Genomic DNA, 72089 nt, shown 5'->3' on the forward strand with positions numbered 1-72089 from the left:
AAAATTTATTAGTACTTTTTCTTATAAAAAAGATAAAATCGAAACTATATAGTACTTCTACTGATAGGATTTATCGAAATCTTACTAAAACTTCTACTATTAATCAAGATTTAATCGAAATTATATCAATACTTTTACAAATAATTAAGATTTAATCGAAATTATATCAATACTTTTACAAATAATTAAGATTTAACCGTATTATATCAATACTTTTACCAATAATTAAGATTTAACCGAAATTATATCAATACTTTTACAAATAATTAAGATTTAACCGAAATTATATCAATACTTTTACCAATAATTAATATTTAATCGAAATTATATCAATACTTTTACAAATAATTAAGATTTAATCGAAATTATATCAATACTTTTACAAATAATAAACATTTATTCAAAATTATATCAATACTTTTACAAATATAAAGATTTAATCGAAATTATATCAATACTTTTACAAATAATTAAGATATAATCGAAATTATACCAAACTTTTACAAATAATTAAGATTTAACCGAAATTATATCAATATTTTACAAATAATTAAGATTTAACGCAAATTATATCAATACTTTTACGAATAATTAAGATTTAACCGAAATTATATCAATACTTTTACCCATAATTAAGATTTAACAGAAATTATATCAATACTTTTACTAATAATAAAGATTTATTCGAAATTATATCAATATTTTACCAATAATTAAGGTTTAATCGAAATTATATCAATACTTTTACCAATAATTAAGATTAAACCGAAATTATATCAATACTTTTACAAACAATTAAGATTTACTCGAAATTATACCAATACTTTTACCAATAATTAAGATTTAACCGAAATTATATCAATACTTTTACTAATAATAAAAATTTAATCGAAATTATATCAATACTTTTACTAATAATAAAGATTTAATCGAAATTATATCAATACTTTTACTAATAATAAAGATTTAATCGAAATTATATCAATACTTTTACCAATAATTACTATTTAATCGAAATTATATCAATACTTTTACAAATAATTAATATTTAATCGTAATTATATCAATACTTTTACAAATAATTAAGATTTAATCGAAATTATATTTATACTTTTACAAATACTTAAGATTTAACCAAGATTATATAAATGCTTTTACAAATAATTAAGATTTAACCGAAATTATATAAATAATTTTTAAAATAATTAAGATTTAACCGAAATTATATCAATACTTTTACCAATAATAAAGATTTAATCGAAATTATATCAATACTTTTACAAATAATTAAAATTTAATCGAAATTATATCAATACTGTTACCAATAATTATGACTTAATCGAAATTATATCAATACTTTTACAAATAAAAGACATTTATTCAAAATTATATCAATACTTTTACAAATATAAAGATTTAATCGAAATTATATTAATACTTTTACCAATAATTAAGATTTAATCGAAATTATATCAAACTTTTACAAATAATTAAGATTTAACCGAAATTATATCAATATTTTAAAAATAATTAAGATTTAACGCAAATTATATAAATACTTTTACAAATAAATAAGATTTACTCGAAATTATATCAATACTTTTGCCAATAATTAAGATTTAACCGAAATTATATCAATACTCTCACTAATAATTAAGATTCAATCGAAATTATATCAATACTTTTACCAATAATTAAGATTAAACCGAAATTATATCAATACTTTTACCAATAATTGAGATTTAACCGAAATTATATCAATACTTTTACTAATAATAAAGATTTAATCGATATTATATCAATACTTTTACCAATAATTAATATTTAACCGAAATTATATCAATACATTTACCAATAATTTAGATTTAATCGAAATTATATCAATACTTTTACAAATAATTAAGATTTAACCGAAATTGTATCAATTCTTTTACAAATAATTAAGATTTAATCGAAATTATATCAATACTTTTACAAATAATTAAGATTTAACCGAAATTATATCAATTCTTTTACAAATAATTAAGATTTAACCGAAATTATATCAATACTTTTACAAATAATTAAGATTTACTCGAAATTATATCAATACTTTTACCCATAATTAAGATTTAACAGAAATTATATCAATACTTTTACAAATAATAAAGATTTAATCGAAATTATATCAATACTTTTACAAATAATTAAGATTTAACCGAAATTATATCAATACTTTTACCAATAATAAAGACTTAATCGAAATTATATCAATACTTTTACAAATAATTAAGATTTAACCGAAATTATATCAATATTTAAAAATTATTAAGATTTAACGAAAATTATATCAATACTTTTACAAATAAATAAGATTTACTCGAAATTATATCAATACTTTTACCAATAATTAAGATTTAACCGAAATTATATCCATACTTTTACTAATAATAAAGATTTAATCGAAATTATATCAATACTTTTACCAATAATTAATATTTAATCGAAATTATATCAATACTTTTACAAATAATATAGATCAAATCGAAATTATATCAATACTTTTACCAATAATTAAGATTTAATCGAAATTATATCAATACTTTTATAAAAAATTAAGATTTAATCGAAATTATATCAATACTTTTACAAATAATTAAGACTTAATCGAAATTATATCAAACTTTTACAAATAATTAAGATTTAACCGAAATTATATCAATATTTTTACAAATAATTAAGATTTAACGCAAATTATATCAATACTTTTACCAATAATTAAGATTTAATCGAAATTATATCAATACTTTTACAAATAATTGAGATTTAACCGAAATATATCAATACTTTTACTAATAATAAAGATTTAATCGAAATTATATCAATACTTTTACCAATAATTAAGATTAAACCGAAATTATATCAATACTTTTTACCAATAATTAAGATTTAACCGAAATTATATCAATACTTTTACTAATAATAAAGATTTAATCGATATTATATCAATACTTTTACCAATAATTAATATTTAATCGAAATTATATCAATACTTTTACAAATAATATAGATTTAATCGAAATTATATCAATACTTTTACCAATAATTAAGATTTAATCGAAATTATATCAATACTTTTACAAATAATTAAGATTTGATCGAAATTATATCAATACTTTTACAAATAATTAATATTTAACCGAAATTATATCAATAATTTTAAAAATAATTAAGATTTAACAGAAATTATATCAATACTTTTACAAATAATTAAGATTTAACGCAAATTATATCAATACTTTTACAAATAATAAAGATTTAACCGAAATTATATCAATACTTTTACCCATAATTAAGACTTAATCGAAATTATATCAATACTTTTACAAATAATAAAGATTGATTCAAAATTATATACATACTTTTACAAATATAAAGATTTAATCGAAATTATATCAATACTTTTACAAATAATTAAGATTTATTCGAAATTATGTCAATACTTTTACAAATAATAAAGATTTAATCGAAATTATATGAATACTTTTACCAATAATTAAGATTTAATCGAAATTATATCAATATCTTTACTAATAATAAAGATTTAATCGAAATTATATCAATACTTTTACAAATAATAAGGATTTAATCGAAATTATATCAATACTTTTACAAATAATATAGATTTAATCTAAATTATATCAATACTTTTACAAATAATTAAGATTTAACCGAAATTATATCAATACTTTTACCAAAAATTAAGACTTAATCGAAATTATATCAATACTTTTACAAATAATAAAGATTTAATCGAAATTATATCAATACTTTTACAAATAATTAAGATTTAATCGAAATTATATCAATACATTTACCAATAATTTAGATTTATTGTAAATTATATCAATACTTTTACAAATAATTAAGATTTAATCGAAATTATATCAATACGTTTACAAAAAAATTAAGATTTAATCGAAATTATATCAATATTTTTACAAATAATTAAGGTTTAACCGAAATTATATCAATACTTTTACAAATAATTAAGATTTAACCGAAATTATATAAATACTTTTACCAATAATTAAGATTTAACCGAAATTATATAAATACTTTTACCAATAATTAAGATTTAACCGAAATTATATAAATACTTTTACCAATAATTAAGATTTAATCGAAATTATATCAATACTTTTACAAATAATTAAGATTTAATCGAAACTTTTGTATCGATTTTTCTGATGATAAAAATTTAATCGAACTTATAGCAGTACTTCTACTCATAATTGAAGGTTTGGACGAAATTATACCTTTACTGATTATTAAGGTTAAATCGAAATTATTCTTGTAATTTTAAAAATATTAAAATTTGTTCGAAATTATTCTATTACTTCTACTAATAATTAATATTTAATCGAAACTTTGTTTTTGTTTTACTAAAAATGAATATTTAATCGTAATTTTACTATTACTTCTATTAATCATAAAGATTTAGTCGAAATTGTACAAGTAATTCTACTAATGATGACGAATTAATCGAAATTATACTAGTAGTTCTACTATAAAGTAAGCTTTAATCGAAAGTATATTAGTACTTCTAGTAATAATGAAGATTTTATTGAAATTATTCCAGTACTTCTACTAATGACGAGTTAATCGAAATTATACAAGTAGTTTTACTATTAATGAAGACTTAATCGAAATTGTAATATCATTTTGAATGCTCAATGCAGTTTACTATATTTAAGTTGAATGTTAATAACAAGTTGTTACACCCTGCCAGATATATTTATTAATCTTTAGCTGAAAGTTCTCATATTTTCTCATTAATTAATCTGTTTTGTTTTTTTTTACTCTTCCTTCTCATAATATAGTCTTTAAATTAGTGTCATACATATGGTTTACATTTTCTCAAAGATAGGATATACTTGAGGTTTGAAATGTAGTTCTTTCTCAGGTTAGGAGAGCACTTAGAGATTCGGGGTTATTTCCATTATCTTCCACAGAAAAATGTATACATATTTTCATGGAAATCGCTCCAGACAAGGAATGAAGCTAGTTGATGTAAGTAGCTCATATAAAAAAATGTTCAAACTTCAATGTCGAAAACTATGAATGCTATATGGATAGATTCTGACTCGCAAAACAGAATTTATTCTCTATGTGTCAAAAACACCGCTTATGGAATATGAGAACTAAAGGACAAAAAAGAAAGTTATAAGATGTCGAAAGTAAAGACAATGTCTACTGTCTACTTAATATATGGTTTCAGAAAAATAAGACGCATTTAAAGTTTTGTGAGGTGTTATGTCCTCATAGTCCTTTTAGCATTGTATTTTAAGGTTCGGAAACATTTCTAATGACTTGCTCGATAAATTTTACATAATACAATTTTAGATTCTATGTAGATTCTCTAACCTTTCTCTCTAAAAGAACACACACATACATATACAAAGAAATTGATTTGTATACAGTTTCATATAGCATAATTTTTTTATTTATACAAACATCATTGGCTACACATGCGCATACATGTTTCAGCTGTAAATTTTTTGGTCAAGCCATTTGATATTTATTCAAAATGTAATATGGCACGACGATGTTGAACTTTGGAAAAAGTCACAATGGAAACGTGTATGCACATATGTTAAAAAATAATGGCTGTATAAATAACTAAGTTTATACTATGATACAGCTCCACTTGTTATTGAGTACTTTTTTATAAGCACTTGACATCTAGGAACCCATACAAGTACTCCAATTCTAATTATACAGAAGATTTATTCTGCATAGGTTGTAGGCATCAATGCATACGTGGAATCTACAAAGAACAAAATCCAAGATTTACACACGTGGAAATCCAGATAAAGACGCTAAGGGGTACTTTTTTTTAATAAGATACCACTTATTAAGGCCTAACAGCCACTCAAGGATAAGAGTTAAATGGGTGTCAGTGAACGGTGAGACAAGAGTACGATGATTAATGTTAATGGTGGTAATTGGACAGAATCTGGATATTTAAAATGACGGCTCAAGTAGAATTTGTTTGTATTGGACTTGAAGACGTAGAGACTCGACACCTCTATCCACTGCGTCATGGGCCCCGAAGGATGAGCTGGCTGAAATGTGGCGAAAGAAAAACTATGAAGATGAGGATAACAGTCCGCAAAAGACGAATACACTGATTGTCTTAGTTTGATAAATTACTAGCAGGAAGCACGGCGTTGCTCGGGATTGAATGGGCGTCACTACTATACACTTTTTCATCATGCTCGTAGCACCATATTTTTCTTTTGTTTTTCTCTTTTTCGTTTTTTCTTTCTTTGTTTTTACTCTTCCCTCTCCTAATATAGTCGGGAGAAGCTGAAATGTTAGAAAACTCTTTAAATTGGTGACTTATGTACATGCGTTAAATTTGATTAAAATCGGATATACGTATTTGAAGTTTTAACGGAGTTGTGTTCCCATGAATTATTTAGATAACAGATACTCTTGGCACATAGAGGAGAATGTAAAGATTCCGGATAACTTCCTTTGACTTTCCTGGATTGGTTGTTGGTTGGTTTTTGTTTTACGGCATATCAACCCTTTTCAGATTATTTAATGCCGAATCCAGTGATTTTGAAGAAAAATATTTTAATAGGATATATTTGGTCTTTTTTTTTTTTTTTTTCAAGTCAGTTTTTATTTAATCTATAGTTGAGACCCTAACAGGTACTACCACTCTGGGTCAGGGCGGACCTGAGAGCAATGGCAATTAAGGGGTGGCTCCGCACTCCCCAAAGCCCGCAAACTGTGGTCTCACCATATAGTTTAAGCTCATATCCAGGATCGTCATTCCTGGAAGGTTTTATTACGTATGAGTTAAATTTTACTAAAATAGAATATATATCTTAATCACCACCATTATTAACGACCATGTTGTAGTCAGCTGGAAAATAACCTCGCGGTATTGAGTTCTAGAGACGAACAGTTCTAGGAAAGAAACTTTTCTCCTAGAAATGTCTTAGTTAAAGAGAAAGAGAAATTATTGGCAGTTGTTGTAGGTAGACGAGTTTTCGTTGTGAATGTTTTACAGCATACAGTACTACAACATTGGTTTGATTAGTCAGTTGATGCGAGAAACAAGACACCTGCTAATTATTACACGTTCTTCAATATTCACTTTTGGTAAGAGTAATCCTTTTCACTTTGAAGACGACGTGAATTTATTTTCGTTCTTGAAGATTAACGGGTGCTAATACCAAACACGGAAACTATTCATCCGGTATCGAAAATGCGTCAAGAATAACTGCTGTGTGAATCGATGTCATTATTTAAGGGGTCAATAAGTACGCGATGCTGCTCGGTGGGGTTCGGTAACCGTGATGGGGTCGTAATTTGTAGTTTACCGTTGAAAGCTATCAGTAAGAAAAGAAGAGGAAGAACGTACAAATTAGTAATATTTTATTTATAGTCTTTTTTTTCTCGGCTCGAATTTACACGCACGTGCGCACACACATACACACGCACGCGCGCGCACACACATACACACGCACGCGCGCACATATATCTATATAATTATAAAACTTTTAACCGTCCCGGTTTGCTTGAATTTAGTCTTCGACGATCGGGCGAATACATCTTCAAAAAAAAAAAAAAAAAAAAGGTGATATGTGAATTGACCAGGTTGACAAGAAAGTTCTTGCGGTTTTTAACTTTTAAATTCAGACGGACATATCTCAACTCAACCAAAGATTTATTGATCGAAATAAGCACAATCAGAATCAACTCATTTAATGCCAATAACGTAAAAGTTTGGAGTTCTCGTGTTGATGTAGTCACTGAAGACGTTTTTAATATTGCTAAGGTTTTTAAAGCATTTTTCGCGTAGAAAGTTATCGAGATACTTGAAAAAGTGGTAGTCGGTAGGTGAGATGTCCGGAGAATATGGCGGATAAGGCAGAGTTTCGTAACCCAATTAGCTCGACTTTTGCAGGGTCGGTTTAGCAACGTGCGGTCAGGCATTGTCGTGGAGGAGAATCAGGCGTGATGAAATTTTACCCATTTAAAATTGTGGAACATTTCTAATATGCCCATATTGTTCATTTCACAAATTCTGTTTACATTAAGCAAGATACTGGTGTTGAACAAAAAGATTCCTTTTAATGATGTCACGTGACTGGTAAATCACCGGCGGTGATATTTCCCTATAATAAAAAAAATAGCAACATCGTTACAAAGAAAACGGCCTAATTTATTAAATAAAAATTAAGTATAATATCATAATTAAAAAAAATGATAGAAAAACCATAAATAGGTATGATGGAAATGCTATACCAAATGTTGAAGCAATCGATTCAGTAGTTATTTAGATTATAGGTTACTCACAAACAAACTTTTACACACACACACACACACACACACACACACACACACACATATAGTAAGTTATAAGATGTATATGACGATTAAGCTACACTGAATATTCCGCGTTTCATCCACTCTCGGGATTTTATAACTTACTAACTAGCTCTACCTACGTATTGAGCACTTTTGAAGTAAATACTTAAAGTTTACGCATAAATCTATACTTTCGTATATTAATTTTATGTGAGTAAATTAAGTAGTTATATATATATATATATATATATATATATATATATATATATATATATATATGGGGGGGGTAAGAGGCTAAAGAATGAGGGTGGAAGATTCTATGTTTTTGTTTCGATCATAGCTGATGGCACTCAGGTCATATACATTTTTTTTAGTTTGGAATACACAACTATATATTACGTTTATTATGATAATCGAGAAAGAATTGTCTCTATAATAATAAGTATGTAATCTGCGTAGATTAAACTATTATATTTAAGAGTACCTTACGAACGGGCCACGACGGGCGGCCTGTTAGTTTTTAAAATTTTTTCCTTTTTACATTTTCACCCCAAACAAGGCACATTGCCACTTTGATATAGGGCGCTACTATTAGGGACATAAGCTACAGGGGAACTATGTGGGGAGTTTGGCAGTAAGACGTCGGTTCACGTTACACTTGAACTTCTGCATGTCAGTACAGTTGGGGAAGCAGGAACCCGAAAGGGAATTCCAAAGTCTAGTGGTTCTGGGGAAGAAACTACTGGAGTAGAAGGCTCTCTTACATTTAGGGATCTCAACTGTGAAGGGGTGGGATTTTGCTGCTTATCGGGTTTGTCGGGGTATTTACGTGGAGGAGGTACAAGTGCTTGTAGTTTGTTAAGCTCTCTTCAGCCAATATTCGTCTATCTTATAACCGGAAGTGTGAATTATATATATATATATATATATATATATATATATATATATATATATATATATATATATATATATATATAAAGTAATAACGTTTGCATGTGTGTGTGTCTGCGTGTACAACTGTCTTACAGCCAACACCACTGGACCGATCATGACCAAACCTGTGATGATAATGATGCACACCATTTTTGGAGGTTAATGTCAAAGGTCAAGATCGGAACTTTACTAGTAAAGAAATAAAAACAGATAAAAGAAAAAATACGAATTTAGCATAAAAAATACATAACATATTACATTTATTTAAAGGACATAAATATTGTACAATGAAGTAGCAATAGTAATGTAAAACTTCCCCCGAGTTTGGTCCTATTGTCTTTCTGCGGTCCTTTTTTCTGAGTTGCAGCCATCTTAAAGTTTTCTTTCCATTAGAATGTTTTTTCTTTTGATATTCTTTTGAGAAAGGACATGTTTGCTAGAAATTATCAAAAGAGCTTCTCCATATTAATTTTTTTTATTAAATTAGGAGTAAGTCTCACATTTACTGAAATATGTGAAAGATCTATCTAAAATACATTCTATTTCGTTTGTCTGTCTGTTCCACATTTTCTCGAAAACTACTGGGGTCGATCTGGCTGAAATTTTGTATGGACCTTTGCTATGATAAGGTGCAGCGAACCAAGTATTATGGTATCCGTTCTATGCACACTTAAACATTAATAAACGTTACTATAGATTAGTATTTAATGCAAAAAAACGAGCACAAATTTAACCAAATTTAACCATCAATTTTCTATAAAGCAGGCATTCTAACTCTATAACAATGGTTATAAACCGTTTTTTATTCGTGGACTTCTTTTCCTTTTAATGCATTTTGGTGAACTCCTATAGCTGTTTTGTTTCAGTTTTCATTCATAAAAAGGAAACTAAAGGATATATATTAACAGTTGATTGTGAAGGGAAAATGAGTCTGTAGTAACATTAGATGTACCACGGCGGTCCACATGGACCCCAGTTGAGAATCATTGGTTCAGCTTTTAACGGTGGAAACAGTCATATATATATATATATATATATATATATATATATATATATATATATATATATATATATATATATATATATAGACCGCAGTAGCCATAGACCGGAAGTCCTAGAGCCCAGTACATCCTCTTTTGGGCTCTTCAGTATGCCACATTTTAAGATCGTGAAAGAGGACGAGACTCGAGTCTAAGACTGCCGGCTTATTCCAGTTTGTGGTAGTTGCGTTGTTTCATTGAAAGAAAATTAATATAATTCACTCACCTCCTGACATACGAACATATGTATGTATAGTCATCCATGGATTGTTTCGCTGTACAACAACTCTTTAGTATGTCTACACCATCACCCATCCCAAGCCCGAAATCGAACAACAACCACGGTAGCGCTATCTATTAGGCCACTGAAACAGACGCTGTTGGCAATGATATCTAACAATGTTTTACACAAACAATGATCATCACACCGACGGCACTCAATTGGTTTATTTAGAAAGAGATTTGCACTACGCTGAAGCAGTAGCAGGCGATATCAATTGCAAAGAGTAATCGACTAAAGAAATGATAGGGCGTCTCTTATATATATATATATATATATATATATATATATATATATATATATATATATATAAATATATATATATATATATATATAATATATATATATATATATATATATAGAGAGAGAGAGAGTGAGAGAGAGAGAGAGAGAGATTTTCAGGGGATTCATATCAGATTTGTCCTGTTATGGATTTAACATTTTTTCCACTTTTTTGCTTTCTTAATCTCATTGCATCCCTATAAACTGTCACTAACTGTTAAATAATATTTTGGATGCATGATTAAGTTCATATTGTTTGTTTACTTTAAATGCATTAACCTGCAAAATTTATTGTATAGTTTGAAAACCTCTTCCCTCTAATTAGAAGCATTGCATTCTTCGAAACTCCGTGGAATAAGGTTTTCTTGTTTATTTGTACTCCTTTATTGTGTATTTGTACCTCTTGTCGAATAATTAAAATTTTGTATACCTTCCTTAGAGGTTCATAAAGTTTTTTTGAAAAATTGAATAAATTTTATATTTCAAGATGTCATTTTATATATATATATATATATATATATATATATATATATATATATAATTGTTTGACGATACAAAACTTATACATTGCTTTGAAGAAAATATCCGGCAAAACCCGAGGCCCCCTTTCATCAAGAGACTCATCAGGAGTTAATCGTTGATCATAAAATAAATAAATAAAATATCTCGCGAGAACAGACTTAATGTGGTGTACGTGTAAATTTTACTGAGGGAGCGGGGGAAAAGGGGAAATTCGGGTGGGAATACGAAGAAAATAAAATATCGTTGACTGGGTTCAAAAACGGCCTACAGAAAATGGACTGTGATTGATGAAAGTATGATAGGTTATGAAAAGGAGGAGGTTGTAAAGAGATAGGTTTTGATATTAAAAAAATTTACCCTAAGCAAAATATGATGAAAGTAAAGATAATTTTCGCGAAAATATATTTTTTATATCAACTTTGTTTCCATTCGTAGCCAAGAGTGATCAACAAAATGATGTTTCCTTACAAAGAGAAAATGTTATATATATAATAATATAAATATACAAGAAATAAATGTTACCATAGTCAATAAAAGTTACTTTTATGGTAGAAAATTTCATTGGTTTGTATTTTTAAGTAGTTTGTAAAAAAAAATATTTTTTTTAATTCACGAACCGGTTTAAAAGAAATCAAAATGGCAGCGACTTTGAAATGGAGAGCCCCGTTTTCAATTTGAAGGAGGAGCACCTGAGCATTCTGTGTTAACAATTTAAGAGAGTTCCGTCAACGTAAGGAATATTTATAAGCATATTTTTATGTTTTCCGTTATTTTGTGCTTGAAGAATAATCGATTATGGCATGTGTAGTTTTAAGTAGTTATCGCCTCAAATTTCGTTTTAATTTCGGTTCGCTGAAATTATTTCAAGTAAAGAGCATTACAAAATATTTCAAAACAAAAAAAAACATGAGCTGAACTTTTATTTACTACGGTAACATTTATTTCTTGTATATTTATTTTTTCGGGTAGTTGTTTGTTGGCTTTTCTGCTAAGCACTCTTACTAAATAATATCGACGAAATATCGAAAAACAAAGAAACAAAAAGAGTTTTGAAAAATAATGAAGCTTTAATTACTTTAGTAGTAATAGTAATTTTAGTGGTAGTAGTAGTAGTAATTTAGTCCGAAACAGCAAAATGGAATATTAAAACAGTAAACATGTAATTCCTTTAGTTTTTTTTAAAGCAAAGAATCGATATAAATATGAATAAGAAAATGGCGCCCTTTTAAAGCAGAGCAGCTTCGTTTCAGTTTTACAGTATTGAACGATGTAGTATTGCGCCGTCGGATTCAGGGTTGTACTATTGTACTGTAAAGAACACGCAGAAAGGGTTGTAATCAACTGAACTCCTTCTAGTACACTGACAAAAGCGCTTAAACAGCTATATAAATAAAAAATGAAAAGGTTATGTAAATGTTTTTAAGAAGACACGTAATCATGTGAGCAGGATTTTTTCCTTCTTTTGACACGATAACAAGTAACGTTCTTATTTTTTATTATTTATCTATTTATCTATTTTCGAAAAGTGGCACGTGCAAGTGGAGAAGGAAAAAAACAGAGTTATGCAAAATTTGTGTCGAGAATTGTCTAAAGTCCGGACTTTTTTTGCTTTCACTTTAATAAGAACGTGAATTTATGAGGTGAATTTATTTTACACAATATGATTCAACTCAAAAAATAAATAAAAGCTAATATTATTATACCATATTTCTCAAACTGAAACATAATTATCAAACTATACTTACGCAAATAGATCTGAAAAGTCTTTCTTAAAATTTGTGCCATATTTCCCTGGAGTACATGCGCGAACGCAGACCCCACAATTTTATTATACCATCCCTATTTAAGTTGAAACATACTTATCGAAGTATTCTTCTGTACATCTATATCAAAAACCCTTGTAAACGTGTTTTTTTACATTTTTTATTTCCATACTTTGAGGGCCAGGCGCGAACGCAGACCCCACATTTTTTATGAACCACCGTTTTGCCAGATAAAGCATACCCATTCCTGATCCTCGATACATCTTCTATCATTATATGTAATCAGTTTTTTAAAATAGTCAACCACATAGGAGCCTATTCGTGACCAGATACACACACACACACACACACACACACGCACACACACAGGCGTTCAGCTTTATATTATATATATATATATATATATATATATATATATATATATATATATATCGTTAAATATTGCAGAATGATTTGTGTGTGTTTGTTTTAACTTGATTCATTTTGCCTGATCAATGTCCGATATTAATGTTGAAACTGACAAACATGTTTAGTTAAATTCTACATATCTGCATATTTTCCGTTTGAATCTTTCATGTTCTCTAATTAGTTTTTGGATTTCATACTTAAACTGATTAATGAACTTGCCCTAATGGTAGTGGACTTAATAGTTTAATTTATTCTGAAACTATAATCGGGATTATATATATATATATATATATATATATATATATATATATGATTACTTAATTTAATCACAAATTAATATATGAAAGTATAAATTCATGCGTAAACTTTAAGTATTTACTTCAACAGTGCTCAATACATAGGTAGAGCTAGGTAGTAAATTATAAAATATATATGGCAATTAAGCTACACAGAATATTCCGCGTTTCATCCACGCTAGGATTCATAAGCCTGATGAATTCTAGCGTGGATGAAACGTGGACTATTCTGTGTAGCTTAATAGCCATATATATTTTATAACTTATATATATATATATATATATATATATATATATATATATATATATATATATATAGAGAGAGAGAGAGAGAGAGAGAGAGAGAGAAAGAGAGAGAGAGAGAGAGGGTGAAAAAGAAACAAACCGAGTTATATGTTTCGTCTTTATTGTAAGACTTCTGGATGAATAAATTGAAGAAAATAAGATATCAGTACAATATTTGAAAATATATTTGTTGTAAAAAGTATGACGTTCTTCGTTTTCAGAACGAAAAAAGGTCGTCGAAATATTTGAAATGATACTTGCTGTGAATTTTAGGAAAGTTATAGCGATGCGAAAAGAGTAAGATTTTTTAACGTCACATAGCCGTTAATATATTTACAAAAGATATGATGTAATTTTTATACCTTTTGGAATATGGCTGTTATAATTCAGATATGGATGTGTAACTGAAATGAAATGAGTGTATTTTTCTTATGTAATTTATTGACTGATTATATTATTAATTATTATAGGTGGTATTTTCTATGGTGTGAGAGAGTTAACCTGTGTGTACAATTAAATTATGTACTTTTAATAAGAGTTTACTTATTAAGTGCGATAAATAATAAAAACTTCCATGTTGTTTAACTGTGTTTGAAGTTGCGATAAGCGGTGATTCAAGAAGCCTCTGTCGTGGTTGTTTGAAATAAAAAATAACTATTTTTGCTTGTTTGAAGTCAAAGGTATGATTATACTGGCATGAATGTGAGAATAATGCATTCAGAAAATTACTATTTATATCTTCTTTATGTTGATCGAGTTTTTTCTCTAATCTACGTTGGGTTTCACCAACGTATATGCAATGGAAATTTGGGCACTTAACAGTGTATATGCATACATTGGAAATTAGTTTTTTTTTGGAGATGTTTTATTTGTTTTAAAATTTGTTTTATGGTTTGTGATGTGGTTTGTTTTATTGGAATTCATAGTTTGTTTAGAGTGTTGCAACTTGTTGTATTATTGGCGTATGTAGGTAAAAGAAGATGCCTGTTTATGATAGAAGTGTCTGGTGTATATGATTTTTGTTTATTTATCCTGGAAAATAGTTGCGTGGCTTTTGTCTTTGAATTTTCAAGTTTTCAAAGTGTTTGTGAGGTATTTGAATTCTTCATCCAGATATTATGGACTACAAATTCTGACTGCTTGTAGGGAAAAACAATTATCATGTTTTTATTTTGTTATTATGATGTGAGTAGAAATGTAAATAATCATTTTTTGTGTAGTTTTGCAGTGAACTTTGAAGTGTAGTTTATTATTGGATTTTATAAGTATGTCTAGAAAAGGTGATGAGTGATTGTTTTCTGTTTCATAGGTGAACTTTATGGGGTTTCATAGGTGAACTTTATGGAGGTTTCAACAGAGTCTAATTTGTCTTTAATATTATCTATGCACGTATTTTACAGAAATAAAAATAAAAATGTCATCAATATACCTAAAATATTCGGAAGACCGAACTTTTGCTTGTAAAAATTGTGATTAAATTGAAAATAAGTCATTTCAGTTACACCTTTTTCGTTCTGAAATAGGACAAAGTCATATTTTCACGCCAAAGATATTTTCAAATATTATGCTGGTAATTTATTTTCTTCAATTTATTCATCCAGAAGTCTTACAATAAAGATGAAACGTTGATGGACATATAACCCGGGTTGTTCCTTTTTCATCTCTCTATCTCGTCGGAATACTATTTCCATTATTCTCATCTTTATATATATATATATATATATATATATATATATATATATATATATATATATGTGTGTGTGTGTGTGTGTGTGTGTGTGTGTGTATGTATATACATATATATATGTGTATCTTCTATATATATAAAAGCCAAACGTCTGTGTGTATGTATGTATGTTTGTTTGTAACGCTAAAACTTTTGAAAGACGGAACCAAACTTGACAAATTTGGTATCATATCGAAGCCCCATCACCCGGATGACAAATATCGAAATTTCACGTCAAACGGACCACTAGAAGTTGGTCAACTGATCAGTTATCTTCGAGGGGGGCCCCAAAAAAACTTCTCATTATCTATATATATAAAAGACAAATGTTTGTTTGTAACGCTAAAACTGGAGATGAAAGATTCCTCTCCCCTAAGAATAAAACATATGTTCAATATCTGCTTTTGTTTTTTCATTGTTTATACGGTCCCGAGCAACGCCGGGTAGCCCTGCTAGTATATAATAAAGTTCAAGAACACGAGTGTCACGAACTAAAAACAATCTTTTTCAATTTTTTGACAATTTACTTAAATTTTTGTCTTTAAACCAAATAAATATATTACGTCCATTAAATGTAGCCTTCATAGTTGACACAAGTAAATAAAATTGTGATTTTATGACTTCATTAAGTGAAAAAAAAAGCTTCAATATAAAAATTAAAGTTAATTTTTTTTTCATTTTATTTAACCCAAGTGTGTATAATATGTTTTTTTTTATACAGCGTGTACATTATTAGTATTTGTATAAAAATTGTTTCCTGCTTTTGAATACTACGTGTCATATTTGTTGATGTCTGGTAGCATGCACAATTTGTCTGCGGTTAATTAATTAATTATGCGTAATTAATTCGATTGACGGGGGATAAATAGAGTGTAGGATGAATGAAAAAGTCGTAATCTTTACATGCGAGTTAAAAGGTCACGTGTTCGACTATTGTGTTGAACTCGTGGGAGTAGCTGGCAAAATCGGTGCAAATAAATTATAACATAATTTTTTAAAATCTTTTTTCCTCTAATTTCTTTTTTCTTTTACTTTTTCGGTTTTTCGGAGTATTTTTTTAAATTTATTTTCTGATTCGATTGCTTTGGGATTCATTTTCGAGTTCCGATGATGACATATAAATGTCGAAAGGTTTGTCGATCCGCAAAAGCCCATTATCACGTAATGTATTAGGTATGACACTAATTTTCGACACTTATAATAAAAAAATAAAAGTAAAAACTAGTAAAATGGAATTAATTCATCGTAATTTTTACTCTCTATTGAAGAGAAAGGATCAGGATTTAAATCGCATATAAACAGTATTTATTTTATACCTCATAAAACCGATGAAGTGTGATTTTTTGCAGAAATCCGAAAACTTAAAAAATAAGAAAAATATAATGGTGGAAGCAAATTTCAATACATAAAAAACAGACCACATCAAAGATTAAAAATATATGAAAAAAAAACTTAGTATAAATATACATTATATCTTGTTAAAGTTTTTGTTCAATTATTAGTCACGTGAAATATAAATGTAAAAATGTTGCCTTTGGCTTGAAATATTATGAAAAAGACATATGTGTTGGTTCAGAAAATTTTCACTTTTGAGCAGACAACAGTTAAAAACGATTAGTTTCTTGTTGATATTGAGGCCACTAACTGACTAAACTTCTTTTATTATTAATTTCAATAATAATTTGAAGCCCGAAAAATTTATATTTAATTAGTTTTTTTTATTAAACTCCTATTTATTATACGAAATATCAATTTTTAATTTCTATAACTGAGTTTTTAGATCTTAATTTAATCTTAAAATTAACTTTCAGAAACTTATTTTCAATTCAAAATTTTTCTATATACTTATAAACAAAAAGTCACGATTTTATTTAATACTAGGAGTTACCGGCCACGCGTTGCTGTGGCTGTTTGGTTAAAGCAAGTATTGGAGTGATTTGTATCGTACGCACACACACACACACACACACACACACACAGACACGCACACACACACACACATATATATATAAACACTGTTGTAATCACGTGTAAATACGATTTTAAAAAATAGTACGGTAACATAAGGGCATAAGCACCATTTTTATTATTAACATCTACGACTTATTTTATAAAAAGCAAAAAATTTTTAGCCAATGTTATTATTTTATATTTAAAAAAAAGCTATACCCGGCAACGCGTTGCTGTGGCTCAATTAGGTTAAAGCAAGTATTAGAGTGATTTGTATTGTACACACACACACACACACACACACACACACACACACATACGACTCTGATAACTTGTAAATACGATATTAAAAATAGTACGGTAACATAAGTTCATAAGCACCATTTATATTATTAACATTTACAAATTATTTAAATTTTAGCTTCTTCTTTTCAATAGCAATGTTCGAATGTCAATCTCCTATATAATAAAATTACTGCATAAATTTCCCTATGGGCAAAATTATCGTAGGTTTGCAACAACAGATGCCACATAGAAATTCAATACATCTAGCCTGATAGCCAATATCTTATGTAGCTTTCGAACACTATTTTAGGCACATTCAAATGCAGCATTGCATCCGACGAGCAACACAATTGCAACATCTTTAGAGGAAAGAATCCCTACTTTTTTCTCTAACTATTTATCCTTAACACTGCTACCAGTCGTCATCGGGACCAATTCTAAATTTTCCTCAGATACTATGACTATACTACCGTAATTGACTCATAGACACATAGACATAACATAGTCTTCTCGATTTTTGATCAATAAATAATAGCAGCTCCCTTCCAAAGTCTGTCCATTCTGTTTGGCTGAACGCTGATATTTCGGAATTCGATTCTTATAAATAAACGAACAGTTACAAAAAGTACTAAGAGACATGTTTTTTCGCATGGTGTACATGCTTACAGTCGTGTTTGTGTGTGTGTGTGTGTGTGTGTATGTGTGTGTGTGTGTGTGTGTGTGTGTGTGTGTGTGTGTGTGTGTGTGTGTGTGTGTGTGTGTGTGTGTGTGTGTGTGTGATACAATGCACAGTTATGGATTAATAGAGATTAATAATGATTAGTTACGACAATACTAAATTTAATCATATTTTTTTATTAATATATATGCGAATATATTTACTTTTCTCCATAAGCGTCTTACACGTGTTTCGTTGTGCATACCACCGAAGCAGCCATTACGCAAAGCATTAAATACAGGAAATTATGTTGATAGAATTAAAGGAAAAATATGAAAAATTGCTTAAAGGAAGAAAAATAACTCCGGAAATACTAAAAACACTTGCTTAAAAATGATATCCGTGGAAATATGTCCCTACAATAAGTAATGATGTTCCCTTAATCGTATGCAAAAAAAAACAAAAAAATTTTAATTCACAGGGCCATTTTCAGTTAAAACAAAAACACCTTGTGCTAAACTTGTTCAGAGGATGTAAACAGGCACACGAAATATATTTATTCGTGATTAACAGTTCTTCAGCTAAAAAAAAACAAAAAAACTTAAGAATTTTTGCGTTAAAATACTTTGACTTCATCGATTGGATTTTCCAAAGGTTTGGATTTTGCCAGCTGTCTTAGATCGATATTAAGTTGGAATAAAATTAATGATCTTTTTGCATCAGTTTTTTTTTTTACGTATCTTATAGTTGCCATTGTTTTATTTTTTACGTATCTTATAGTTGCCATTGTTTTTATTTTTTACGTATCTTATAGTTGCCATTGTTTTTTTTTACGTATCTTATAGTTGCCATTGTTTTTTTTTACGTATCTTATAGTTGCCATTGTTTTTTTAAAGAGTTGCTTCTTTTTCTTTTGGATGTTCCATTAGCTGCACGTTATCTATTTTTCAGTCGTTTTACCTTTCTTTATAAAAAAAAGCAAAAAAAAAAAGCTGGATCATTCATTTTGAATGCAGAAAATAGCACTTTTTAACTTTTTATACAAGCGCACGAATGCGCTGTCAGAAGGACCCGAGTCTTACGCACCTGACCTATTGAAAATGGTGCCTGATTTTACTGAAAGTGAAGTTTCGATGTCGTAGATTTAACAACTCAAAAATCGAAAATTAAAAGGAAAGTTACAGCTAATAACTCTTACCAATCAGCCCCGAATTTAATTTTCTACCCGTCTGTATATTTTTTATTTGCCATATTTTTGTTTAATTTTTGATCTTTGAGTTGCTTTAGGACATCGAGGTCTCACTTCGAATAAATTTGACGCCATCTTGAATACGACGGGTTTACAAGACTTGGAAGGCAACGAGATAAATATAAATAAAAGTGTTTGAAAATACTTGAAGACACAAAAAAATCTATACAGATATGTAGAAAAGAAACTTTTCCTGCTTTTGAGTTATTTTTGCGACTGTAGTATAACAGTGTGCATATATGACGCGTCTTTTTACATGTCTGTTTATATGTGCGTATAGCTCGTACATCAGCGGTCATAACGAGGGTATATACGTGTCTGTATAATGTGCATCTTTACTTGGTTGTCTATATTTGTAATCTGTAAACGTTCAACCTGTTCAATAATGGGAGCAGTAACATGACAGTTCTTTAAATAAAAGGATGTATAGCTGTTAAAACTTCTTTCTCTCCCTAACCCTCTCTCTCTCTCTTTATTTCTCTTTCGCTCTCTCTCTTTATTTCTCTCTTTCTCTCTCTCTCTCTCTCTCTCTCTCTCTCTCTCTCTCCTCTCTTTATTTCTCTCTTTCTCTTTTTTTTTTAACCACGAGAAGATTTGTAATTCAATTGGGACTTGGACTGTTTTACTCGGTTGCAAAAAAAAAAAATAAAATAAAATAAAAAATGTGATCCTATATTTGGGGCACATTATATCAAAAGGAGACATACCTTGTTTTCCCCCTTTTTTTTCTTTTTTATACTTGTTCCACGGTTGCCAGGCTGCAACGAATATATCTTCCTCCGAATGAATTCATAATGACAAATATATAAACTTGATTACCATTTTCCTTCCGAGTCTGCAAACGTTTTTTCTTTATTTTTATGACAAATGCTCGACTGAGCTTCAATCTATGCCCCCCGTAGAACATTCGCAGCAAACACTCATCTAGCTACAACAACTATCAACAATTTATCTTATTCTCTATCTGTGCCTAAAATTAAACGAAAATTCCATGAACAAAGTTTCCTTCCTAGAACTACTCATCTATGGAAAAGAACACAGCGGGGTTGCTTCCCATCTGACTATAACATTGTCTCTAGTTAATCGATCGAAATAATTACACGACGGATGATCAATCCTTTTTGGCGGACGGCTCTCCATCCGCTAGTCAACACTGACTCTGACTGTCTCTTATATATATATATATTCCCACTGTTTTGGTCAAACTATAAAAGTATTTGCATATTCTAAATTAACTTTTGTTTATCTATCTATTAACATGATAGCGTGTGTATTATTTTGTGTGTCACGTTTACATCTTTTTTCTTCCGAGTGACTATAATTTAATTGTTATGACCTTCCATTTCTTTTAATAAAATATTTACCAAGAATTCTTCAGAAGTTTTGGTTTCGGTTTTGATGATAGCTGATGCACCCAAATCATATCGATATCTTTTTTTATTTTTGAAATCACAATTTTATAATATATAAAAATCGACAGAAAATTGATTCTATAATAATAAATACGAAATTTGCATAAATTAATATATCATACTTAAGCGTATTTTACGACCATCCTATGCAGGGCGTCCCTGCTAGCTTAGATAAATACTTTTGCGGTTGTAACAAAAGAGCTACAATAATATCAGACGTCTCCATTTACGCTGAACATCCACAGAATGCCAGCATCAATATATTACATATGAATGAGTCCGCTGTGGAATTTCCACAGGTCCCGCTAGTGTAACTTTATTATTGTTTAGAAGCTTAACATCCTAAATCAAAATCTATTTGAACTTTTTTTTTTCGTTGTGAAACGTTTCATACTTTAAAACACAATCGCATTGCCATATCGAGCTTCACTTTTCTTGGCCACCCGCCGTCGCCCGGTAATCCGATTATTCAACACGGTTTCGAGGTTTCACTTCGAGTAAAATCCGGCGCCATCTTGAATACTGTAGCTTTGCAAGAATCTAAAAGCAACCAGAAAAAAAAACGTAAATAAAATCGCTTTGAAACAATAAAATGTAGGCTGATATGTAAAAACGTAATTTTTCTTGCCTTCGGTAGAAGTTATTTGTTGACTATTTGCGTTTTAACCCTTTCTATCCCGTTGGAAATTCCCTTTAAAAACTAAAACTAAGGAGCAATTTTCTTTAAGAAATTAAAACAGAATGAACTACTTTTTTCATGCTCTTTTATTAAAAACCGTGCAAAAATAATTTCAGTAAAATTCAATTCTGACTTTTTGCAGCATACTCGTAAATTTTTATGTGTAATTATAGTGAAGGGTTAGAAGTAACAAAGATTAATTGATTGATTTGTTTTACTGCATATCGTTGTTTTTATGACAAATGCTCGACCGAGCTTCAATCTATCCCCCCCCGCGGGACAATCGTAGCAGACACTCATCTCTCTATGACAACTGTCAACAATTTCTCTTATTCTCTATCCGTACCTAAAACTAAACGAAAATTCCATGAACAAAGTTTCCTTCCTAGGACTACCCGTCTGTGAAACAGAATATCGCGGGGTTACTTCCCATCTGACTATAACAAGGCTTAGACAAACAAGTTCTTGTTGAACCGTTTTCTTAGATAATCAAACCCTATCCAAGCTTCATCATTATTGATAATCACATTGTTGTCTTACCGACCAGCTGACACTCATTAACACTTATCCTCCAGTGGCTTTTAAACCTTGAAAATTATTGACCCCCTCTCCTAGTAAAAAATATATCAGAGCATTTGGTTTGGTTTGTTGGGTTTATAGATATTATGTAGAACACTAATAAAGAAAAGTTTTTTAGGTGCTATAGCTTCCCACATTTAAAAGGCTGATACTCGACCTTCCTTGTCTTTTTGAGGAGGCAAGTAGGGTTGAAAAGATGTTATAAAACCATGGCGACTTCTGAGCGTGTTGTCAGTCAGAGTAGATTTACCAGTTTGTTGACAAAAAGTGAACACGGGTTAATGATCGTTGTTGACTTACATCTAACGGTAAAAATTCAGAACAATCTTTTGAAATTTAATAACAAAATATGTATACAGGTTAATAGCTCTGTCTTCTCATTCTATCCATCTCTCTCTCTCTCTCTCTCTCTCTCTCTATATATATATATATATATATATATATATATATATATATATATATATATATATATATAGAGAGAGAGAGAGAGAGAGAGAGAGAGAGAGATGGATAGAATGAGAAGACAGAGCTAAGACAGAGCTATTAACCTGTATACATATTAGCACCGTGTATATTTGTGTGTGTGTATATGTGTATTGGGGTGGAGAGGGCTCCCGTAAGCCGTGATGAAGGCAACCTTTCTAGGAGAAGCAAATCTCTGATTTAAAAAACCATAAAGCGGAAGACCATTACCCGCATTAAGCTGGTCTGCAGTTTAATTTGTTGCTGGCTACCTTGCTCTTGCTTGTTGCTAGATCTCAACATTTTGAACCGAGAGAGAAACTTAGCTGTCGTACAAAGCTAAGACTCTGTAACATCATATTTGTATAGATACTCCCTCAGGCATTTGGGCTCATCGATTTTAAATGTCTGAGGGAGTGGTACTCGTCTGACAAGACGTTGCAATTATATATATATATATATATATATATATATCTTCATTTCTGTCTTTTTCTCTCGTATTTCGTAACCATCAGAAGACTTGTAATTTAATTGGAACTTGGAATCTGTCCGACTCAGTCACATAAAAGTTGTGAACCGATCATTACTGGTGGTCGTGCCAGCTCAACCTTCAATATTAAAATAATTTCTCTTTTTATAAAAAGATGTATTTTTCGTTTATTTCATATAGGTTTCAAATTCAGTATCAAACGTTAAACCCTATATAATTCTCTGGAGAGAATTAATTCTCAGATGAAAACCCTGACAATAATGACGCTGAAAACTCGAACAGAAGACCCGTCAAACAGAAGTAACAGATGTCATATCAACTCCCTTGATCTAAATAAGATGTGTCTATCGATCGGCAGCAATAGGCTAGAGTTCCGCCATCTTTTGAATTCTTCAAATCTGTCATACTGAAGAACTCAAAGGAAGGTGAAGCTGAAGTCTGGTGCTTCTGATCTATGATTGCTATATTCTGCGGTAGTTACGCTGTTGTCTGATTGTGGATATATATATATATATATATATATATATATATATATATATATATATATGTGTGTGTGTGTGTGTGTGTGTGTGTATTTCGTTTAATATCCAGGGGGTTGATTCCTGCTCCCAGAACATAACAGCCCTTCAAGAGACGTCCCCACGGCGCAGACTAACCAAATTACTGTTCCCGGAAAGCAATAGTAGCATACTTCTAGATATAAAACGTTTTGTTATAAACTTACTTTCTTCAAAAATAGAACTATAAGCCCCACTCTGACGTCATCAAATAAGAAAAAGGATATTTTCTCATTGGCTGGAAATATTTTTCCAATAAAAGAATCGAAATTTTAGATTTACAACAACAAAAGGGTGCTTAGATGGAGAAATAGTTAACGAGTTTATTGGGTGCTCCATACCAATGGCCTTGGGCCTGACTTAGCTAATTATTATACATACCTGAACGAATTATTCTTTATGCGTTTGCATCACACTGCGTAATGCGTTTTAAAAGACCATTATCGATAAGTTTGCTTTTCTCTTACATTATCGATTTTCAAAAAAAAAAAAATTGGCCGATTTTGTTTTCCTATCATTTAATTGAGTATCGATCTAATCCTATACACACGTGTTCGTTCGATTATTCTTTACTGCACACGGGTTAACGATAGACCAACGTATTAATTGGCCTTGTACCTAACTCGGATGATTCGAATTGCAGAGAAAATCAAGTGTGTTGAGGAACAAACAGCTGATTCTAAAGCTGAGTAATATGTCAGAAGAATGGATACTTCAAAGGAATTGGAAAAATACACTGCTGTTTTTTTATGTATTTATTTGTTAATGGAAATCGCTCTAGACAAGGCGTGAAGTCACTTGATGTAAGGAGCCAACAAAAACGAAAGGTGAAAAGGATTGAAAAAAAAACAGGAGATGCCTATTGACGTTGGTCTTGAAAAGAAAACAGTCAATGGAAAAAGAGTTTTCCACAAACATGCGGCGCTTTAAAAGATGCTGTTGGAATATGAAGCTGTATTAGAATGTGGCATCAAAACAGCGAATTATGGAGATCACTAGACTAGATTTTTGTTTTTACTCATGTTTAACTCTATCAAGGCATATCGCCACTTAGACGTAAGGTGATACTGTTTAGGACAATGCCTAGAGAAGATTAACAGGGTATTGGTTTACGTTACATTTAAACTTCTGCATATAAGTACAGTCCAGGAAGCAGGTAGCGGGAAGGGAATTCCAAAGTCTAGCTGTTCGAGGGAAGAAACTATTAGAGTAGAAAGCTTTAGGCATTTAGAACCTCAACAGCTGGGTTTTTTTTGTTTTTTTTTTAAATATGTATGTCGAGGGAGCACAAATGCAGCGAGTTCATCAGACCACATTCCCTTAAAATACTTGTAAAACATGTAAGACGCAAAGATGCAACATTGCGGTGATAGAACAGTGGTTTGAACTTAGTTGACAAAGTACTTCCTCCTCCCTCCTCTCTCTCCCCCTCTATCTATCTATCTATCTCTAATTTACGTTCCCTTTCACATCTCAATTGAAGACTCTTTTCTGGACTTTATCCAAGAGGGAGAGGCTAGTGGTAGATGCACCAGCCCAAATGTGGTAACAATACTCTATGCATGGGCGAATGGTTGCCTTGTAGAGGTACAGGATACCCCTAGATGTGAGTAGTTTTCTAGCACGATAGAGGGAACCCACCTTCTTTACAGCAGCCTTCGCAATGTTCCCAATGTATTTGTTCCAGTTGATATTGATCGAGATTGTTAAGCCGAGGAGTTTGAAGGAAGGATTCTCAGGTAGGGTGTTATTTGTCATGGTTATCGGTGATGGAAGAGGCGTCTTGTAATTGTTAAAGGAGAGCAGCTTAGTCTTACCATTCATTTACGGCCCCATTCAACCCGACAGTCTAGGGGTCATTTTCTAACGATTCTCTTAGATTTGTGTACACCCGTTCTTTCCTCGTGCATGTTATAGCGTCAACAAATATACCAATCTCCGACACAATATTATCAGGGAGGTCGTTAATGAATATCACGAATAATAGTGGTAAAAGGATCGAGCCCTGAGGCACTCCTGCATTAATGTTAGACAATTCTAAAGAACATATGCCATAAAAAAACTGAGATATGAGTAACATCATGTATGTGAGAGAAAGGTTGCAGAGAAGAAAGGATGAGGCCAATTAAAGCTGATTATTGCAAAGACGGCAGGCGCCTATTGATCTTAGTCTTACAAAGACCAAGGCGCACAAAGAACACCAAGGTAGAAGGAAAACAGGGAGTAGGAAGGGAGTTCCACAATCTTGCAGTCTTTTGAATCAACTACTGAAATAGGAAGCTGTGTTACAATAAAACAGCGAATTGATGGAGACATTTAAACCAACGAGTCAAACGAGCTGGAACAAATGAAGCAGAGAATATATCAGGCAATTCTAAAGAACACATGTCATCATAGTGTTTATAGAAAAGACTGAGACTAGCAACATTACGTTTATGAGAAATAGGTTGTAGATAGGCAGAAAGGGTGAGACAAATTAAATTACAGATGCATTTCTTAACCTTGTCAAGAATCTTCACATGGGATTGAGATTCACCAGTCAAACATGACAAAATACCCCATACTTGATCTGATGATAGATAGAGAATAGCATCAGGCGTGAAAAAATGTTAAGAACGACAATGAGAACCGACTTTACGAGAAGCAAAAGGTGTAATGGATCCAATATATGAACTCCAAGAAAGATTTAATGAGAAAGACAAATGTTTTAGAGTCGTTCTCTCCTCGAGAGTAGAGCCATCCATGAGATCATACGAAGAAAAGTGACACGCCTACGATTGAGAGACACGAGAGGAGTCATAAAAGAATTAAACGAAACAAGTCTTATCTTATAAAATCCATGAATTTCATATTTCACAACATTGAAATTGGATATATATTTTTACTTTATTCACACCAAACATGACCCATTGCCGCTAAGACATAAGTGGCTATTCTGAATTAGGGGTCAAATTTAAAGGGTCACTCTAAGTGGGGAGTTGTGTAGCAAAAGTTTTGTTCACATGACATTTAAATTTTTGTGTGTTTATCCAGTTGGGATAACCTGTAGCCGGAAGGGAATTCAAACGGCGGTTTCAAGTAAAACTATTAAAGTAGTAAGTTTCCTTGGGTTTGTTGAAGGGGTGGATTTTGCTACTTGACAGACAGGATATAAGTACATTTTATGGCGATCAATAAGAGTTTTTTTTTTTTTTTGAAGACCTCTTCTAATGACGTGGCTAAACCAGATCATTCTTCTTTGCTGATATAATTTCGAAATCCAAGAGTCCCTTTTATCTTACATTATATATATATATATATATATATATATATATATATATATATATATATATATATATATATCACTCTCACACATAGGCACAAAATGGGTTATTTCTCTCTCTCTCTCTCTCTCTCTCTTTCTTTCTCATTTTAACTCTTGTATTTTACAAAGCGTACTTCCCCCTTCTCTCTCTCTCCCTCTATCTATCTATCTATCTATCTATCTATTTATCTATCTACCTATCTATCTCTAATTCACGTTCCCTTTCTATCACATCTCATTAAAAAATAATAAAAATAATAATAATAATAATATTCGACGGTTCCTGGTCTCCCGCTCTTGGAGACTTTCAACAGATCTGTTTAGCAGTTTCAACTTTTGCGACCTTCTTTCTTTTACGATTCCAATTAGCACACACAAGAAAAGAGAGAGGGAGGAGAGTCGGCAACATAATCCACAATTTCTTCATAATTAATACATTCTATTATTCATTCCTTCCTATTTCATTGTGGACTCAAATTATTTTTTTAATTCGAGCATTTCTTTTAAGCAGAAAGCAATTTTCAATTTAAATGATAACATAACACAATGGCGTCTTCCGGCAAAGATGGCCGCAATCCAATGTTGCATATTACAATTAGTAGTTCATTTATCACTAAAATTAATCCTCAATCTGTTTAATTATTCATTTTTTTGCATCAGTGTTGCATTTTGTTTTATATTTCATTTCTCTTTCTTTTTTTTAAATAATTTTTCATTTACAATTCATTACGGCAAATTGCCTTCATTTGTTCGTTTTTTTTTTTCTGCGTCAACGTATTTCATTTGGCGGCTTCGTCCGTCTGTTCTGTAACAGTTTCAAATGCAATGGAATGTTTTTATTAATGAGCAATCAATAAACCGGTACAGTTACAGTTTAATTGAGGCATTAAAAAAATGAAAATATCGAAAAAAAAAAAGGTTATTATTGCACGTATGGAACGAAGTTCTCCGAAAAAAAATTTCACTTAATTTCATCAAGTAGTTTTTTTTTTTTTTTTTTTTACAACGAAAAAACAATGTGTTATAATACCGTGCAAAAGGTTCGATTTTTAGGAAGAAAAGCTAGTAATAAAGATGGGGAGGGAGTGTCGGCACTTTACATGGAGTTATCTCCCGTGGAGTGTTCAACAAATTCCATAATGGCTGACTTCAACACGCTCTCATAAGAACGTGTTTTTCCGCTGTAAAAAAAAAACAAAAACAAAACTACTCGATTAAATTAAATGAATTTTTTTTCGGAGATCTTCAGTCCAAAACGCACAGACTGAGCAGATGAATTTTGCTGGTTATCTTTACGATTGCTGTTTCCACTTCACTTCCGGTTTCTCCTCTCTATGTTAAGATTTTTGTCTACATAATCACGTTATTATTTAAGGATAGCTCTTCTTAACATGGAGAGAGGATGGGTCTTCCTTTACTAATTCTATACTTTCACTTAAATTAATTATCAAAATATATTGTAAAGAATCAATTACAAAAAAAAAAGCAACAAGAAGTGAAGTCGAAACAGTAATTGTAAAGACAACCGTATTTGAACTAATCAATCACGGCATATCAAGTCTAAAAAATACTCGAGAATAAGGATTCATGTAATGGAATGATTCTCAGTTAAAAAATAAAGAACTTTTAAAGATTTCAAATGCATAGTAACTGTGTTCTAAAATTCATAATGATCGGTAAATTAGTTTAGGAATGAATAATATGCATGCAGATATTTAAGCTTATATAGAGATATTTTACTAACGAGTCATCATTATCAAGTCGAAAATCCATTCGAGGATCAATAAGATGGATCGATTATCCGTTTAAAGATGAAAATTTTTATCAGAAAATTGCAAATGATGAATGAACAATGGTTGCTTACATGAGAACAGTTTATGACAAGCATTTGTTGACATTGGATTTGAAGACAACCATGTTGTAGACCTCAGGGAAGCAGTCCTGTTGTAATGTGTTCCACAGCATGGAAAACTCTTATAAAGAACTTCCGTCCATGGAAATTTCACTGAATAGAGGGGAAAAGGAAAACGTTTTTGGTGTTATTTTTACAAGGGAATCACCGCTAATTTAGGCTGAAAGACAACTCGAGGATAAAGATTAATGAGTGTCGGGTGGGCGGCGAGATAACACAGTAATCATCGGAAAGTGAAAAAAAATTGGTTAAATTAGAATATTTAAGAGGACGGCTCAATAAGAATTTGTTTTCATTGGACATGAAAACGATATGTTCTAGTCAGCTGGAAAGCAGCCCCGCAATATAAAGTTCCACGGGATAGCAATTCTAGTAAAAGAATTTTGTTCATAAAATGTTCGTTTAGTTTTAGGCACATATGCAAATATATAGGCAAATTGTTGACAGTGGCTGTAGCTAGACGAGTGTTTATTGTGTGAATGTTTTGCAGGGGGATTAATTTAAGCTCAGTCGAGGTTTTGCCACAAACATAACAATAAAACAGAGATAAACTCGAAACGTTCCCTTAGCGAGAAAAATGTTACAAAGGCGAGTTTCTGCTGTGAATGTTTTACAATGATGAACTAAATGTTGCCCAATCACGTTGACACACCGGTTCCTGCTGGATCACCGAAGTTAAGCAACATTGAACCTGGTCAGTACAAAAATGGGTGACCTTTTGGGACTTCCAGGTGCTGTATGTGCTTTCCGCTTATCTCGGCATTGTTTTCAGTCGTCCAGTGTCGATTCAGGAGAGGTGTGGTTAGGGATTTCGCGACCCTTGCCTCATAATTACACGCGCAACTGCCCCTACAGGGGGTATCCTTTGTCTTTCGAGACTGAACGGAGGTATCGATCGAGATGTTGAAATTTTGTTAGTTGGTCAGCCCGCTTGCGTTAGAAATAGAATTTCGACATTTATCCACTTATCTTAATAATATATCTGTTAGTCTGTCACACTTGAGTTTGAACTAGCATATTTATTTGTCTGTCACAATTAATACGAAATAGCATCTTTATGTATGTGTCATACATATTTTTGTTGGTCTGTCTTTAATGTGAAATAGTATTTTTATTTGTTTGTCACTATAATAATATGAAATAATATGTTTGTTGGTCTATCACATATAATATAAAATAGTATTTTTGTTTGTCTGTTACAATTAGTATGAAATACAATTTTTGTTGGTCTATCACAATAAAAATGAAATAGCATCTTAGTTGGTCTGTCACACATAATATGAAATCATATTTTGTTGGTTTGTCGCAATTAATATAAAATAGCATCTGTCACACATAATATGAAAAAGCATTTTTGTTAATCTTTCACAATTAATATAAAATACCATTTTTGTTTGTCTGTCACACATAATATGAAATAGTATTTTTGTTGGTCTGCCACAATTACTATGAAATAGCATTTCGTTGGAATGTCACATTTTATATGAAATAGAATCTTTGTTTGTCTGTCACATATATAAAATAGCATCTTGATTTCTCTGTCAAAGTTCATATGAAATAGCATTTTTGTTGGTCTCTCACAATTAATAAAAAAATAGCATTTAGTTAGTCTATAAAAATAAATATGAAAAATCATTTTTGTTGGTCTGTCACATTTAAAATGAAATAGCATATTTGTTTGTTTGTTACATTTAATATGAAATAGAATCATTGTTGATCTGTAACACATAAAATGAAATAACATTTTCGTTAGTCTGTCACAATAAATATAAAACAGAATTATGTTTGTCTGTCACAGTTAATATGAAAAAGCATTTTTGTTAGTCTGTCACACTTAATATGAAATAGCATCATTTTTTTGGCTGTCACACATAATATGAAATAGAATTTTGTTGGTCCGTCACACTTAAAATGAAATAGCATTTTTGTTGGTCTGTCACATTTAATATGAAATAGCATCATTTTTTTGCCTGTCACACATAAATAGCATTTTTGTTGGTCTTTCATAAATAATATAAAATAGCCTTTTGCTTGTCTGTCACACATAATGTGAAATAACATCTTTGTTGGTTTATTACAGTAAATATGAAATATGATTTTTTTTGGTCTGTCACACTTAATATGTAATAGAATTTTTGTTGGTCTGTCACACATAATATGCAATACCATTTTTGTTTGCTTTTCACAATTAATATTAAATAGCATCTTTATTTATAAATATGAAATAGCATTTTTGTTGGTCTGTCATAATTAATACGAAATAGCATCATTGTTTGTCATACATAATACGAAACAACATTTATTTTGGTCTGTCACAATTAATATGAAAGAGCATCTTTGTTTGTCCGACACACTTAATATGAAATAACATTTTTGTTGGTGTGTCACATTCAATATGAAATAGCATCTTTATGTGAGTGTCATACATGATATGAAATAGCATTATTCTTGGTCTGTCACAATTAAAATGAAATAGAGTGTTTGATGGTCCGTCACAATTAATATCAACAAGCATTTTTGTTGGTCTGTCACAAATTATATTTAATAGCATATTTGCTGGTCTGTCACAATTTATATGAAGTAGCATATTTGTTGATCTGTCACAGTATATATGTATTAGGATTATTGTTGGTCTGTCACACTTAATATGAATAAGCATTTTTAATGATCTGTTACACTTCATATGCAATGCCAATTTTGTTTGTTTGTCACAATTAATATGAAATAGTACCTTTTTGGTCTTGTCACACATAATATAAAATAGCAACATTGTTGGATATCACATTTAAAATGAAATAGGATTTTTTGGTGGTCTGTCACATATAATCCGAAATAACATTTTTGTTGGTCTGTCACACCTGAGTTGGGAATATTAGTTTTGCTTTATTTCCCCATTGATATGAAATATTATTTTTGTTTTTCTGTAACACTTAATATGAAATAGCATTTTTGTTGTTTTTTCACAATTAATGGGAAATAGTATTTTTAGTCTGTCACAATTAATATTACATAGCAATCTTTTTTATGTTGTCAAATTTAATATGAAATAACATTTTGATAGTCTATCATAAGTAATATCAAATAGCAATTTGTTGATCTGTAACGTTTAAATTTTAAATAGCATTTTTTCGTTAAACGTGCATATTCACCGGACGTATCTTAAGATAGGTTTCGTTCCTGTTTCGATCCGTTTTCGTCACATTCCATGAAAGAAACACCGATTATCTTGTTCTTTAATTACTCGATTAGTTCTATTGAAAATCTGTGTTTCTGTTATACTAAATTACTCGATTGACCTTTACGATGGCATTAAAAATAGATACAGATTTTTGCATATATATATATATATATATATATATATATATATATATATATATATATATATATATTAGGGGATTAGAACAACAGTCTGAAGAGCAGAGTATATTTTAATGTATTAGTAAATTCATTAATACAATTAAAATAAAAGAAAATATTGCTCATCATAATGTAGATATATAATACGCTCGATAGCCATATATATATTAGAGGTATTTTACTATTGAGTAAGATGATTGATAATTTATAATTAAAATAAAAAATAAAAAATCGGTTTCATAAGAAAGAACAAACAAAATCAATAAATTTTACGATCGTTTCGGAACCGATGTTTTTTTATTGAGATAGATAATAAGGCTTGGACAATAATTTTATCATAAAGTTTTGGAAATAAAGTTTCCTCATCAGCAAAAATATAGGGTGGGTTTTCTTAAAGACGCCAAAAATAAACCTAGCATTTTTTTAAGGATCTTTTAATGGTTCGCCTTCGAAAAGCCATAAGTATCATCTTCAAAGTATTCATTTGGATGGTAAATGTTTTTGGTGTCTTTAAAAAAACATTATCAATCCTCATACTCAATATATATATATATATATATATATATATATATATATATATATATATCAATCCTCATACTCAATATATATATGTGTGTGTGTGTGTGTGTGTGTGTGTGTGTGTGTGTGTGTGTGTGTGTGTGTGTGTGTGTGTGTGTACTAGCAGAAGTACCCGTGTTGACTGAGTTCAAAAACAGCCTACAGAAAATGGACTGCGATTGATGAAAGTATGATAGGTTATGAAAAGGAGGGGGTTGTAAAGAGATAGGTTTTGATACTCAAAGTTTTTTACCCTAAGCAAAATATGATGAAAGTAAAGATAATTTTCGCGAAAATATATTTTTTTATATCAACTTTGTTTCCATTTATAGTCCAGAGTGACCAACAAAATGATGTTTCCTTACAAAGAGAAAATGTTATATATATAATAATATTAATATACAAGAAATAAATGTTACCATAATCAATAAAAGTTACTTTTATGGTAGAAAAGTTCATTGGTTTGTATTTTTAAGTAGTTAGTAAAATAATTTTTTTTTTTAATTCACGAACCGGTTTTAAAAAAAAATTAAAATGACAGCGACTTTGAAATGGAGAGCCCCGTTTTCAATTTGAATGAGGGACACCTGAGCATTCTGTGTTAACAATTTAAGAGAGTTCCGTCAACGCAAGGAATATCTATAAACATATTTTAATGTTTTCCGTTATTTTGTGCTTGAGAAATATTCAATTATGGCATGTGTAGTTTATATAAAAATTCATGTAAGTAGTTATCGCCTCAAATTTCGTTTTAATTTCGGTTCGCTGAAATTATTTCAAGTAAAGAGCATTACAAAATATTTCAAAACAAAAAAATATGAACTGAACTTTTATTGACTATTGTAACATTTATTTCTTGTATATTTATTTTTTCGGGTAGTTATTTGTTGGCTTTTCTGCTAATTACTCTTACTAAATAATATCGACGAAATATCGAAAAACAAAGAAACAAAAAGAGTTTTGAAAAATAATGAAGCTTTAATTACTTTAGTAAAATAATCCGAAACAGCAAAATGGAATGTTAAAAAAGTAAACACGTAATTCCTTTAGTTTTTGTTAAGCAAAGAATCGATATAAATATGAATAAGAAGAAAATGGCGCACTTTTCAAGCAGAACAGCTTCGTTTCAGTTTTACAGTATTGAACGGTGTAGTATTGCGCCGTCGGATTCAGGGTTGTATTATTGTACTGTAAAGAACACGCAGAAAGGGTTGTAATCAACTGAATTCCTTCTAGTACACTGACAAAAAAGCTTGAACAGCTATATAAATAAAAAATGAAAAGGTTATGTAAATGTTTTTAAGAAGACACGTAATCATGTGAGCAGGATTTTTTCCTTCTTTTGACACGATAACAGGTAACGTTCTTATTTTTTATTATTTATCTATTTATCTATTTTCGAAAAGTGGCACGTGCAAGTGGAGAAGGAAAAAGCAGGGTTATGCAAAATTTGTGTTGAGAATTGTCTAAAGTTCCGACTTTTCCTTTGGGGGGGGGCTTTCACTTTAATAAAAACGTGAATTTATGAGGTGAATTTATTCGACACAATATGATTCAACTAAAAAAATTAATAAAATCTAACGTGAATTAAGATTAAAGTTAAGGTGTTATTGTGAACGCTCACCACTTTTAAAAAACCTTGTTAAACTTTGTGACATATTTACATTCTATGGAGGTCAGGCGTGAACGAACACCCCATAATTTTTTCATACCATATTTCTTCAAACTGAAACATAATTATCAAAGTATACTTACGCAAATAGATGAAAAGTCTTTGTTAAAGTTTGTGCCATATTTCCATGGAGTACAGGCGCGAACGCGGACCTCACAATTTTATTTTCCTATCCCTATTTAAGTTGAAACATACTTATCAAAGTATTCTCATGTACATCTATATCAAAAACCCTTGTAAACGTTTATTTTTCTTTTTCATTTTTTATTTCCATACTTTGGGGACCAGGCGCGAACGCAGACCCCACAATTTTTATGAACCACTGTTCTGCCAGATCAAACATACCCATTCCTGATCCTTGATACATCTTTTATCATTATATGTAATCAGTTTTTTAAAATAGTCAACAATATAAGAGCCTATTCGTGACCAGACACGCACACACACACACACACACACACACACACACACATACACACACACACACAGACGTTCAGCTTTATATATATATATATATACCGGTTTTATCGATTACTTTCCTAGATGTAAATCCAATGAAACTCGCGCGATTATTAAAGAGTGCTCAATGCAGGATAGAGCAGGTATATAGTCTGTTTATTATACAAACGTTATCAGTTACATATGTGCATACATATTGTAGTTGTGTACCAATTTAGGGACAACACTTCATCAGACCAAAAGAAGAATTGATATTGAAACGGGCATCGAATTGGTTTTTATAAGAAACGGGCGTCACATTGGTTTTTATATGATATTTGGGTGCGAGTAGTATTCTGGGTACAATTGGGGTGTATACTTTGTGAATGTGACCAGTAGGGTGTTATCGAAGGTGTGGTGGGGAAGGTGAATGCTATTTCCCGTGTTTTAGCCTCCATTAGTAGGGCGATGTTAGCTTTTAGGTTGGTGGTTATTTATTGCTATTGTTTTAAAATTTCCAATATCCTTAGGTTATTTTTGTAGTTGTATATTGGTGACTTTGTTTTTATCTGTTTATTTTATTTTATTTTTTTTTTTTGACAAGTGTTATTTTTATTTATGAATGTTTTTTTAAATTTGTTTCCTTATCTCTCGTTTTTTCATCTCTCGTTTTTTTTAATTTTTTATTTGTTCATTTGTTTTTAGTTTTCTAGCTTTCTGAGTAGGGGTGAGGGAAGAAGAAGTGCTATTTCTAACGGTTAAGCCGTTGACAGTTGAGAAGTGTGAGAATTCTATTAGTCTAGCGGCTATTTTTCTTGCTTGGATCTTTTATATTCCTATAGTCGCTACTATAAATTTGTTAGGTAGCTTTTATTGTCCTTTGTTTACAGTTCGTGACTTCCTATTGATAAGTGTTTTTACTTTTTGTTTTTTGTTTATTTTTAAAATTAATTTTTCAATTTACTTTTTTATTCTTTTCTTTGCGTTTAGTTTTTCGGATTCCTTATTTATTTATTTGTTTGTTTGTTTGTCTATAAGATATATGTTCTTATGATTAGGTTAGTAATAAATAACACTTATGTTTTAATGGTTGGGTTAGTGTAAATGAGAACAGTAACAGAAGAATCCAAATAATACGAATCAATTTTGCAATTTCTTTAGTTCCTGGTTTCTTTGAAAGCATAAACAGCACATACCTCCAGTCTAGCCAACTTCTTAATTGCAATAAGTGTTTTTAGAAAGTATCTAACGCGGATTAAATCTTTTGTTGCGATTATATAAAGGAAAAAAGGTCAGTCAGAATCAAATATAGATTTATAAGATACGAGACTGTATTGGTCTATAGTCGAGAATCCAGCCGACTTTTCTTTGTATTTTTTAAAAATATATTGATTTTACATATCACCGATTTTATTATTGATTTCATAACATTATTATTTTGTTAGCTTGCTACAAACATAAAAAGGACAATTTCAATTCCATTTTTTCACGGTACACTTGAAGTTATGATTGGCGCTGAAGAGTCTCGATCAACTTTATCGATTTATCGATTATATCAAAACTAATCTGCCTGAGTCGTCAAAAATAACGACATACACTTATTCACTGTTTCTTAACTTTACCTACAACGTTTATGAATAAACAGTTTTGTTTATTAACAATACTAATACTTCATGTTAGCTACTGCTGATGTTGATGTTGTTGATCATCATTCATTCATTTTGTATGAATCAGATGATTTTTACTATCATTAGTTTCCCCGATATCTTTCCAGTTGGAATTCTTTCTAGAAAGATATCGAATACTTAGGTGAAGGACCGCATGCAGGTTGTCAACATTCCTAAGTAAAAGTGTTTCTATGTAACGAACTGGTATCGAACTTGGCACGTGAGTCATTAATCACTTACTCATCGCCACCTTTCTGTTGCTGCTGCTAGTGTTGTTGTTGTTGTTGTTGATGATGATGATGATGATGATGATGATGATGATGATGATGATGATGATGATGATCGAACTTTTGCACAGGACCAACGAAGATTGGTCCAGGATTTTATGGTCTGCATGAAGTCCTCCACGCTGAATGCAACTATTCATTCGGCCATTTTTTACAAGCCACATTGCCACTGAGATGCAAGTGGCTACTGCGATCTAGGGACCATATGCATACAAACATACAAATTTGACGTTGTGTTGCGAGATATTTATTCACATTACATTTAATTTTCTGCATGCTATTATAGCCAAGTAAGCAAAAAGCAGGAAAAGAAGTCCAAAGTTTGACAGTTTGAAGAAAGACACTATTAGAGTGGAGAGGGTTACGTGTTGATTTTTCAAGTGAAGTACATTTGTATATTTACGGTGACGGGGCAGAAGAGATGCAAGCTTGTCGGAGCACATTCCATTGAAGTATCTTTATAAATTGAAGCGGAATAGTTTAGGCAATGGCAATTTCTCGAGACACTTTATGTAAGGAGCTAACAAGAACGAAAACTGATTATTACAAAGGCAGGCGATGCCTATTAACATTAGTTTTGAAAAAAAGAAAAACTAGAGCTGTAAGTACAAAGGAAACAGTAAGCAGGAAGAGAGTTCCACAACCTTGCAGTCCTTGGAAAGAAGCTACTGCAATAGGAAGCTGCATGACAATGAGGTATTAAAACAACGAACTGATGGAGACCTTTGGACCAACAAGTCAAACGAGCTGGAACAAAGGAAGCAGGAAACAGATCAGACAATTCTGAGGAACACATGCCATAATAGTAATTGTAGAAAAGACTGAGACTAGTAACAGCACGTCTATGAGAGAGGAGTTGTAGTGAAGAAGAAGGTACAGGACCAATTGGATTACAGATATGTTTCTGCAATTTATCAAGAATCTTTAAATGGCACGCACATTTTCCAACTCAAATATAGCAACTCTAAAAATGGTCTGATAATAGATTTGTGGAGATAGAGAATAGCCTCCGGTGTGAAAAAGCGTTTGGGAGAACAATAAAAAAATAAAAATTGGCATGTCAAAAGCCAAGTTTTATTTACCAGCTTAAATGCTATTCAGGTCCAAGTATTATAATCCGGCCAATATAATTGTATATAACATTATGATCATCTGACTCTTTTACATAGTAGATAATCTAACTCTTTAAAATTGGGAAGTATTGTCTGCATCATTTTCTCGTCCCCTTTTTTGTGTCACTATATGAACACAGTGATGGCGTCGCTCTGCGCAGGGTCATGCACATGCGCACATCTATCTCACTTTTGATCGCCATTTTACAAAGGCGGTCTTTTTATTTCCACTTTTTTCATAAACATTTAATGTCATTTTGCTTCTCATAAATTCGATTAGCCATTTGATATGAAACTATTACGGTGGCCACATTTTTCTAAATGGCATCACATTAAAACAAATGTTTATTTGTTTTATATCTTTATCAAATTTTCTTGTGATAAAATACACTGTAGTAATCTCCCTTTGTGAATTGAATTATTTAGGGATTTCGCTATTTTTGCTTTATTATGTGTAAAACCGGCTTTCGAAAGCTAATATGTAATGTCCTTTTCTCCTCTTTGCATCCTTTTTCTCATAGAAAAGACTAGCCTGGGTATCCAGCGTTGCCCGGGTGTTTGGAGGTGTGTGTTGAGCAAAAAAAAAAATAATAATAATAATAATATATATATATATATATATATATATATATATATATATATATATATATATATATATATATAACAGTAGTAAGTAGGCTCGAACCCGTAACGCGCCAGAGGAAAAAGAGATGAAAACAAACAAACTGTCTTATTGATGAGCTTACCGTGGTTGTGACGTCACGGGTGGTTGAACGCCTTTTATTTTACGTGGTTTACGCGAGCTTTGAATGGCTTGCAAAAAATGTCAGCGAAAAAAATGACCCTCTCTGTACAAAAGTGCCCACTTTTGGGCCAATTTTTCGATATTTGTCGTCCAAAAGGGTCGAGCTTAAAAATGATCTCGTGAAAATATGTCACCTCTGTCGAAAGTTTTGGAAAAACATGCATACATGCATGCATACATGACGATTGCAACGTCTTCTCAGACGAGTGCCACTCCCTCAGAGACTTAATTTCATGAGCCCAAAAATGACTTCTATCGCCACAGGACCATTTTAAATGCCTGAGGGAGTGTCTATACACAGATGATGTTACAGGGTCTTAGCTTTGTACGACAGCTAAGTCTCTCTCTCGGTTCAAAATGTTGAGATCCAGCAACAAGTAAGAACAAGATTGCCAGCAACAAGTTAAACTGCAGACAAGCTTAATGCGGGTACTGGTCTCCCGCCTTATGGTTTTTTAAATCCGACATTTTCTTCTCCTAGAAAGGTTGCCTTCATCACGGCTTATGGGAGCCCTCTCCACCCCAACACACACATACATAAATACAAACACACACGGTGCTAGTTGGTCGTTGACCCTGAAAAAGGGTTCATTCGCCTTTTGGAAAGTCTTGTTTTTAATCCTTCAGGGAGACTAGCCACCCTCCTCACCAAACAAGTCTGGTGAGGGAACCAGTTTAGTCGCCGGTCACCCGACCATGAGGCAGGTGGTACTGGGTTACGTGGTACCTGACCTGATCTCACATACATACATACATACATACATACATACATACATTTAAACAGACAGGTGAGATTTATATTATAGATGTTGCGAGTCTGTCTCTGCTCTGTCGTTATTTTTATGGCAAGTGCTCAAATGAGTTCCAATCTATGCCCACCCCTGCAAAATATGTGCAGCATAATATTTATTGTTGTTTTTATGACAGTCAATATTTATCAAGGTCTAAAGGTCACTCGAGGATAAGGTTATTGTGTGTTAAGTGATCAGGGAACAACAGCGTAATAAGTAGTGGTGGAAATTGGGTAGAATTGATTGTTTAAGGGGACAGCTAAAAAAACTTATTTACATTAGACTTGAAAACGGCCATGTTGTAGTCAGCTGGAAAACAGGCCCGCGGTACAAAGTTCTATAGGCATGTATTTCTAGGAAAGAAGTTTATTATTAGTAGTAATAGTATTATTATTATTATTATTATTATTATTATTATTATAAACAAATTATTGTTGAGCAGTCTACTTAAATTAGTACATTAGTCTGAAATAGTATAGCCCGTCATGACGTCACTTTTGACTCGGCTGACCAGCATTCAACCCCCAGGCCACTAAGAATTATCAAGGAAAAGAAAAGAGAATGACACGGACAAATACAGAAAGTTAGCCACATTATCCACGATTTTCATTACGCATACTCTACCCAGGTTTTTCTTTATGGAAATAGCTTCACAGAAGATATGAAGCCACTTGATATAAGGAACTAAAAATATTATTCCAAGGTCAAAACTAGCCAACGATTATTGTTAGATGGATAGATATAGCAATTCTCTCCCCTTTGTCAGAAACATGGTACATAAGAACTAAAAGACAAAATAAGAAAATCGAAAATAAATTCGTTGTTCACTTTCTACCTTCCTGCTTTTCATGTGTATGTGAATGTTGAGCTACTGACCACTTTAGATTTTACGGCCTATCCTTTTCCCTTAACACCGCCTCAATGTATAATATAATTCCTCCAAACTTGCCACCGTCCACTTTCGGATTTCCTCCCTTAAAAGCATAGTTTCTCGATGTCGGTCTATAACAAGCAAAATCTCTACAAAGCGAGGATAGCCAACATCAATCGGAAGAATTTTGCAACTTTGAGAACCTAAAACCGTGATTTCAATTTTGTTGCAGTTGAAGTGGATCGATTGCAAATATGATCAATAAAGTTAGACCAAAATCAGAAAAAATCAATAAAATTATTTAATATTATAATCGATAATGAAGAAATCAATAATAAGTAGTTTCATGAATTAAATGCATTCGCTTAAGTCAGCTGTGAGCAAACTATGGCCCGCCAGCGTTTTATATGGCCCGTGAGCGTTTTATATGGCCCGTGAGCGTTTTATATGGCCCGTGGGGCGTCTTAAATATTTTCAAACGGAAAATTAAATTGACTACAAGTGTGTCTTTCTTTCCGTTCTTATTTTTTTGTAAATTTATTTTTCATGCAAACAAATGAATACACTAGAAACTAATCTCACTGCTTTTATGTATTGGTATTTCATATTAAATTTAGAGTCTTGCTAAATCTGTCCTTTTCAAATACCAATGGAACTAGAGTACTGAATCTGTTTATAGTTCTAAATATTTTATATCCCACTCGTTTGTGTCCGAAATCTATATATCAAGTGAACACCGCGCTTTATTCTTGACATGCGGATAAAACGAACGCACACATATCCAATGTAATTAATGAATGTCAGTAGTTTAATGGGGATATAATTTAATAGTGACATTTAATGGTTCAAAGACAAAGCGCCATTCATTAACCATTTTAAGAAACCTTTTTAACCACTAATTTTCATGAATGAAAGAACCCTACATGACAGTCCATTTAAACGTCTTGGCCTAACATCCACAGTTAATACGAGTTGGAACAATTGCATAGAAAAATACTGCTGCAAGGAAAGTAGTTTGCCTTTATACATGCTAGAAAACTTGTTACTCCTGCCAGTATCTTTTATCTCTACAAAGCCAGCATGCATTGTCAAAGCAGGGCTGGTGCATCTCTTTCTTGCACTGGATGCAAAACAGAGTTTCTAATCAAATAAGTGCTGAGCTAGCTGCCAACCTGTAGCGTCTGTCATCGCCGAAGTGTTGCCACTCGAAAAAATAAAACAGTGATGCCAACACAATAGAAAATAGAAAACGCAGTAGTTCTTTGTTGACCTACAGTGTTCCACCATTAAACTGAAATACTGGTGAGTTCATCTACTAGAAGTACAAGTGGCTGCCAGATTTTGTAGGATTCCAAAGCGCAGCCAGGGATTTTGTCCAGCACTGCTTAGGTTTGTGTATTTATGGCTGGTTCATATATCTAGAAGTAATTCAGAGACAATTTAAAAATTTTTTCGTTATTATATATTTTTTTTTCATTATTTTATTTTTACAATTGTTCATTATTATATTTTTTAAAAAATTATTATTTTATTTTTTTAACTTTTCCGTTGTTTTATTTTTTTAATGTTAGATTATTTTTTAAATTGTTCACTATTTTATTTTTTAGATTTTAGATTATTTTATTTTTTAAATTGTTCGTGATTTTCTTATTTTATTTTTTTATTTTATTTTTTTACATTGTTCGTTATTTTATTGTTTAAAATTGTTAATTATTTTATTTTTTAGTTGTTAATTACTTTATTTTAAAATATTTAAATTATTTTATTGTTAAAATTATTCTTTATTTTATTATTTAATTTTTTATTATCTTATTTTTAAAATTGTTCGTTATTTTATTTTTTAAATTGTTCGATATTTTGTTTTTTAAAATTGTTAATTATCTTATTTTTGAAATTGTGCGTTATTTTAGTTCCATAAAATGTTTCATTATTTTAGTTCCATAAAATGTTTCGTTATTTTAGTTCCATAAAATGGTTCGTTATTTTAGTTCCATAAAATGGTTCGTTATTTTAGTTCCATAAAATGGTTCGTTATTTTAGTCCCATAAAATGGTTCGTTATTTTTGTTTCATAAATGTTTTCATTAATTCATTCTCATAGATTGTTAGTCATCTTAATTTCTTAAAATTAAAATTTACAGTTTTCCACAAAACAATATATTAATCTAATAAAATGTTAGTTATTTTATTCTCATAAGACATATTTGTCGCATACAATTATTTGGTATATAACATTTTCCATGTATTAGTTTAATAAATATGTGTTGTATAATACTTCTATAAAATTGTTTTATAATTTTTCTATAATAACGACACATTAATCTAATGAAATTGTTTGCTATATTGATGAATATTAATGAAATTGTTTCTTATAAAAGTTTCATAACGTTTTATATTTTTACATAAAACGATGTAATTTTTTTACATAAAACGATGTAATAATCTCATGAAGCTGGTCGTTTTATTAATTCCATAAATTGCCCGTAATATTAGTTTCTTGAAATTGTTCGCTGTATTAGTTTCTTTAAAATATTTTTATAATAATCGCATGAATTGATTTATAATCTCATAGAAATATTACTTATATATTGTAAAATGTTAGTTTACACTGTGTGTAGCTAACCTAAAGCGAGGTTTCGAACAAAATACTTCCTTCGCGGTTCATTTCTCAGATCTCGTAACTACAAGCAAGGAAGTAAACTGGACTCTCTACTAGTGAAGAAGGTTTTTATGACAAATGAAATTTCCTCTATTCTTATAAATATCCACCAAACTATCGTTAGTCTTGAACGTTAGACCCAGTAGCTACACTTTGATAGCTTAGCGCATTATTTACTAACTGACAACGATTAAGGAGCTCTATTCATAATAGATCCAGACATCGCATAGAGAAGCGAAGGTTGCTCCAAATAACCCCCGGCTTCCGGCGGATGTAAATGGGAAGGGAAATCTTCTAATTCCTTCCGTATAGCCAGTTGAGAACTTAACCAATCAGACTCCATCTCTTCTCTTTCCTCATCCGTGACACAGGAAATCTGTAGTTTGCAGATGGGAAACTCAATTTCGCTTATGAACTCCGAAATTTCTCGGTGGAATACTGAAAATGTAGCAGACGTAATTTCTGCATCACCGGACATTTGAAGCCTTCCTTTTATTTTAATCTTCGGAATGGAGATCCTGGCCAGGTGCTGCTCCCTGGAAACTGCCATTATTAGAGGCTTCCATGACCTGTAAAATAAAATAAAAAAACTTTGCTGTTGATAATGCCATTCGGCGTTTCCTTAGGAATTCGTGTTAAACGTTATGTATTTTTTTCGCAAATTGTTAAAAAAAAAAAAAAAGCAGTTATCACCGTGCGTAGCTGGCCTGACGCAAGGTTGTAAAAAATACTTAATTTGTTTGTTCTCGAGTTTCTCAACTACAATTAACAGAGAACGTAGAGCTCTCCACTAGTGGGGAAGATTTTAGAACAAATGAATCTATTAGTGCAAATATCCACCAAACTATTGTGCGTCTAGCATGTAAGAAGAGCCTCCTCAGTTCCAACAGCTCTACTTTGGTAAGTTAGCTCATTATTTACCACATATATTAGTCTCTTTAATTATTTTATATTTTACATAAAGCGACCAAAAATATCATAAAATTGTTGGTTATATTTGTCTCATAAAAGTATTCGTTGTATTAGTTTCTCCAAACTGTTCGTTCTGATAGTCTTTTCAAATCGTTCGCTATAACAATAATTTTTTAAAATTATTTTTTATGTTAGATCCGTAGTCAAATACTGAAAACAAAGAAATTGACATCCCTTCCTATTATATTCACGTTATTAGCTCGACATCGACGTTCATTATTCGTTGCCAAACACTAAACTCGTTCTCCTTCACAAATTCTCTTATTTCTTATCGCAACCATTCCTTTCATATACAAATTATATTTTGAAACCAAACATCCTCATGATTTTTAAAGGTGATTTCACATCATGTAGATCTTACATCTCGGGTTTCATACACAGTCAGACTAAACTAGTTATGACTACACAACTTGACAACTTGATGCACGGCCAGAGTTAACAAGCCCTCATTAAACGGCCAGATTAACTAGCCCTCACTACACAGCAAGGCTTAACTAGCCCTTATTACACTACAAGAGATTAAACAAGCCCTCAATACACAGCTAGACTAAACTAGTCCTCAGAACACAGCCAGATTTAACTAGCCCTCATTACACAGCTAGGCACAACTAGCCTTCACTATACGGCTAGACAACTAACCCTCCATACACGGCTTCCAAACACAAAAACGTCCGACTCGAATCGTAATTATCTTCATAAAACGACGATGACAGTTTTCCAAAAGTCCGACTCTCGAATGCTTATTTAAAATTCTCCATAACATAAACAAGTTTCTTTTCCAAAACTGCCCACCTGTGGAATACTGTGCCGTTAGCTTGCTTCCAGGTTGAATACAACATGGTAGCTTTCAAGTCCAATGTAAACAAGTTCTTGTTGAATTGTCCCCATAAATGATCAAATTCTACCCAATTTACACCATTAAGGATTACGACACTACCACCTTACATTCACCCTTATCTTTGAGCGGCTTTCAGGCCTTGATAAGTGGTAACTCCCAAGTAAAAGAAAACACGTCAATCACAATTTACAAAAAGTTCGACTCTTGAATTATATAAGCAATTCTGTAAAACATGCCGACGCCAACTGGAAACAAATCTGATTCTCGTCTCATAATTAAAACTTCTTTCATATAGAATACTGTTTGTTATTTTAGCATCTTAAAATTGTTCCTCATAATTTGTTTTATAATTTTTACATAAAATGATTTGATAATCTCATAAAATTATTCGTTATATATTTTTTCCATAAATTCTTAAGAAAAAAAAACTAAAAGGATGGATAAGCAAATGTTGTCTACTTTACTGAAGAACAATATTTCCGAATATAAATACGAAAAAAAGCCAAAAAATATACAAAAATATACACACAAAATAAATACGAAAAGAAAAGTCACGTACAACAAGACTAGATCGAATAAGAAAAACCATATTCGCTTAAATACCAGTGTTTAATGCCATTGTACATTTCCTTATAGTTAATTAACGATATGAGAAAAATTGATTTTTATGCCCAACAAAGACGGCACAAATCTTAATGGTAAGACTAAAAATATATTGAAAACAACAAAAAACTAAAAATATATTAATAACACAAAAAATAGACAAAAAGATATAATCCCCCCCCCCAAAAAAAAAGAAAGTGAAAAAGTTAATCTTGAATCCGCCAAATATATGCCCTGATTTTTGTACCAAAAACAACGATAAGTTTTGCATTAATATATATATATATATATATATATATATATATATATATATATATATATATATATATAATGCTCCTCATCTCGAGTTGAGCATATTGAGAAGTGATACACAAATTACCATTAGCATATAAGCGACGCTCTTTGTGTAAACAAATCGAGCGGAGGTATTTCGGACGATGTCAAAACATCGTTAAACTCACTACGCCAATAGCGTAACGGTTAGGAGCCTTGACTGTCGTACAGACGGTCGGGTTTCAATCCTGGCTTGAGATAGTTGCCTGTCTAGCCGCACTGATGTTTATGTGGATGACTATATATATATATATATATATATATATATATATATATATATATATATATATATATATACACGTACGGTATAATCTCGTTGATACACGGGTTTTCGCCAGATCACCGAAGGTAAGCAACCTTGAGCCTGGCCAGTACCAGATAGGTGACCATTTGGGAAGATTAGTCGCGATACGTACGGCGCTGAGTCGTAGTAATTTCCAGGTTGGTATCTGGGGTCACATTAATTCACTGGGAAAGATGCACCCCCTCCCCAGTGTTCGTTTAAGACATGCATATAGGGAAAATTCTGATGTAAAAACCTGCGGTCTACTGTATACTAGTCTTGTGGCAGTTATCTGTACCGACGAAGGTTAGCAGTAATACCAAAAGCATGGTTGGTTCTACACAAAGCCTTCACCCCTATACACAAATCATCTGTGTGGATTTCCGAGCAACTCAGTTGTTGTGGTGGAACTTCATACATCGAAATCGACGGGAAAGACCATTATATATATATATATATATATATATATATATATATATATATATATATATATATATATATATATATATATATATATATATATATATATACTTTTTATTTGCTTTACAGCTTCACATAAGAAGTTATATATTGCTACACATTTATAAGTGTGTTTCGGTCGGCCAGTTAACAGTAACTAGAAACCTACAAAAGTAATGTCCGGACTTTACTTTTGTATAAGTAACATCACCTGAAGAGGCTTCTATTCACTTGTAACTGCCTGACTGAAACACTCTCATGAATTTGTAACGATTTATAAATGCTTATGTAAAACAAATAAAAAAGAGTATATCTTGCCTTACTGCGGTATTGAGCACTTTTTTATGAACCGTGTTAAAATTTGATTAGTGGTTTCACCTCTGGAAAATATTAATCTGGAATTATAAATAAACTAATGCATAATGCAACGAGGAAACACAGATACATGTGCTTGTAACTATCAATTATTGTATCTACTTTTTTCTAATTTTCTCATCGTTTTGTTCTAGATGGGGATGGGGCATCCTACCAGCTGCCAGACATTCACCTGCTATCCCCTAGATTCCAGCCCAGAGACTCCTTTAAATTATAACCATTCCTTTAAGTGCAATTGTTTTTATCCCTCTTGCAATTGGTTTGCTGGGTATATTTGCTAGGTAGTTTATTTTAATGCTTTTTCATGAGTTTGGCTGCTCCTATAATTCCTGGAATGATAGCGGTCTTCCTAAGATTCCAATTTCTTTTCATGTCGTACTTAAGATCTTGGTATTTCGTTATCTTTTCCCTCTCATCTCTGTTTAACCCAGAGACACTAACTTTTACTAAGACTGCGTCTTTCTCCTTCTTGTTCCATATCATTATATATTTTATGGCTCCGTTTTCTAGGCACGTAGCTGTAGGAGTTGCAATGGTTGTGTATGGCGTATGACTTATGTTTGTTCTTAACATTGGCTGTTGCATTTGATATTCATCATTTTACAGATGACCCAGTGAAGATATTTACACACTTTACCGTATAGTGACCATCCACTTCACAGCTGGATATCAGGTGACTCACACTCTCTACTTCTGTGTAGAAGAACTTGCATTTGTTATGTGTGTATGTTTGTGTATATACCTATATCTGTGTTTATATGTAAGTGTGTGTATCTAACTGCGTATGTATGTCTGTGAAAGTATATTTATTTATGCGTAAGTTTATGTGTAAATGTTTTTATTTATGATGCAGCAATGCTTATATCAATACGTCTATCAACAGGAACATCTGGCGTTACCCCGGATTGAATGATTTGTCCGATGTCATCTAACCCACGAACGATAACACAGTATTACATTCATGAGTAAAAGAGAAACATCAATCTGAAAATGATGACTTCCGGTTAGGAAATCGAAAACTGACAAACGGTGTTTATCAAAAACACAATTCTTTATTATTTTCAACCGCTTAAAGTATAAAGGAATTTTTAAATATTCTAAATATAAAAAACTAGTAACTAAATTATTGAAACATATTTTCAAGATAAAGTATTGAAAAAAATGCATTCAAAACAAAAAAATAAATCGAGTTTTTAAAAATGATTTATTTTATTGTCGAGAATTATTCATTGTAACAGTGAAAATGCATTCGAAATGGCGTTCGAAATCACGTTTAGAATCACGTTTTATTCGGGGAAAGTACCCGGAAATGTCGTTGTTATAAAAGAAAAGGAGTCGTGTTATTGATTGTCTTCTGTTCCTAACGACGTACTCTGCCTACAACGTGTTGGGTTTAAGTGTGTAAACGTATGTACAACGTTCCATAATAACACCTCAAGAATATTGAGATGATAGTTCGACTTAGCACTGTGTAAAAACAGAAGCCCCCACATTTGAATACCAGTTTGAACAGATATGTGTATTGACTAGGTCATTATCGGTGGCAGATTTATGTGCCGGAAAATTCCTGGATATTCTTAAAACCGTGTGAAAACATACATTATTAAACATACTACGTGTTAGACTATTCTTATTTCTAAACCTTGGGATATTTTGCCTACGTAGTACGCTCTATACTAATATAGAAATTTATAAACAACAAAATTTAAATTCTAATTTCTCTGAACATTTTCGATAAGGATTGATTTTTCGTATTCTTTAATTTCTTCGAACTACTGTTTTTATATTGAGTGTTGGTTTTGCAATTTGTAGTGGATAAAGTACTTGATAGAAATTCAGTTATAAGTTACACTCTTCTGGAGATTGAAGTTTCAATCCTCGGTGCGGGCGACACTAAAAATACAATTGCCAATTACTTGGAACTTCTACCTAGTCATGGCTGACGGAAAGCGAGCATACTACATCCCATTGATTAAATAAGGGTTTCATTCGAAATTTCGTGCCGATTGCCGAGTTCGACAGAAAGCTTTCCGAGTTCAACAAGATACTCATGAAGAAGATCGGAGGTTACATCGACTAAAACGTTGTGAAAATGAGAATGGTAGTCCGAAAAATTCAAATAATATGAACACAATTCTGATGACTTTCTAGAAATGATCTAATCTGGAAATGCTAGTGAATTGCTGAAATAAATGAAATCCACAATTATCAGATTGGAAAAACAGCAACGACAGAATCTATTATCCCGTGGTATTTCCCAACGAAAACAGATCGATAAAACGGAACATAGAAATCGATATGATTTAATCGATGAATGCTGCGAATGGCGGCTATTGTTCATATTGTATTCCCAGGATAATAAACGTATAAATATGACAGAAAATGAAGACGAACATTGACCTTGTGAGTGAGATAAGCGCAATGATGCCTGCAAATGATATCGCCATGGGATATCGCTATGACTTATCGCCATTGGATATTATTCGTATACAACGTAGAAACCAATTCAAAGACTCAACAATAAAACATCTAGATATAATTTTTAAAGAAAATAAAAATAAAGAAAGCGATCTTTGATTCTATTCAGTTTTTCTAATAAAAGAAATGTAGTTAAAGAGAAAAGTCTACTTGGTGACAGCTTCCGGCTTTGAAACCGAAAGTTGATAAGCAGCGTTTATTTAAAAAAGAAAAAAAATCATAATTGTATACTTTTGGGCGAAATTTTAATTTCATTATTTTGTAAGCATTTCGTTAAGGGAATTAATCAAAGTTATTTTATCATTAACTCTAGATTCGTCTTGCAATGTCATAAGACGCCTAACAAGTAGAACGTTTATCCTGACAAAGGTGTTTGATATTATTATTTGTAACAAAACTAATAAAAATGTCCAATAACAAAAAACAATTCGATTTTCTTAGGTGTTGAATACTTTTTTAAATAGTGAGGACAAACTGACTATTCATAATTATTATATTTCTTTAAGCAAAAAAAAAAAAAAAAAAAAACATTCAGCAATAAATCTAAAAACAATATTTCCAAAAAATATTCCACCTAAATTATTCCAAATCATCATAATTTATCAACTCTTATTCTAGGATGTACGAAGGGCAACAATGGCGATTAACAAACGTATCCAAATCTTTACATTTCGTTCAACTATTACAGTATCATTATTGCACGTGCATTTATTGCGTTACCCAGCAACTATAAGCAATAAAATAAAATAATCTAAAATCTAAAAAATAAAATAGCGAACAATTTTAAAAAATAATCTAACATATAAAAAATAAAATAACGGAAAAGTTAAAAAAATGAAACAAACTTTAAAATATAATAATGAACAATTGTAAAAATAAAATAATTAAAACATTTTAAAAAATATAATAACGAACAATTTTTAAAATTGTCTCTGAATTACTTCTAGATATATGAACCAGCCATAAATACACAAAACGAAGCAGTGCTGGACAAAATCACGTGCTGCGCTTTCGAATCCTATAAAACTTGGAAGCCACTTGTACTTCTAGTAGATGAATTCGCCAGTATTTCAGTTTAATGGTGGAACACCGTAGGTCAACAAAAAACTACTGCGTTTTCTATTTTCTATTGTGTTGGCATCACTGTTTTATTTTTTCGAGTGGCAACACTTCGGCGATGACAGACGCTACAGGTTGGCAGTCAGCCCAGCACCTATTTGATTAGAAACTCTGTTTTGCATCCAGTACAAGAAAGAGATGCACCAGCCCAGCTATGACAATGCATGCTGGTTTTGTAGAGATAAAAGATACTGGCAGGAGTAACAAGTTTTCTAGCATGTATAAAGGCAAACTACTTTCCTTGCAGTAGTATTTTTCTATGCAATTGTTCCAACTCATATTAACACTGGATGTTAGGCCAAGACGTTTAAATGAACTGTCATGTAGGGTGCTTTCATTCATGAAAATTAGTGGTTAAAAAGGTTTCTTAAAATGGTTAATGAATGGCGCTTTGTCTTTGAACTATTAAATGTCACTATTAAATTATATCCCCATTCAACTACTGACATTCATTAGCAAATAGCTGCACTAACTTGTGGATGCTTTGCGATAGGCAAAGACTAAGGGAGTAAAGCCTGACAACAAAATCCGTTTTGGAGTTCCGATAGGTGGATGGTGAACTACTGCAACACCTTTCCGGCAACCCGATCAGCTGTCATCTTCATTCGCTTGAAGGGTTGGTGCATAGACCGAAAGAATGAAAATGATAAATCTTTTATGTGAGAAAGGAACACGAAATTTCATGATGCGATCACAGATACTGGAAGGAAATTCCATATTATCAACCAAGGATCTTTTAATCGCAAAACCGACTTCACCATTTCTACGGATACCCTCCGACTTACCAATCCAGAAGAGAGTGTAGCCTGATGATATCTCTGTCATTTGATCTTCTCCTAAGAGACGGGTCTCTGACAATCTGCATATATCATGTTTAAGCGTATTGAACGACCGGTTAACGCCGGACTGCCAGCTATTTCACCTTCTGAAATATTTTTGTGCATACACTACCAAAATTGGTGTAAAAAGGTTGGATCATTCTATCTCTCCAGAAGGTATTTCACTCTCGGCACAATCTTTCCACGGTCCTGGATATGACCTAAAACTATATCCGATGTAGGCCTTGTAGGCCTTGGGGAGTGTGGAACCACCCTTTAATTGCCATTGCTCCCAGGTCCACTCTGACCCGGAGTCGTAGTACCTGTTAGGGTCCCAACTATGGGTTAAATAGAATCCGACTTAAAAAAAAACAAATATACTCCATTAAAAATCCTTCCTCAAAATAACTATATTCGGCATTAAATAACCTGAAAAAGGTTGATATTCCGTAAAACAAAAACAACCAACCAACCAAATCTTTCCACATTTGCGAAAAAGCTGATCAGAGCACCATTTCCTGCATTGACAGTTTTCAAAACCGGTTGTGAAACCTAGTAGTCGATATCCTTTTCTCTTCCTTACAACCTGTTTCCCACAGAAGAGTCTATCTTCATTTTCATGACAAATGCTCAATAAAGCTCCAATCTACGATACCACCCCTGAAAAATAGTTACAACAAACACTTGTTTAGCTACAACCACTGAAAACATTATCTCCCACTCCCTAAACGCAAGTTTCATGAAGAAAATTTCTTTGCTAGAACTGCTCGCGTGTGGAACTCTATAGCGAGAGTCTGCTTTCCAGCTGACTACAACATGATAGTTTTTAAGTCCAATGTGAACAAGTACTCATTAAGCCGCCATCTTAAATAATTGAATTTTATCCAAGTTCCATCACTACTGACCATTAAACTGCTGTCTCACTGACCACCTGACTATTATTATCCTCGAGTGGCCTTTGAGCCTTGGTAAGTGATGACTCCCATTCAAAAACGCCGGAAACAATAGTACTTTGTTCAGAAAACAACTTAAAACGGGTTGATAGGCAGTAAAACAACCAAACTTCTCTAAAAATAAAAGTAACAGTTTTGTGTTAGAGATTGTCTACGGGATGTCCCTCGCCGTCATTGTGATTAAAACGTTCTCTGCAAAGCGGAACAATAACAGAGATTATAGCAACAACGACAAGACGCAAAAATTCGCTTGAATAGCAGTGTTTGATGCCATTACACAATTTCTTACGATTAATTAACCATACATATAAGAAGAAAAAATGGATTTCTTTTTTGGTGCGCAAAAAGAAGATAGTTAATTGTTGGTGCTAAAAATAGAACAAATGTCTTCGAGACGTTCGGTAAATTGTTTGGATGGGGCCCGCCAAACCGTACTAAACTGAATGCCTAAAGAAATACAATTACCCATCGATTTAATACGTTGAACCTAAAAATAGAACAAATGTCTTCGAGACGTTCGGTAAATTGTTTGGATAGGGCCCGCCAAACCGTACTAAACTGAATGCCTAAAGAAATACAATTACCCATCGATTTAATACGTCGAACCTAAAAATAGAACAAATGTCTTCGAGACGTTCGGTAAATTGTTTGGATGGGGCCCGCCAAACCGTACTAAACTGAATGCCTAAAGAAATACAATTACCCATCGATTTAATACGTTGAACCTTAATCCCTTGATTCAGCAAACTGATCATTATTTTGGTGTGAACCTCCCCGATTATGTGAATGAGAAGGTTATATCTAAATAAACTCAATAGTTTCTCTGAAACGGTCATACATTATACCGGGTTTTTTTTCTGATTTCTTTGAACATGCAAATGAACTCATATTAATTTATTAATTTCATTTGCCTCTGATCCTGGATATGACCTTAAACTATATCCAGTGGTGAGGCCCCAGCTTGCAGGCTTTGGGGAGTATTGAGACACCCTTTAATTACCATTGCTCCCAGGTCCACTCTGACCCGGAGTGGTAGTACCTGTTAGGATCCCAACTATGGGTTAAATAGAAACCGACTTGAAAACAACAAATATATTCTATTAAAAAAATTTTCTTAAATCTTTGGATTCGGCATTAAATAACCCGAAAAGGGTTGATATGCCGTAAAACAAAAACAACCAACCAACCAAATTCATTTGCCTCAAATTAAATCTACTTTAGCTCTAGAAGACTGACTCCACCCTATTGAGCTTATTTTATACCCGCAGTATTCATATGCGCCACCCTATTTTATAAGTGTTAGCTATATAATTAATTACCTTGTGTCGTTCGCAGGTTCTGGCTCCAGGCCGTATATATATATATATATATATATATATATATATATATATATATATATATACATATATATATATACATATATATATACATATATATATATATATATATATATATATATATATATATACATATATATATATGGGAAAATCTTTTTAATCTGTTTTTGGCCAGAAATTTGGCTGTGAAGGGGTCAAAATCAAACGATTTGACCTTTGAAAACTCTACCAAACTCATCCGCCAATTTTGGGTCTAAACACTTGAAATTTAAGATGTAGGTTACTTGGACATGGATGAAACTTTTTAGCTTGATTTGAGCACAAGACAATAAATGTTAAGGGGGTCAAATTGGGGTTAAAGCTTTTGAAAAAGTTGACCGCTGCGGTCTCTACCAAATGACTCAGCCAGTTTTTGGTCTAAACATTTGAAATTTTACATAAAGTGTATTCTAACATAGGGCAAGCTTTTTAATCAGTTTCTGGCCGAAAATTTGGCTGTCAAGGGGTCAAAGTTCAAAAGATTTGACCTTTGCGGTCTCTAGCAAACTATTCAGTCAATTTTTGGTCTAAACATTTGAAATTTTACATAAAGAGTATTCAGACATGCAACAAGCTTTTTAATCAGTTTTTGGGCGAAAATTTGGCTGCCAAAAGGTCAAAGTTGAAAGAGTTACCTTTGTAGTCTCTACTAAACTTTTCCCCTAGTTTGGGGTCTAAATGCTTAAAATTTTACATGTAGGTTACTTGGACATGAGTCATACTTTTTAAATATTATTTTTAAAGTTATGAACAGTATATATATATATATATATATATATATATATATATATATATATATATATATATATAAAGTTTTTTTTTTACAAAGGAGTCACCAATTATCAGAGCCCGGAGGCCACTAGAGGAGGTTGATGAGTGTACGGTAGTCAATGGGATAATATTGTAGTAATCGTTAGTAGTGGAAATTTGGTAAATTGGATTACTTAAAGGGACGATTCATCAAGAATTGTTTACGTTGGACTTGAAGACAACCATATTGTAGTCAACCGAAAAGCAGGGAAACGGAAGTGAGTTCCACAGGCGTGCAGTTCTAAGAAAGAAGCTTTGTTCATGGAATCTACGTTTAGGTTTAGGCACAGATAAAGAGTGGGAGAAATTATTGATAGTGGTTTCAGCTAGATAAGTTCTTTTTCGTGAAGGTTTGGCAAGAGGGGTATAGATTGGAGCTCAGATGAGCACTTGCCATGAAAATAACGTCAGAGCAGGAACAGACTCGCAACGTCTCTTCTGTGAGAAAGGGGTTGCAGGGAAGAGAAAAGAGCATCCCTTAATCGGCTACGCAGTTTCTTTTGAACTTTGTCAATGCAGGATAAGTTGCTTCTAGCAGCTTCTGCCCAGATGTGGCAACAGTACTCTATCTTATACAGGTACAAAATTGGATCGGCAGTGAGGTATCTACTGGAGCGGTAGAATGATCCAAGCATTTTCTAGCGAAAAATGTCGCAGAAAAGTGTTGGTAGTAGCTCAGTATGACTAGAATGAAAACATCATACAACAATAATAATAGTGATGCAAAGAAATGAGGGGTTGCTTGAAGCATTTCCGATAAATAAGTATGTAGGTATTTATCAAACTTAATAGCAATGCAAGAAAACCGGAGTGGTGAAAGAAAGTATATACAAATCGAAGACAATGTCTGAAGTATTAATCTTCATAATTATTTATTTTTCTTCCATAGATCTGCCACATACAATGTCAATAAGTATAAGACGTACTGTTAATATTACTAAAATCCAGGATGGTGGAAAATTTTATGATGTTTCGGAAGAAAATTACACTTCTCAAAAAAGAAAACAAAGCTCGACCCATCTAATGGAAAGCCGAGATGGTAAAAGATAAGACGAATAGGAATACATAATTGAAGACAATATTTATTGTGTTAATATTCATAATTATTTATTTATTTTTCAATAAATCTTTTATATACAATATAAGTCAATATAAGACGAAAATCTGGGATGGATAAAAATCTGATATTTCTCAAAAAAATAAAAGAAATCAACAGAAACGTCCAAGACGACTGTCTATATGAAAATAAGGAATAATAATAATAATAATAATAATAATAATAATAATAATTAATAATAATAATAATAATGATAAATAATAATGATAATAATAATGATAATAATAATAACAATAATAACAACAATAATATTAAGAATATGATAACAATAATAAAAACAATTTTAATAACAATAACAGTAATAAAAACAATATCAATAATAAGTAGACTAAAATAATAATAGCAACAATAACAAACTGAAATGTAATTGTAAGGTTCCCCTCTCATGCCCCCTGCTTTTCGCTTCCCAAATAAGTGAGGAGAGTCAAGGAGGATGGAAAGACCGAGAAGAGAAAGCACTCAGCAGACTCCGCTAGTTGAGTGCAAAGAGGACTGGGTTCTTGGGAAGCCTTATTGCCACCCGAATTCCAGTCAAGACCAATGGTTGTTGCCAACGATAAAGCAATGGTAAACGGCTATTGCGATAACGCAACTTCTATCTGCAATGGTTATCGAAAGAGTACGAGAAATCACTTAGACTCCAGAGATCACCACAAGTTGTTCTCAATGAGAAATCTTTGATGATAGCCTGCGTGACTACTCTAAGTGAGTAAATACTACTACTACTACTACTACTACTAATAATAATAATAATAATAATAATAATAATAATAATAATAATAAAAATATCAATAACAATAATAACAATAAAATAATAAGAAATATAATAATAACAATAACAACAATTATATTTACAACTTGGCCTTCGGGACAAGATCAAAGTGTAGTATCTGTTCTTCAGATGGTGCACTTCAATTTCTTGTTCTCTGTCAGTGGAGGAGAAATCCTTCGCGGCTGAGACAATTTTATTTTTTTTCCTTTTCTCCACGTTAAAAAACGACCCTGGTGTCTAACTCTGTCCCGTAGGGAGGCATTATAAATAGGAACAATGATAGCAATACTAATACTACTATTAATAACAATAATGATAATGATAATAATAACAATAATAATAGTAATAATAATAATAATAATAATAATAATAATAATAACAGCAGCGATGTTAATAATAATAGTAATAATAATAACAATAATAACAACAACAAAAACAATAATAATAAAAATAATAACAACAACAATAATAATAATCATAACAACAACAATAATAATAATAATAATAATAATAATAATGGAAATAATAATATAATAATAATAACAGCAATAACAACAACAACAATAACAACAATAACAACAACAACAACAACAACAATAATAATAATAATAATAATAATAATGGAAATAATAATAATAATATAATAATAATAATAACAGCAATAACAACAACAACAATAACAACAATAACAACAACAACAACTACAATAATAATAATAATAATAATAATAATAATAATAATAATAATAATAATAATAATAATAATAATAATTCACCTATTGTACATAATAGACCGAATTGTTTGGTGACGAAGACTCGTGTACATACTTATAGCCAGTTCGTTTTCTACCAAAAGAATACGATTTGCCGAAACACACATTTTTTTTAACTTGCTGCTTTTTAAAAATGACTAATACTTTTGAAATACCTTTGTGTTGATATATGTAAGAGGCGTTCTATAAGTAATGTCCCTTATTCTTTTTTTTTTCTACCAAACATGGATCAAACATGGGATTGCAAATTGTAGTGTTATAATGACTGAATTTATGCGTTTATGACCTGGATATATCATCCTTCTATTGCAGATATTGACAGTGGGTTACGCTAAGAAAGCAACCCTTGTCATGGAGATGCATCAGAAGCAGCGATACGCTATTGAATTCCAAGAAAAAGCGCATTGAGAATGGTGGTGACCAGCCTTTGAGATTTGAAAAAAAAAAATCACTCGACCGCCGGTCGAATGTGAGGGAAAATTTACTCGCCCCAAAATATTTTTACTCGTCCGACTTTATGTTTTTGTTTCAGTCAATAATAGTAAATAATTTTACGATAATTCAAGAAATTAACGTGTGTATAATCTAACAAGAAAATATTTGTTTAACTCTTGTAAATCAACTATTTTATTACTAAAAACATTTCAGTAAATATTCATCAAAACGTTAAAATACAACAACAGTTTCTTTATATAGCATTCATATTATTGTTCCATAGAAATAAGAATCATTTCTTCGGATGCTTGACGGACGATGCGTTTTTTTTCCATTTTCAAATGTTCGTCTTTACTTTTGTAAGCATGAAGTGTGTGTAGTTGTAGCGTCGAAGAATTTTTTTTCAAAATGAATTTCAAAATCAGAGAACTAAATGAAGGTGACATTTTGACTACACGCCGAATGTGTAAATTTGACCTCTTGTTGACCTTTAGCGTGACCACTCTTTTTTCAATACAATATTCTAATGGTCTCACAGATAGCGATGAAAGAATTCACAAATGATGAGACATAGGTCATTATAAGTTACCGCATATTTGAGGGTCGTAAAATAAATGAATTTTTCCCCGTTTCTTTATTTAAAGAAATTTTATCAACTGGCGGGCGAGTGATTTACGACTTTTAGTCGCCCCAAGAAATCTTCAATCGACTGTGGCGACGGGTTGTGCAAAGTCTCAAAGGCTGGTGGTGACTATCTAAAAATATAAATTTTAGAGCACAAAATGCCACTCATTTTCATGGTACTACTCCCGTGTTCGTAGCTCTTCAATGTTTTAGTTTAAAAAATAAGAGATTTTAATTTTGGAAGGACTCGCGTATGATCAAGTGCATTCCGGACACTCATGCACAGCCATTATTCATCGCTGGCAAAACTACATTAAAAATGGTGGTGACTATGTAGAAAATAAATTCTGAACCACAAAGAGTCGCGCTCGTTTTATGGTACCACTCCTGGCTTTGTAGGTCTTTAACTTTTTTGGTTAAAAAATAAGAGACTTTAGTTTTGGAACGACCTTCCTAATATTATTGATACTAAATTGGTATTATATTTTTTCTATTTATTTAATTGTTAGTTCTTTTAGACATTTCTTATTATTTTATTTTATTTTTTATTTAAAATTTTATTTTTCATTTTATTTTATTTATTCAAAGTTTATTTTATTGATTTTATTTATTTAAATTTATTTTTTATTTTATTTTATTTTATTTTATTTATTTATTTTATTTATTTATTTATTTCATTTATTTAAAAAAATTATTTTATTTTATTTATTTTAAATTTTATTTCATTTTATTATTTAAACTTTTATTTTTATTTTATGTATTTAAAATGCCAGAGATTGAATAAGAATCAACAGATGTTTCACATTTATATATTTTATTGTCATCGAAATGGGTGAAATCGATCATCTTTTTTAATCAAATCGATTGATTGCATGCTCTAATCGCGGACCGACTGTGGTTCACCGAAAGGAAACCTCACATGCCTCGACACAGTGATTTAGTCCACAATACATTGTAGTCTACATTGCACTGTAGAGAATCTACTGGTGATTTTATAAAATTATATTTATATAATGGCTTGAATTAAAGATTAAAATGCAAAAGTCAAGTATCATAGTTCAATTGTGCACTAAGCAGAAATATTGTTTTCAAACACGCCTCTGTCTGCCTGACGCGCATTAAACTTTTTCCTCGAGTCGCCCTTGGGACTTGATAAGCGATAACGCCTATTAAAGAAAAGCTCGGGTATATTTTAGTCTAACTTGGTATATTTTAGTATAACTTGGGAATCTTTATGTAGAACTCAAGAACCTACACGGAATTTCGAACTGCGTCCTTTATTTAATCCACGCAACCAGAGTTCGAAAAGATACACCTGGAGAAGGCCAGAGGTTCCATCGGCCGAATTATTGTGAATATAACAATCAAGATGAAAATAGTCTGCAGAAAATAAATAAAATTATCAATCCTCATCTCAACAATTCCGAAACATAATTGTATATTTGAATTCTTTGAACTTTTGTTGTCATCTTGAGTTATATTCTTACAGCGTTTAGGCCGATGTAAGCTTCGACCTTCTTCAGATGTATCTTGTCGAATTTGGAAATTTTTCTATCAAACGAAACTTTGGAATGTGTACGGAATAACAAACTGAATCCTTTATTTAGGCTAGGTTGCTGTAGTTCCATTAGGCATGAACAGGTAGAAATCTTAAATTAATCTTGATTGTATTCTTAGTATCGTCTGTACTGAAGATTGAACCTTCAACCGCTAGAAGTCTGTTATTTCTAACTAATTATTACTTAGCTTAATATCACAGGTCTTTGCGAAATTCCGAAAAATAATCGTTTATATTTATTTATTTTATCTGGAAAATGGGTTCTGGTTCCTGTTTCATGCATTTTTTCATTTTTTTGAGTTAAACAGTATTTCTATATCTGTAATGTAGTCGTTGATGTGCAGAAATCAGAAGTTCTTAGTATTAATGCTGGAGTCCCTCAGGAGTCCATCCTGGGCCCTACTCTCTTCCTGATCTATATTAATGATCTTCCAAATCACATCCTTACATCATTCGTAGACATCTATGCTGATGGCACTACTATCTATGATAGCACATCTAAGACCGTAAATGACCAGGTTCTCTCTGATTCTCTCTCCTCTGATCTTGAGCAAGTGGTACAATGGGGAAAGAGGTGGCTTGTTACTTTTAATGCATCTAAAACCAAGCTTTTATCTTTACATCATCAACGCTCTGATCCCCATCTGGCATCAATTGAAATGAATGGCTCTCGTCTTCAGGAGGCCTCATGTTTTGACAAGCTTCTGGGTTTGACCTTTACCTCTGATCTTAAATGGAACACATGCATTAAATCCGTTGCCAAGGCCGCTGGAAAAATGGTGGAATCCTTCTATCGATCCAGTAGATATCTCACTGCTGATGCAATTCTTGCAATTCTCTATCTATATTCGTCCAAGGATGGAGTACTGTTGCCACATCTGGGAAGGAGCTGCTAGAAAGGACTTATCCTGCCTTGATAGAGTTCAAAATAGACTTCGTAGCCTTGTGGGGGATGTCCTTTTCTCTTCCTTGCAGCCTCTTTCTCACAGAAGAGATGTTGCGAGTTTGTCTCTGCTTTATCGTTATTTTCATGGCAGGTGCTCGGCTGAGCTTCATTCTATAGTCCCCCTCGCCAAACTTTCACAAGAAACACCCGTCTAGCAGAAAACACTATCATTAGTCCCCCCAGTCTTTATCTGTGCCTAAACCTACGCGTAGATTCCATGAGCAAAGCTTCTTTCTTAGAACTGCACTTCTATGGAATTGTCTTCCGTTTTTCTGCTTTCCAGCTGACTACAATATGGTTGTCTTCAAGTCTAACGTAAACAAGTTTTTGATGAGCCCTTCCATATACGTTAACAAATTTCCCGAATCTCCATTACTAACGGTTACTATATTGCCCAATTTCTACTGTACACTCTTAAACTCTTATCCTCGAGTGGCATCTGGACCTTGATAAGTGGTGATGCCTATGTAAAAAAAAAAGAAGTAATATACGTAGTTGTGCATGTCTGTTAGTCAGTCTACTACAGAGTGATAATAAAAAAAGAGGAAAAGGAGCGAGACTAAAAGGTAGAGTAAGATAGAGGGAGAGAAAGGTAAAGAGAAAGGAATAGAGGGAGAGTAAGACAGATTAAGAGAGCGAGGGTGGGCTGAGCAGATTATTCATTTAAAAACTATATTTTATATATAATTTATAGATGTGCTGTTGTTTCATGAACGTGGATTAACCTTTCACCATTCTTCGAGTTGTTTTTATTTCGTGAGTCGCTTATATAAGACCACGAGAGAAAGAGAGAAGGGGAGATCCGAAATGAACGAGTACGTATGCGTGCTTCTACATGAAACAGTGATGATTTGAATGGATTTGTAATGGTTTTTATAACGGTAAAAGATCAATCCACGTCAATAAAACTATGATCCGTCTATGAAATATTTAATGTTTTTAATACATCATCTGTATTTTATTAGCTCTCACATTTGTAGTCTCTTTACAGCATATCTTTACACAATATATATATATATATATATATATATATATATATATATATATATATATATATATATATATAAAGAGAGAGAGAGATAGACAAAGCGAGAGAGAGAGAAACAGAGAGAAAGAGCGATAGAGAATTGTAAATGAGCAAGTACGCATACGGGTTTCTAGACGAACCGCGTTTTTTTTCTCTTTCGACTCAAGTCTTTTGTTTGCGCGCCGTCTGCTTCCTGGAGACAATCGTCCTACCAACGTGGCGCGCTCGTAATATCTAAAGGGAGATAATGATAATAATAATAATAATAATAATAATAATAATAATAATAATAATAATAATAATAATAATAATAATAATAATAAACAATTTAGAAAAAGAAAATTCAAAGACAATGAAACGAATCAAAAATGGCGCACAAATAATTGACAAATTCAAGCAACAGGAGAAATAATGGAATCTTAACGTTTTGTTTGCCTTTTCCTCTCAATTGCTGTCAACGTGATCTCGTCTGAATAGAACAACTTCTCGGTTGTTTTGCATGGAATCATTTTTTGTTTAAATATTTTTTGTAGCATTTATACTGTTTTTGTTTTGTTTTTTTATTTTTTCGTCAAATTTGTTTACCTTTTCTTTTAGGGGAATTGCAAGAACGCACAGATGTCAATAGGAATCTGTTTTATTTAATTTTTTATTAAATCCAGATATTTTTTTTAATTCTCTCCTCTCACGCTGTTCGAAAAATAATGTCTGATTGCAGAAGCTCACTGACTGGGGCGTTATTTGATAGGAATATTAATTCCTATTAAACACTGGTCAAGCATAATTTTTCCGTCATTCTTGACGGAGAGTGTACACTTATCACTCGATGAATAACATGAGTTTTGTTGAGTTAAAAATTGAGATATACAAATAGAGATTCTGAATCTTTTAAATGAATATTGATAATTCGTTTTATTTTGGACTAGCGGGGATGCCCGGCGTTTCCCGGGGGTGTGTAGGTGGTGTAGTAAGGAACCCCGGGGGTGTAAAAGAAGTGGTAGTAGCGGGGAGGGGGGAATTAAAACAACAGTATGCAGAGGTGTTAAAAATGCAAACAAAAAAGTAGTAGTAGACAGGTAGGTTCGAACCCGTAACACGGAGAAAAAAACCTGACGTCTTAGCCGATTTCTCCATGGTGCGACCAGAAGTCCCAACCGTCAGAATTTACAATCGAAAAGGGAGCAATAACTTGCTAAAATGACGACACAAAAATCGACCCCTCATTGTATAAAACGGCGAAGTTTAGGGTGTAGAAATTAATGATTAGGGCCAATTTTTCGATATTTGTCGTCCGAATGTTCGACGTTTTAAACGATACCAGTTTAATCAGATTCTGTTGCCTCTATCAAAAGTTTTTTGCGAGACACACACATTTTGCCCAATATATATATATATATATATATATATATATATATATATATATATATATATATATATATATAGATAGATAGATAGATAGATCTCATCAGAAAGACCGAATACAGAGGGAACTAGATAGCTATGATCATCGATGTCTGCATAAGCAAATCTGATACCTGTAGAAGAAGACACGCACACATATATATATATATATATATATATATATATATATATATATATATATATATATATATATATACTCCTAAAAATTTGGGCTTTTTCGGAATTGATATTCATATTAAAACCCCTTTTTTCTATTTATTTAAAAAGAAAATACAACTTTGTCATGTATGGATCGTTGAATTGCATTCATCGGCAAAAGATTAATCTAATTTGCATATTCTTTTAAACATTCATTTTAATTAATTCCCTATTATTTTTTTTTTCGTTTTTTCATGGGATTATCATTTTTAATTAACTATTACGTGTAATTATATTCATGCAAATATTCTACATGATTTATACTTGCGTAATATTTGCGTAAAACTGTTATAGTAAACAAACAACTTTCTGTCGACTCCCAATTTTTATGACGTGATTTTCTCGCAGCCTTCATTTTCTTGTTCTTGCGTTGTTGTCTCTCGTCTTGGTGATAGCTGAGGGCATATACACTGGCTTACAAGTAAAACAGGTAAAAAGCACACACGGAGATATACATACTGAAGAAGGTTGATGGTAACGACCATATGTGAGGGTGTCGACAGACTGCCGTCGCTAACGTCTAACTTTAGATTTAGTGTTGATATGGCAACTAAACCCAAACAGAGATAAATTGTCCGTCGAGACCATCATTTTTTACAATTGAAGTCATCTATTCGTTAGCTAATATCATCGTCTGCTCCATCCGATTTGTCGATTTACTCCGATCTAATCTATGCTGAACTCTCTGTGCGAACTCTCCCAAACCAAACTAAGTTTCGTCCGCTCAGTCTCCTCACTATATTCACCTTCGACCGAAAATCCTAGATGTCTAGTTCCTTTCTCAGTTACTCTCAGCCAGTCTCCGAAACTGACTACACCCGTCTCTTCTCAAACCATCATCCATCTACCGCCACACAACTGACCATCAACGGTCAGGGAGCCGTCCCGTCTAGAGATAGCAGTAGATTTGTTGGCCTCTCCATTGTCAACCACTTATATTACTGCCTGATCATTTTTCATTTTGTGGATTATTCCTTAACATTCTTCGGGGTTTCAACTGTTGGTCGGGCGAGGATTCGTTCATGCGATTACATTAGTATAAAAAAATAACTTTCATCCGTAAGCTTCTCTGATAGTTTACAATAAGCTTTTTGCAATGGGTTCTTGAAATGCTGAAGTTCTTGAAATGCTGAAATTTTTTCATTAATATGCGTTACTATGAATCTTACGATGCTTCGGACACATTGGACGATAAATGTTGATTACTTTCATATTAACGGCTTTTAAACATTCAATGTTTTAAGCCTTCAATTATTTAAACATTCAAATTTGTAAGCATTCAGATTTTAAGTAATCAAATTAGTAACCATTCCAATTTTTAGGGGTTAAATTTTTGAACTATTAAAATTTGTAACTGCCTAAATTTGTAAGCATTAAAATTTTTGGGCATTCAAATTTCTAGGAATCCGTTTTTTCAGCATTCAACTTTTTAGGAATTCATTTTTTTAGAATTCAAATCTTTAGGCATTTAATGTGTAACATGGCCGTTACACTTTAACCTTATCGTTATATTTCAACCACTCGGACCCACACGTTGTCTGGTACTGTCGCAAAAGAAAAACAAAACCAAAGAAAGAAAGAAAAATCCAACTCAACATTTTTTAAGCGCAAATGAAATACTTTAATCGTGGTTCTTCCAAAATAACGCATTTTCATTATCTTTCAAATGTCTTTTCGCGCACCCATGTGTTTTACAACGCTCTGTCATAGAGCAAGTGTTTCTTAAAAGTCACTCTCCCCGCCACGTGGCGTCGGCTATAGTGAGCGCTTTCTCACCCTAGTTTTCACACGTCCATCTTCCCCGAATGGCAACTTGTTTCTCCTTTTTTTTTCTTCTTCTTTTGTTTTCTTCTTCTTTCCGTGACGCCAGCGCGTACACGTTAGCTTAATTTGCATATGTGCTAAGACGGCTTCTGCTGCTAATATTTTCGCGAGTCAGCTATCCTACAGCTGCTGATGATTTTCTCACATGCGTGCCATACGCGCGATGTTACAAATATTTCACAGTTAAAATAAAAGTGTAACTAAAAAGATAATGATTTGCAAGCCACCGTCTCCCCAAGCATATATTGTTGTCTTACCTGGCTGGTGCTTCAACCACTTGTCTCCCTTGAAGTAGATTTTGAAAAATAAAGCATCTAACTTAATAAGCTATCATGCTACACACTCTGTCGCCTCACCGCAATGTTTCATCTTTGCGATTGTTCTATATATATTTCAATCGAACGTGCTCTACTGCGCTTGTTGCATTGGTGCCTCTCGACCTAAATAAATGCGACCCACTCGACAACTAGCAAAACCCCATCCCTTTCACTGTATACGTACCCAGATGACAGAAGATTTTCTACTTTAATGGCTTCTTCATTACAACTGCTAGCCTTTGGAATTTCCTCTCTGTGCTATGTTTTTCTGAGTGTACTGATATTCAGAAATTTAAATGCAATTTAAACGTATATACTTCTCTCGCACTGTAAGAACTTAAGACACATGGGTCGGAAAGTGGAATTGAGAAGTCAGCACCCCAGAAGAGGGGCACTCAGACCTGAAAAAGTGTCTGGCCAGCCCTGTCGGTATTCCCCACTGAGGGCGCCTCACACAATTAGCTATAAACTAACCCCTTCCCAAAGAGATAAGGCAAAGCCTGGGAGGGAGAACCTCATATAAGTGCACAGAACTTTACCCAAAATCAACAGGAACCGGATCATTACAGAAATGGTTTTATCTCTGTTGGTTTTGGGGGTCCAGGAATTAAGATGGCCCTATTAATCTGGTCCCTAACGATACAGTAGCAGTATACATTGTTTGGAATCAATAAAACTAAAAATATATTTAAGTCAGATATTTTTTAAAGAGTTCTTCCAGTAGTGGAAAAACGAGTTTTGCGAGAAAGATAACCCGTTAGTCATGCGCGGTACGTGCACGCACTCTTATCCTACTTCTGTGGTAAGAGTTAGGATTAGGATTGATTATGATCAAGGTTAGGATTAGATTAAAATTAGGGTTTTAATGTCAGAGCCCAGCTTTTCACGTTGAGATCGATTAAACTTTCACTTCTCACCGAATTGAATTCAGAATAAACGCCACTGTGGAACGCATCGTGGAGTGATGACCACCAATCTGTGTGAGTTCATGCAGAGACTAAAATATAGGGAAATAATCTTTGCATGCAAATATCCAATGACATGAGCAAATGAGTGTTATGAACCGGTAAGTGTCCAGTAGAAAATATAGCTCAATATTTAATGAGAAAATTAATATTCATGTTGATGATACCAGCCTTTGTTTTGGTATTGCTTCTCGACCATCTCTCCCGGATTATTTGAAATACCCAGCTGATGTAGAAGTTGACGGATTGGGGTAAGAACTGGCTTGTTTCGTTTGATCCTGTTATGACTCAGTTCTTGTCTTTCAATCGTAATCATGTCACTTTTCTTCCTGGGATTCTTATGGGCGGCTCTGCTTTCGATGAGAAATTGACTCTAAAACGTTTTGATCTTACAAATCTTTTTTGGAGTTCATATATTAGATTCATTACTCTTTTCTCCTTCTCGTCAAACCGGTTCTCTCCACTGCTGTCAACGTTTTACAAATTTACTATCAGACTATGTATAGAGTATTGTTGTCATATTTTGGTTGGTGAATTTCTGTCCCATTTGAAAGTTTTTGATAAAGTACTACAACTCTCTCTCTCTCTTCCCTCTCCCCCCTCTCTCTCTCTCTCTCTCTCTCACACACACACACACACACACAGACGTGAGGTTGCTAGTCTCATGTTTTAATAAATACTATTATGGTGTGTGTTCTTCAGAATTGTTTGATTTATTTTATGCTTCCTTTGTTCCCGCTTGCTTGAACTCGTTGGTCTAGTGGTCTCTATTAATTTATTGATCTGATGTCTCATCACAATGCAGCTTCTTATTCCAGTAGCTTCTTTCCAAGAACTGCAAACTTATAAAACCCTCTTCCTATTCACTGTTTCCCTCCTACCCGCAGCCTTAATCTTTTTCAAGACTAAGGTCAATAGGCACCCAATGTCTTTGCCAGAATAATCTTTCGTCCTTGTTAGCTCAAGTGGTTTCACGCCTTGTCTCGTGTGATTTCCATAAAACCCCATGAAACTGGCCTTATCATTTTCTGCAAATGTATCTATAACCGTATACTGATAAACTTTTTTCTTATTGGGAAGGTGGCCGTTTATCAAGGCCTAAAGGCCCCTCAAGGATAAGGGTTAACGATTCTCAGGTTGTCTGTGAGACAACCATCGTCATAATCGGTAATGGTGGAACTTGGGTAGAGTTCGTTTATTTAAGAAGGCGGCTCAACAGAAATTTGTTCACATTGGACTTGATATAGGCTCACATAAATTACGTTTAGTTTAAGGTACACAGAGGAAAGGGAAAATGTTAGCAGTTGTTGTAGCTGTGAATGTTCTACAGAGAGGAGGGGGGCAGACCATAGGCTGAGCACCTGCCATGGAAATATCAATAGAGCAGCGTAGTGTTACACTGGCTACGTATCTTCTGTGAGAAAGATAAAGTAGGATGAAGAAAAGAGCTTCACCCAATAAATTTCGATCCGGTTTTGAATCCCGTGAAGGCAAAATAAAAAGGATACTCTTAGTACCTTCTCCCTGGATGTGGCAATAGTACTCCATCTTGGAATTATTTGGCTCTTTTCTTGCGATCAAGTCGTGCAGAGGTATAATGATTCCATATTGATGCTCAGGACAAACTTCTTGGTTGTATGTTCCAAAAACTCAAGTATAAGTCTTAGTACTTTTTCAAATGAACAAAGAAATTTGAAGAGGAAGAGAAAATAAAGAATGGAAAAATGCTAAAATAATTAAAAAAAAAGAATGTAAAAAAATAGAAAAATAGAAAATGAAAATAGAAATGTACAAATCTATATTATAAAAGACAGTTGTCTCTACGCATTTGTGCATATTTGTATGTCCGGCTAATCACGTTAAGACATCGGTTTTCGTCAGATCACCAAAGTTAAGCAACGTTGAGCCTAGCTAGTACCAGATAGGTGACCATTTGTTAATTCTAGGCGTGGTGTGCTCTCCGCTTATCTTGGCATTGTTTCTAGTCGGTTTGGACCTTCACTTGCTCGTGGTATTTAACAATGTCGACTTAGGAGAGGTGTGGTTGGGATTGTGCAACACTTGCCACAAAAATTCCACCCGCAGCCACCGTTACAGCGGGTATCCATAGTCTATCAAAACAGAAGGAAGCTGTCATGTCCGGCTAAACGTAAAAATAAATTAAAAAAATAAAAAAAATAAATAAATAAACTACTAGTCCTAGTACTGAGGAATACCGCGAAAGGAAATAGTTAGAATATGATTAGGTGTTCCCTCAATTTGGATGCCCGATGCGCCCGCGAGTGATTTCTTTTCTTTGTTCAATATTCTGGCGTTAAAATATTTCCTGGGTTGATGGCATTTGATATTTCCGCAAGCGACATGTGTCGCCAAGTCTGCTGGCTTCATCCCAAAAATCCAATTCGGTATATATGCGACATGATTTTTTTTTAATTATCGCAATTCTAAAGCAAAACAAATGGGAGGAGCCTTTGAGCGCCTTTTGTTGTTTAACAAAGGAGATGCGCGCTTATCTCCCTTTGCTCCGCCTTTTCCTCCTTGAGTTAATTTCTCTGTTGTTGTGGTTGTTCAACAGATAACCGAATGCAATTACGCTGTGTTTCAAAACCTTTCAAAGCTGAATTCAAATTTCAATTACGCGCGCTTCGCTGACCGTAAACATGTACGGTTGCGCGCGTTCAGTCGTCGCACGATCGATCCAGAATAGAAAGAGAAAAGCAACTGAAGGTGGGAGGAATACGCTGAATGAAAGAAAGCGTAAACATTAAGGATCAGTGATAATAATAATAATAATAATAATAAGAAGAAGAAGAAGAAGAAGAAGAAGAAGAAGAAGAAGAAGAAGAAGAAATTGGGAACCAGCCGAAGGTTGATTTGAGGAGTAAGAGGAGACTAAAAAAAAAATAATATAGGGGAATGATAATTGCTTAAGTAATAGAATAAACTGGCAATGAGATAATTAATAGAAATTAAAGAAAGAAAGAAAAATACGAAGAAAAAAGAAGAGTTCGTTTGATTGTTTTTTTTTTTTTTTTTGTTTTGGTTTTTTTTGTTTTTTACAAAAGTCAGAGAAAAATGGGATACAAAAAGAGGAAGATGGCACGAAAAGATTATTTCTTACATTTCGTAGTGTTTTAAAATAAATAATCTATACTTTCTCTTTGTCTGTCTGTCTGTTCCACTTTTTCTCGGAAACTACTAGCAGATCTGACTGAAATTTTATATGAACCTTTGTTATAATAAGGTGCAGCGAACCAAGTATTATAGTGTCCGTTAGATGGTTTTAGGGAAGAATAGGGATAAGTCACCACACATTTACTCTAGAATTTTTATCGAAAACTATTGAGCCAATCTGGCTGAAATTTCGTCTGGACCTTTGTTATTATGAAGAAGTGAAGTTAGGAGGACTGAAGAGAAGTATTAAGGTATCCGTTCGATGCACATTAAAAGGAATAATAGATATTAATATTATTAATGAGCACAGATTTAACCATCAATTTGCATAAAACACTCATTCTAGATCAACGGGCTATAATTTTTGGCCGTTTTTAACGAGCTAAACAGTGCACTATTTACATATCAAAGAAAGACAGAAATAAAAGAATGAAAAGAGCAATGAAATGACAAGACAAGAAAGAAATATTGAAGGAAAAACGAAACGAAAGATTTGGTTAGATTTGATTGTTTTGTTTTACAGCATGTCAAGCCATTTCGGGTTATTTAATGTCGAATCCAATTTTGGAAAAAAATTATTTTTTTCAAGTTCTTCATATCTTAAAATATTTATTTATAGTGTTTGGCTTGATTAATTTTCGAGGAAAATTGTTGACTTTTGTTTAAGATATTGCAGAACATGATTGAGTTTTGCAAAGGGAATGGTAAAAAATAATATCAATATTTGATGCGTTTTTTGGTTATGTAGTCAATATAGTCAGACAGCATAAACTCGTTGATCCAGTTGAAACGCAATGAATAAATAATGAAGGAAAGACTGAAATAAATAAAGAAAAAATGATGTAAAAGGGAGAAAGAGTTAAATAAAGAAAAAAGAAGAAATGAAAGAAAAAGAAAAGAGAGAAAGAAGAAATAATGAAAGATGAAAATGAAAGAAAGGACTTTAAAAAGGTATAAAGGACCAACGAAAGAGGGGAAAAAGAAAGCAAAAACAGAAAGAAAAATGAAAGAAAAGAAAAAGAAATAAAAAGAAAGAGACAGAAAGAAAAATGAAAAAGTAAGTAAGAAAGAAAAAAGAACAAAGAACGAAAATAAGAAAAAGACAGAAAAAAGTAAAGGAAAACACGAAAGAAAAAGAAAGAAAAACGCAAAAGGAAGAAAGAAAAAATTAAAAATGAGAAATGAAAAAAGAAAGAAAAAGAATGTAAGTAAAAAGAATGTAAAAAACAATAAAAAAGAAAGAAAGAAGCATATAAAGAAGAAGGAAAGGAATGAGTGTTTTTATTTCCTTATTTCACAAAGTTAAAAAAAAATACAAATATCGAAAACAAGGGTAAAAAACTGAATAAATAATATAAAAATTGAAAGAAACTAAAGAATTGTTCAGTTAAATTGTAATTTTTGTACAAGTTTTGTAAAGCGGAAGAAAATACGAAGGCAATTAAAGTAACAATAACACCCAAATAAAATCAGAGGGAAAAAAAAGGAAAAAAAAAACGCTGTAAAAATAAATTTTAAAAATGGATTCAAAGGTTGAAAGTGGTGATAAAATTAAATTGTGCGAAAAATTAAAAAAAAAAATAATAATAATAAAAAGGTAAATAAATAAACAATAGAAAACGAAGATACGGAAACCAAATATTTACCAATAAACGCGATGAGAGGCAGAATCAGTAGACGCAACGGTAACGCTTAAACGAAGAGCGTTTTTGAATAGAAAACCGCTTAAATTACTTAAACACATATACAAACAGGCACAAACACAGGCGCGTCAAACAATCCGCATAAGCATGGCTATATAGATAGATAAATACATCGACAGATAGATATAGATACATATATCCACAGATATAAGACTTGAGG

This window comes from Euprymna scolopes, chromosome 34 (genome assembly GCF_053919585.1).
Source record: "Euprymna scolopes isolate OS-2025 chromosome 34, ASM5391958v1, whole genome shotgun sequence".
In the NCBI taxonomy this organism is placed as follows: Eukaryota; Metazoa; Mollusca; class Cephalopoda; order Sepiida; family Sepiolidae; genus Euprymna; species Euprymna scolopes.